Raw genomic sequence first — 66617 nt, forward strand, 5'->3', positions numbered from 1 at the left:
ACTGGAAGCCAAAATATCAACATCTGGCCTGGTAACTCACCATGACTCCCAACTACTCAGTGAAGCTTCTCACAGAGCCTGCTTTTACCAGGTTTGATGCTTCTAAAGTTTTCAATATAGAGATGGTTGTGCTGTCCGCTTTACAGATACGGGGCTCGGACTAGCTAGGTTTAAGAGAAACTTTCAGGCTGGCATGCAGCAAGTCCGTGATTTTTCAGAAACTGTTACCCTCGGCAAACTAGCGTAGCTTGTGTCACGAGCGCTGTGACGTGCAGTGAACTGGGTGCACCACCACACAACTGGGCTCCAAGGCCTATTGGAGTAAGAATGCAGGATCACGAAACACAATTTAATGAAGTCCTACAGCCCCCTTGCAACATCTCTCCTCTACATAAATCCAAGCACGCTAGGGATGATACTTGCAATCAGCATTTATTCATAGTTTTTAGTACAGTTACACCGGCATTTAGACATTTTAGATCAGGTTTAAACATGCCTTAGAAGAGCGATTCCTTCATACCTCCAAACACTTACGCCACCCTGAGAGATTCAGAGGGGAGAAAAGAGAAACAAAAAAAAATTGGCACAAAGATCCAGGAAGGAGTCAATGAGGAATCTGCTTGGTAGCAAAAATTCTTAAAGTTTATGAACTTCTCAGGCAGGCACCTGGGCCACTTGTAGACCTTAAAAAGGTTCATTTCACTCCAATTAAGTTTTTAGGAAAAATGCCTGAGGAATCAATACCTTCCACAAGGCACAATCAGCAACACGAACTTAAACATGCATAGAAAATTGAATGCTGTATGAATAAAGCCTAAACACTTAAAAGCTAACATTTCAAATGGGAAAAATATTCAGTTATGGAGTTCTCTCTCAAGCAGAAGTCACTAAAACTCCTTTTTGCCCCTATTAGTCAGAATGACTAGAGCACATAATCACATAATTTGTATTATAAAGTTTCAGATTGCTTTTTAGAACGGAAAAAATTTGTCCTGGTTATATAAAGTGCAGCCTGGTATTTGCATTAGTTTTAAATCCATGCATTTTATGCATGACTATTTAGATCTGAGTAAAGAAAGTGGGTGACTTCCCAGGAACTGGGGCACAGACACAAAGCTTCTGGTATGTTAGTATCTGAGGATGTGTTTAGTAAGAATTGTGAAAGTCCTTAAAAACAGTTTTGCTATGACTTAAATATCACGTAAAAGGATTACTAGGAAACTAAGATGCAACAGACAATAGTAACCAAGTGTAAGCCAAAAGCTTTTACTCTTTAAAACCATGATTAAGCTCAATTAATTAAAATTTATATTGACATAGTACTTCACATTCTAAGTAAACATTTACACTACATGAAAGTTATTCTACACCATCACTAGCAGGAAAACTTTTTTTTGGCCATTTTAAAACCTGAACCCTCAAATATAATGTTATGGATACCTGCGTTCAGGAGTCCTTACATCTTAAATAGAATACATAAAGGAACTATTTTCTAAATGAACAATCCTACTAGTGTAACTACCACAGTCCATTTTTGGTGTGAGCACATCACTAGCATGCATCTAATATCCAGAGAGGTAAACACAGTTAAAAAGTATAACTCTTACAAAAAAAAAAAAAAAAACCCAAAACCACCCAAAACAAAAAACAAAACCTACCCAAAACAAAAGCAAACACACATATACATACATATTAGCAAGATATGCTTTAGTAGTTTCCATCCATGCAATCTCTGTATTCATATCTCTACAATTTGATATAAAAACACCTTCCTGCATATTTTAGTAGGAAAACTGCACTGTAAAATTAATTATATCCTCAGCATCTCTGGCAAAAAATCCCTGCTGTCAAAAATTCATATTTTTCAGAGGAGTGGATGACTGCAGAGAGTTAATGTTTATTTTCAATTAGCTATGAGTATCTAACTAGCTGAAGTTCCTGTTTAAACATGAATTGAGTTTTAATTTTCAATATAACGTAATTATGTTATACAATAATTTACAATTTAAAAAAAATTCTTCCAGAATCCAGAGTTTAGATTTTCAATGTTTATTATGAATCACATTCACAGTGCAAGGTAAGTTACAGAAAAAGCTATACAACGACCGTACAAAGACTACACGAAGCACGTACCATTCTGTAATACATACGATTCCTGATGCAAGCTTATTTAGGGTAGAAGTATTCTTAATTCCTGCTAGCAAGAAATTCAAAAGATAAATAACTGGATTGAGGAACTCCTTTGTTATTCAATCTTTATCAAAAAATCCTTTACATTGGTAAGCATGCTGTCAATGTAAAAAAAAAAAAAAACACCCCACCACACACACTTTCCTAGGGTAGGGGATGTAAAAAGTGTTCTCTGTTTAAAGTCCAGGTTAATTGTCAACTAATTATCCTGTCTTCCAATAAAGACAGACACAAACATCAATTTAGCACTTTCTTTCCTGATCAAGTGGAAGATTAAAAAAAACCCTATAACACATATATATTCATGTGTCAGCAGTAAGCTTGGATATATCACATGTGAAAGTTCAAAAACCAAGACGGTCCAATATATTCAGTGCTTGGAGAAGTTACACGATGACAGTTTTGAAATACATTACACAAAATTCTAATGTACTGTCGATATCAGAAAAATACATTTATTGTATGAATCTAGAATAATTCCTGCAGTGTTCACTGACAAGTTCTGCTAGAATTTAGTAGATGGATCTAATATTTCAGCTGTTTTGACAGCATGCCCTCACACGACACACACACACATACATATATATATATAAACACACACATATATATATATAGCTGACTAAGTGCAAACACAAGGGGTAATTTCTATTATCAATCAGATTTTCTTGCCAATTTGATCTTATTTCACTCTGTCAAATAAAGACATTTCATGGAAGTGACATTTTTATGACCTTCAGTACACTAATTGTTTAGTGACTTCAGGAGATGTTTAGATTAAATAAGAAAGAATATAACTTTAACATGAGGTCCTAAGGATATATTTCTGATACATAGTTTAAGGGCATGCATTTGCCAAGTGGAAACAAAATGACAGCTCGGAACATCTCTTGGCCATGACAGAATTATGAATTTCAGAGGAACAAGCAGATTCTTTTATGTGGTAAATCCTTAAAAAAAAAAAAAAAAAGGCATTTTCAGCCACCTACTCTTGGAGTTCTAGCGGTTCTAGCGCAGCAAAACTGATGAGTCAAGAGACTCACTCTCAGTTAAGATGCAAAAGATCTTACCTTTGGATGGATGACCCTAATGAGGAAATTATTGCTTTAGCAACTCAGCACAGCCCAAGTGTGTTCAATGAATTGGAAAGGCTACATAAATTCGCAAGCCACCATTTTAATTAAGAAATGTAGTACCTCCGGACACACAACCTATTCAAGTATTATGGAGGGCATGTAAACCTAGACAAAGTTTAAATTCCTACAGAAAATCACGGAGGATCTAATGTGCTCAAAGGAATCATGTATTTCATATCTATACAGATAGATATGCATAGCAGTATGCACTACACAGCCATAAGCATCCTTGTTGATCACTATCAAATGCATCTCCTAAAATGCTAGTAGCACTTCCTTAGTCTGATTTTTGGAACTAATCCAAAATTAGTTTTACAACACTGTGTAATACTTTACAGCCAAATTTTCAGTACTACTACTGAGTACAGAACCCTACTCCTTGGGGACAGCAAAGGAAAGCTTTTCTAAAGCCGCAGCCCTTTTCTGATTCCAGGTTGCTATATGTCTCTTGCAACAAACAAGGATGTTGCTGGTGACTTATTACTCTCGAGTTCAGGTGAACCTCATGTATATCCCACACATTACTCAGGAATCCTAAAGGCATCTGTAATACCAGAGACCCTCAACGGAAGCTTACAGCATCTTCCGCAGACTCAAGCTCAACATTCACCTTGGAGCGTAAGAGCCTAGGAAGATTTCACTTCTCAGAATGCTGTTATGACAACCCTCAGCATAAATGCTGCTGCAAACAACTTCATTCAATAAAGATGCTGAAGCAGAATAAACCAGATGTACATTTTATAAGAGGGTAAGTCATGCATTGCTCCTGAAAGCATGCTATAAAAAATCACTTCACACTAAGCTTTCAGAAAAAAAGTCATTGACTACAGCTTCCTCCCTGGCCCCAGTGAAGACAAATTTGCATGTGGGAAAGTTTTGAACAGTAAGTTTCACATAAATGCACTTTCTATACCATGTGTCTGAGTTAACAATTACTAATGCATCAAATGTGGACCAGCATTGCACTTTTCAAATATGACTTACCATTAGGCATTGGTAAGAAATGCTCAAGTGTCAATGACAGTTAAGAAATCATTGTAAAGACAAGTTCGGGGGCGGAGGGGGAAGAGGGAGCCTCCATAGTTTCTGGAGTTGAAATGTAAGTTTCAAACAACGTACACGGGGAGCTATACCACTTACTGTAGTTTATGTAACATGGTATTAAAGCCAGCAATAGCTTTTATAAGAGGGATATAGAAGAAATACAAAATCAAATGAGAAAACTCCTCTCATACTCCTGCAACATTCAAGTCAATATATCCAGGCGCTGGGACAAACCATACGTGAACGTTTTCATGTTAGACTTCACATTCCCATCTGCATGTCAGCAAAGTTGTAGAAATTGTCTACGTCTTGAGACGCTGATGCCTTGCTCTCCGATACAAAAACCTAATTTATTAAACAAGGAAATAGTTATGCATTGCTAATAAACAAGTTCAAGTAGTCTTTGTTTATTCAGAGGCAGTAATGATTCTTTTTACTTTCACATGTTTCCCGAGAGGCACAACTCCACTCATTTCTGTTATGTTTTAGAATAGTTCCGGAATTCTGAGCCCTGATGCACTCGCTGTTACGGTGATTTGTCCTAGCAAACATGCTGGCTACAGGAATCTCACCTTCCACTGATAGGAATTAAAAGATTTAGGCTAAACTATTTAGAAGTCACAGCTTCAGCTACTGCCCAGTTTGATATATTTTGCTTGGTAAAGTCAAACTCCATCCAGAAAAAGAAGAAAAAAAGAAAAAACCCCACAACAAAAAACCACACACACATACCACTTTAAGCTACCGTGAAACTTCCTTTTAACAGAAACATAAAGCTTGCAAGAAAGATTCCCTGGCACTATTTTCTTAAAAGTTTAGTTGCTTGCTCTTCAGATGCCTTTTTTAAAGAATAACATTGATTGCATTTGTGTTTTGCAGAATTGATCAATGTGCGTGAAAGTTCTAAGTGCTAGAAAATAATCTGTGAAAGCTTTTAGCAAATTAGCTACAGATGCCTTATACACTGCCCAAATAGTTCAACATAACAGACAGCAGTGCTAAGGCTGTCCATCAGTCTTACTGTTAATAATCTCAACATGCAAGTGCTCTCCTCAGTCAAAACTTAACTTCGAGTTCTGCATCTTGGGGGGAAATTAAGATATTCTCACTTTCTTAGCACATCAGTGTTTGTACAGCCAACTGAACTATTCCAAAATGCATTGGAACTGCAGGAGTGAGTTATTCCAGATAATCACACCCATGCGATTACTGCTTCTCTGGTTTAACTCAGAATACCATATGGATGTAAACTGGGACAGTTCCTTCAATTGCTTCACTTAAGCCGTGTTGTAAGATGAATATCCCCTCATCCAGCAAATTTTTCATTTTAAACTAAAAAAGATTTTAACCCAAAGTAAACAGTTTCACAGACTATTGTTTAGAGGCCTCGTAGACTTCTGTTTGAAGGGACTTGAGAACATCTACTAAGTATTTGGCAGTAGTTTGATATGACAATGATTTCAATAACATTGATAACAGTTCAACACTTCCTTTCACCGTCCTTCCGTCCCAGGATATCACAATTTTCATTTTGCAGAGGATTTGATGCATAATGATGAGGCAGAGAAACGGCACAAAAAAGCCACACACACACACACGAACTGCAGAAGATCACACCAGAAAGATTATCAGATGCAAAGAGCGCAGATCTATCTAGTCCACAGAAATAGGAAGTTCACTCAAGCATGAAGCTTAGAGGTCTCCTTTTAACAAACTGTTTTTACCAAGCAGCACCAAAAGCTGTTACTGTATTACTGCTGAAGGACTTTTCCACCTCTACTCTATATAGAGTGGTTAAAGCAAGTTTCTTAACTGATTGAGTTAACCGCTTTTAACAGTGGTTTCAGAGACAAATGTAGTGACCCGCTCAAAATCAGACTAATATCCTGCAAAGTCTTACAGGATAGCTGCTTTGTTAAGAGTTTTTGTTGTTTCTTGATCAGGGATACTCAAGCACTGCAACAAGTCTCAAACAGGATAAGGGCAGGCAATAATGAGGTGAAAACATTTTACAGAGCGTTCCTGAAACTTCCAGTAGCAATAAGCCTGGAGTTTGTTACTCTCCAAATTACTTCTAGGGTATTCACAATGTTATGACAACACATGCCACTCATTTTAATGAAAGTATAAAATTCTACTTGTTCTAATAATTTACAGCACTTCAGCATTTTAACAGAGAAATTCAGATCTAGAAGAATAATCAGTGAATATTAGCTTTGTTTAGCATGAAAAACAGGCTAACATCACTAAAAAAAGACATGGTAGGCTCCTGCTTAAAGAGGCCATTTTTTAATGCTAAGACTTGCAATGAAGACTTTTGGGTCACAAGAAAGAATCAGTAACATCACAAGACTCTCCAGGGTTGTAGTTCCAGCATTCTCCAGAGTCAGAGAGCCAAATTAAGGCCTGTTACACAACAGGCGGTTGCTGATGCAATGGCAAATAAGAAAAAGCAAGCATTCCCTGCGTTTGAGATGACTTCTTACAGGAGAAGCGTATTCCAGAAACTGGATGAGCTGCCTCCTGGAGTAATTCGTTCTTTTGAGAGGAACTGAAATGTCCCAGCGACACGCTAGCCTGTTTGAACAGCTCCCGGAGAGCCAAGGGTTTATCACTCTCCTGTATCAGGAATGCTGCTTCTTTGGAGCGCTCTAGTTGTTTCAAGACACTTTCTCAAACCCATGCCATTCAAAGAAATGGCACAGCAAGCAAAGAGGAGGTATGGTATAAGGAAGCTGCAGTAAAACAAGCCTAGAGCAGAGAAAAGCAATATACCTTTGAAGGCATACTGCAATATCCTTCATAGCAAAAGTAAGTCTTGAAAAAAGTTGAAATCCAATCATATTTTTGTCAGATTTCACTAGATTAGAACATCACAAAGGAGACTTTAGCATAAGACTCGCAGCAGAGCTTTGTCCTACTGTTAATTATACGAATTGCTTTTCCCTATCATGAAGGGTAGCAGCTTCCAGTGGAAATTTTATATTCTTCAACAGATATGGGAATCTAATATTTTCTCAGCTTTCTAGGGCAATTCTTCAATATCCTACAAGCAACCTTGAGAATTTTGGAGAAAAAAAAAAGATATTTAGATTTTGCTATTCAGAAATTTCAAAGAGCATTCAATATATCAAAACTACAGCTTGAACATGAAGTATTCTAGATGTTCTGTAACATTTTCTGCTGACGTAACAACACAGCAACTTACCTTGGTTCCACTGAAAACATCATTTACAATGCTTTGACATCCTTCCACAGCACCATCTCCATTGAATTCCAGAGCAACCACTGGACCTAGAAGACAGTTTCATCTAGAATCAATACTACTTTTAAGTTTGATTTTTAAAATGCTAGATTTCTCTCATCCGTTAGGGAATTGTGAATTTTGCAAGAGGCATTTCATGGTTTTTGCCTGAGCAGACATAATGCAGGATAAAGAACTAAAAACACTTAACCACAGCTTTGAAGTACAGTAGTTATCCGAAAAGAAAATATTTGCAATTCCATGCTCTTTTTTGCAGAGGCTCTGGCAGGTTTCCAGATTTATTTCTTGAAAGGCAGCAACGGCACAAAAATGCTAAAGAGCGCAGGGTAGCATGGAAGTGAGTCAGAATATACTGTTCAAATAGTGAGCCGTTCACAGACATCTGGAGTAGGACTGAGTCATTCCGGCATTTTTGCCTCAGTCCCAAGATAGCAGACAGCCTGGCTTTTAGACTTGTTCGCATTTGTTATTTCTAGATCCCCTTTCTCTGGTTTCACTCCGAACATGTCATTTCCTCCTACATGAATGCAAAATATCCCTCAAACTAGCCCGTCATCTGATAAGTACAATAACTTTTGTCCTATTCTTGTAATGAGTATCATAGACCTCTTTTTATGTTATTATGAAAAAAATGGCATGTTGCTACTAAGTTTGGAAGCATGTACTAAGCCTTAGCATATAACAGATGGCAAGATGTCAGTACTTCTACAGGAACAGGCAAAAAACAATTCCAGTCAAACTTAAGAAAAAGCTTTTGGAGCATTTTGACAGTACACCAGTTATAAACAGGGACTTCACATTTGCCTGCATTATTCACATCTACTTTAACTTGCTTAAGTAAGTGTACAGAAATATTGAACATCTAGGTATTTCATCAGCAATAGTGATAAGCTAGAAAAATTTCAATTCTAAAAGCATGAGATCCTTTCCACCACCCAGACAGATCTGCGTGAGTCACCAGCTGCCAAGCTATGTAGTTGGGCCACTAGATGGGGGCACAGAGCCACAAAATACACACAGGTTAGCTCGTTTCTGAAGCCTTCAGGAGTCCTCTTCAGTCAAGGCCTGACTGAAGCGTCCAAGATCCATCTTAAATGACTTTACACTATGTCCTTAAAACATGTATTTCTCCCTAGCTCTCCTTTCATCTGAAGAACTCTCCTTCATTCAGACATCTAGCTGTCAGTGGAGAGAGGAAAGAAATGAATACATCAACTTGCCTTTTTCAAGCAGTGGAATGAATTCTGATGCACAATGCTGGAAAACTCTCTGAGCATCCTCCACTTTCATTGAGACTTCTTTAGTCTGTACCAACTGAAAGCCTTTGCCAGTCATCTGTTAATAGATAAAGAATTAATGTCACAAATGTTTCTAAGGAAGGCAGTTTACAGTATCCAGTTTATACTGGAATATACTCATTTTGCCCATATACATTAAAACACAGAGCTAACGGACCACCTTGTTTTGTTTTTTAAAAAAAGACCATTTGCTTTTTATGCATTTCTGTTTATTTTCATTCAATTCATGCAGATTTTCTCCTCTGTTTTATATTATGGCCTACGGTTGTGTTTTTATCCACAATCCTTCACAAGCTGAAGCTAATGAGAGTTAAGAGCATTCAGCATCTGGAGTCAAGCAGTTAGTTCTTATTAGTCTGCAATAGTTCAGTCAAGCATTAGCTCAATCTTATCTATCCACAGCTGATGTTTTCTATTATGAAAAAAAGTTACAATTTTTCAAACACACAGCTTTTTCTTCAAATCTAGTAGGAAACTGAAAGCATGTGGAAAAGGAATAACTCTATCTGTACTTAAAAGCATTCATTAGTCTACAGAGTGGGAAAGATTTCCATAGCACTTCACTAACTAGTCCTTTAGAGTCTTCTTAAGTCAAATTCCTCAAGAGCAACAAATATAAGACACTACATCTAATGTCCTCTATACTGTAGCTATTCCTTCTTCCGAAAAAAAAAAAAAAAAGTACAGTTATCTCACTTCATTCAAATAGTTGTTAGTAATTCAGCTCCATTAAAAATAAATAAATAAATAAATCTAGTGGTGGTGGTGGCAGGCAGGGAACCGACTAGAGTTTCTTGGTTGTTTTTTTTTCCCTTCCAAAAAGTTGTTAAAAATCTAAGGGAAGGAGCTCCATCAGCTATTCCACTGATAATATAAGACTGGGGTCAGCAGCTTTTGCAGATACCTCTCTGAGGAGCTGCAGCTCTTAGCTATTGGTCAGCTCGCATCAATCCATAGTGCCAAGAGCAGCCACTCCTGGATTTTAGCCTCATAAACCCTAAACACAGCCAAGCTTGGGAGCTCCACCAGCTATCTTAAGTAATCAAAGACAGCTGACTGGCTATGTCAAATATTCAAGACACTACCTCTTCTAGAAAAGGATTCCAGCATGGGGTGGCGGGGGGTGGGGGGGGAGGGGGCACAATTTAGCATGTTATTCTTGAACGTTTCCCAATCTCTGCTAATATTCTCTGCTATAAGTAAATCTTTCAGGCCAGACTGCCTTGCTAGCTGTGACTTTGGGGTCAATAAGCTAATGAGTAAAACAACTATACCCCTTTTACGAGCATTGCTGATCATTTATTTTAAATTTGTCTGAGTTTATTGATCAAAAACATGTTTTCTTCAGTATTAATTTTGGTATGCTGTGCTGGAAAAACACATTGAAAAAGTCAAAGGAAATATGTGCCAATCACAAAATGTTAGCTTTAAAACTACTGTTTCATTAAACGAGCTCCATTCTCTTACGTTGTTTTAAGCTTAAAAAAAACGTAGTTGATTAGCGCAGTTGATGGATATGCAGAACCTCAGCATTTTCACTACAGTAAGCACCAAGGTTATCCAGAGGAAAGTTCGATCAGAAATGCAAAAAGCTGAACACAGAGAAAGGTCACTTACTTCATCAATTAACTTTCTGGCATTTGCAGTCGTGTAGTCACCAGCAAAAAACACTGCCAAACACGATTCATCGCTGCTTCTCTGTCTCCGCCCTCGAGTTATTGGTATAATGCTTCTCATAGCATCTGTAGAAACTCTGACAGCTTTCAGCTCTTCAGAACTGGGCAGAGGAACATAATCTTGAACTACAGCATCCTCAGGCAAAAGCCCCCAGTTATTTTCTCCTGACAGAGGGGTAAAGTCATGGATGTTGCTCCATGTGTTATTGAAGATACTCAGTCCAGCATCCTTGAACTGTAAAGCAAGCTCAGGATAATAGTACTGGAAACAGCCAAACTTCATACCTGTGGAGGACTCAATAATGGGTTGGGTGGCACAACACAAGAATACCTCCAGCCGTTTGCAGTCCCGAGTACGAAACTGTTGGCAGGCCACTATGCATTTACAGTCTTTGCAGTCACGGAAAAAAACGCTACTTTTTATTGGTCCTAAAAAGATTTGGCAGTTTATGCAGTCATCAATAGTGATTGTAGCAGAATGATCAAATATGTAGATACTACAGTTCTCACAGTCCTGAATGACAAATTGTTGCCCTGCTACTTTTCCAGGCAGTCGACCCACAGTTTCACCTTTAAGTCCAGAAAACGTGTAGTCTTTCGGATCAATCTAAAGTAGGAAGAAGAAAAGAAAAAGAAGAGAATATTATAATGCTAAATGTTAATTTATTTGCATTAACTGTATTATATGTCACAGAATTGTACAGGATAGCCTGCCAGAAGACTCTTCAAAGAATAACCAGAGCGGTGGAATCCAGAGAAACTTTTAGCTAAGCTACTGGAACGTGCAGTAGTGAGGTGCAACAAGGAGTTAAAGCTAAGCTTCTCAGATACACAAGAAAAAGCCCAACTCAGTTTGTCCTCTAATAAGGAAAGAGGAGAAAAAAAGAGTTAGCTTGCGCATTACTGAAGTAACCAGGTATTACTGGTAGTCCCAGGTATTCCTGTAATAACATCACTACTAGTAACAGTAATAATGAATTGGCTTTCATACTTAAAGACTCCAAAAGCTAGAGACACATAGCACTTCTCAGCTTTCTTGGTCTTATTTCACCACACCTCAACATACCACAAGGAAAGCTTGTCGACTTTAAGCAGTATCTCCTTTACTACACTCTCAAGCTACCAAGAGCTTGCTTATCTACATGACAGCATTATCTTGTGCTAACAGCTAAGAGATTTTGGGGCTAACAACCACAATGAGAGTGTTTCAGCTGTGAACAATTAAGCAAACATTGGCAGTGCTGGTGTACAGGCCATGTTTACAAATCTCTCCTCCTCTATTCCCCAGCCACCTCCTTGCAGGAAGGACAGCTGAGGGAGACTGTCGCTTTCTCTAGGACTCGCCAGGGCAGTGACTGAAGAGCCTCGGTATATGAGACACGTGGATAGCAGGGATACAGCACTTGGTGTCATAACACCGAAGGAATCTGCCTTGGATCATTTTTAGTTAATGAGAGTCAAGACAATTACGTTTCCAAGAGCAGATTCTACTCTGCCCTCTTGTGAAAGTTTATTAAAATAGCAATTATGATTGCACAAGTACCTAACACAGGTTTCTGAAGTGATTTTGTATTAGACTGCTTCACTGTGTTCCTATCTCATTACCTACTACCACCCAAGAGCCCTAAAACTTTCTGCACTGTAAGCAGTGTTAATACATTACAATAGTGTCTGTATAGTCCAATTTATGAAGCATCCCTCCGCCTCAGTATTCCAAATATACAGAGGAAATTAGAGATCAGAAAAAGGTATAACCTAGGTGTAGTTGGCACCAGACATTCATTAAAACAGCTTAGTCTGGTTAGCTTTTGTCCAGAACAGGTAAAGCTAAAAAGTCTCTACCAACTGATTAATCATAGTCTTTGAAAGTATCCAGAAAACTAGTTTGTCGAGTGTTACTGGACAGACATTGAAGTGTTTTACAACAAGTAAGAAAGAGCCATATAATAACGTAGGCCAGCAACAAGTAGAGGAGCTTATCCTTGAAAAAACTTTTAAGGTTTTGGTGGCAGGTTATGTCTCGTTTATAAGCTCTACACACAAGATACTTGACCTCCTGAGACAAAAGCCATCAGTTTGCGGCTATGAACCTTGACAATAACATGCAAGTTTAGATCATGAAGACTGCTTCCTAGAAATCGCCTCCTCAGTCATGTTCACTATCACGAGTGCACATCAAGGAAAGTTAAGTGCAAGAGTTGCAGATATCATTGGAGTCTCCCCATTTGATTTAGTACAGCATGGAGACTCAGCTATACTGTATGATTAATATTCAAAACCTATAAGATCTTAAAGAAGTATCATGTGGTATTATTATTTAATCCACTGGGGACTCTCAGGATGTTCAGAGAATGTAAAAATCAAAACTACATTAATATACCTTTCCCCTCACACATTTCCCTAAAGCATTTATGTGTATAAGCTTTATAACCTTGGGAGACAGACTTACTGCCTTAGAAACATGGTACAGAAGAACAGTTATTTCTCTTAGGAAGGAGATTCTGAAAGTTGCCAGAGCTTAAAGCGTATTTGAAACTTAAAGCCTAAATATGTGCTTCTAAATCAGTCCATTCTAAAAAGCCTCTGAAGCAGCACTGCTGAGGTCTTCAGAGAAACGTGTGAAACGTCAGCTTCACCTTCCAATTTTAAGTAGGCCTAGATGAAAAACACTGGTGAGCCAGCTAACCCACAGGTTACAGGCAGTCTCAACTGAGCGCGCTTGAGAGAGAGTAGTGTTTCAGTTTGACAGTAATCAGTACTGATTAAAACTGAATGGAAAAAAAAAAATCAGTTTATTTCCAGATTTGGGAGCTCAATTTAATTTCCCCAACATGAATTTAGAGTCCTGTACTGATGCAACTCTTACTTCCGAGTTAGTTCACTGTGCTAGGGAGTTCGCTAATTTCCTTTAGTTTTGCTTTGCAGTTTTCCTTTTAACGACTAAGATTATTGACCGAGATGGCCGTACAGACTGGAGAGACAGAATGAAATGGACCTTAGCACTCTCTCTCTCCACTAGGTTATTGCCCCTGACTGTAGGGCTTGACTCAAGGCCGTAACGGATCTGAACGTTTCACTTCCCCTAAATAAAAGGAACATCTTAGAGGAAGGAGCGCTAAGGCACAGCTACAGTCTGAGTTTAGAGGATGTATTCAACCACTTAATATGCTCATCGTTGAGTTTCATGCTTAACAGTTCTCAAGTCTATGGCTATCACCAACAGGTTAACATTAAATCACTACATCCACCTTCATTCTCTTGACAGTACTAATTGCTTAAGTTCTGTCTGGGCAATATAGCAAAAAGGTAGAAAAAAAAGAAATAGAAAGATGGTAACATCGACAGCCTCACAGGAATCGCAGCCACAGCTATTTAGATTCTCTGCCCACACATATGGTATAGCTTTTGCTTATATCACATTCTGATACAACTTCTGATACACCCAGACAGATGCTGTACCCCTCAGGCTTTAATACATTCTTTAAGTCTTTTTTTCTCCCCCAACTGGTATAAGTTCAAATGATGACAGTATCTACAGATGCAAGTTTTAATGCTTTCAGCTGGATTTAAAGAGTTTTTAGAGTTGACAAGAGTTTTGCACTAATAAATACAAGCATAGTTCAAAAGTCAGAGCCTTCAAACTGAAAAAAATATGCATAGGTTCAGCACAGAGTAACCTTAAATTTACTGGATATGCTGACTCAAAGGTAATCCCCACCTATAGAATATTCTTCCCTCTTATCAGAGTTTCAGAAGTCTTATCTCTGGTGATTGACAATGACACTGCTGATATGTCTGTCACAAAGGACGGGAAAGAATCGTAGGAAAGAAGGTGGGAAATAAAGGCAAACAAAAGTTTGTCACACTTGCTTTGAGCTCTACCAAATTCTGCTGCGATGAGTTCAAGTTTATTAGGCAGTTTCCTTCCTACAAACACTTCGCTTGCAAGAAGGCCAGATGCGAAGGCTGCGGGTGAAGTGTATCTCTTCAGCTGCTGTCACCAAGTTTACTGTTACCCAGGCCAGGCAGCTTCCATCTGGAAGGCAGCTTGTAAGTAACTAGACCCTCTGAATTTTCAGCGGCAGCAGTCCCCAGAAACATCAAGGATCCCAATAGCTTCGTGAACACTTGTTGGTATGTGTTCACGTACTAACAAGACTTTTTCACCTAGTCCATCAGGAAAGGAGTCTTAGTCAGCAATGACACGCCACCACAAATATGAGGAGGTACTTCAGTTCTTAGTGGATTATGGTTCTCCCCTAGTTATTTGGGTCTAACCTGCTAAGGGAATGCTAATTTTCAAAAGTCTTCCTAAACCACTGACACTAAGAGTCTTTTCTCTTATATATTTTCCAAGTCATTCCCTATCTCTCTAAATCACAACAGATGACAGTTCAGCTAGAGACTCTCATACAGTTGAAGATATACAAGAGTTGGCTGCTCATACAGTGACGTTAAAAGCTGCAGACAGGGTAGGCACACAAACTTAAGAGGCCTTTTTGTCAGTAGGGGAGTTAACAAGAGAGGAAATAGCAAGAAAAGCACGTTCCCAGGCTTAGACACTTCTGCATATTCATACTATGGGATTGGTGCCCTTCAGCACTGAATTGCAACATCCTCTCGAGAGTATCTATTGAAGCTGCTTGCATCTGGCAGATTTCTAGATTCTTAAGCAGCAAGAAAAGGTGGAAAGAGGAGCAATATGTGCAGATCTCAGTCAGTAGTACACAGTTTTTGTCTTGCAGCATCTCTTGCTTAATTTGACTCAAACCTACACTTGATTGTTCTTCATAGTACTCTGACAGAGGGGGAAGGCTAAGAGCTGTGTAAATCAGTTGTCTTCATACTTTTCTGAGAAATGAGCCATTGCCAAATACTGCAGATAAGGGAAGAGGAGGAAGAAAGGAAGAGCTGCCATATCTATAGCAGTTTTAACTGAAAACACTGTTTCATATGAACTACAGGCTGTTTCACAAGTTGATGCATTACATTTAGAGAGATGCAGCAGGAGGCCTCCTGCTGCATATGGAAGCATAAGGGAGATGCATCAGTTTTAATATTTCACTGTCCAGTTAGGAAAAAAAGAAAAAAAAAAGCAAGTTTAATGTGTTTTTTTCTATTATCATCCATAAAATTGGCTAAGTAAACTAGATCTAGACATCCAAGTTGTCCATGCCAGCAGAATCCTCAAATGTAAGGTAAATAACAAAAAGACTATGTATGTTTTATGTAGAAGGTCAAAACCCTACGTCTTCTGTTAGAACACAGCCATCACTCCCAGCAACCTGTCCCACAACACTCAACCGTCCTTGGAAATATGACTTTATTATGCTTCCTGTCAACCAAGGCAGTTTAGTTACAGGTTAATAGGTTTACAGCGAAGTCTTACTTGATTTTTCCTTTTAGAAGGTATATCTTGGAAGGAAAGTCCCTTTAAGCTTTCAAGGCTACTGAAATTATAATAGTTTATGTAACCCTGCTTCTCTGAATACGAGAACAGCAAGAAAAGAGGATACAGCTTTTTAGGTTTGCGGATCCCTACTTGCAGGGGACACAGCACATGGTTATTATCAACCATCACAAGACACAAAAACGCAGTTCCTGTCTGTACGTACCCATGTTCAGTTACTGCTATAGTTGTCTTTCTGGCTATGGATTTAAACAACGTTAGTCACACAGAAGGTATTAAGGCCAAAAAGGAAAAGGGAGACGGATTAGACACGGAATCTTCTGTCCCCGGTGGAATCCCAGCTACAGGCCGAGGAGGGCTGAGCACCGCTGTGTTGCTTTCGTACTTGGTCAGAAGGGGACTTCCATGACAGCCCAAAAACACCACCAACACATGACAAATCTCCAGGATGCAGCACAGTGGTAACAGTTACGGTAATAAACTGTGCTCTACTTATTCTTCTGGGCTAAGAATCCCATAGAAGCAAGAAAGTGAATACTCCTGCTTTTTCCTCCCATTTTGAAGAAGATAAGCTGACCCTTTGATTCTTGTACTGCACCATAAGTGACAGTCATACAGTTATCTTAACTCAAAGGTCAGGAGAGACTATAGAGACCGCAGCAGACCTATGATGCAAACTAGGTTTGATCAATTTTTTAAAATAAACTTAGAGGAGCAGACTTCTGTCCTCACTTAAATGACTTCATGTAGAAAACTGAAAAGGCCCCTCAGATTCATATACTTTCCTTAATTTCAGTTCAACTATCAGCACATTTTAACATTTTGTGGTTAATGCTTTTTATAACATGGCCCATTTCCAGGCTTTATACAAGAGTTCTATAGCCATAAGGATTTTTCCATGTAACTTTTTGGATAGGTCTACACTAGTGAACAGTAGCGGTAGTACACAGATAATCCTTTGCCACTAGAACCTGACTAGTATAGTCTATACTAATGATGCCATACTTATGAGTGTCATAACACCACTGTGTTTTTCCTCTAAACCAAGACATACCAGAAGAAACAGTTTTGCTGGTGGAACTGCTCAGGTTCAGAGCTTCTTCCAGCACAGTTGTCAGCTAAGAGCCACCTCTCTCCAAAGCCCTAACAGACAAGCACGTACAAAAGTTATGCCTATATTTCTCTACCTGCAATAACAGCACTAGCATGTCATTAGCTTACAGGAAGGCAACGGGAACCTGTAAGCAGCAAGACTTAACAATTGGTAAGAACATACAAAGAACACCTTATAAGAACTGTAGATAACTGCCAGCTCCTCCTGCAGAACTGCGCTACATAACCAAAAATACACTGCTGAAGAGGACAGCCTGAAATTAGAAACCCAAATTTTGAACACCCCCATCCAGAGGGTGCATTGACACATTGTTAAAAGTTACAGGAAACGTACACTAGCAAATCTGTCGACAGAGTTGAGGTTTTCAGTGTTCCTAATATGTATTTGATGTGCTTGATGAACAAAACGGAGTCTTGATTCCACAAGTTTTCCAACCGACTTTGATCTACTTTGGGCACAAATACAAACTGTCAAATGGATAGTATCTGTGATGCATCAGAAATGAAAAAGCAATAGAGAACAAGACAATGTAGCACAGACAACACCTAAAGCTACTTCATTAACAACGACAGAGTGTTACTCCGAGTGTAACACTGAGTACAAACTGTGACTGACAAATTTATTGTACTAAGTGCTCAGTTTTCCTTGATCTAAGACTTCAGTGTCTCAATACTGCTTTCCTGGCTTACTGTATTAGAAATACATTCAAAAGCACCCTGAAAGATAAGGCTGCAAAGAGCAACTGAAATTGGCTTAAACATGAAACAATTGTTCTTGAGCTGTATTGTACAACATTAAACTGCTAGTTTAGTGTCTTCTGCAGTTCAGCCCAAACTCACCAATTCTTCTCATTTCTAACTCTCTTTTATAGAAAGAGGAAGTGCTTGTACACCTAATACATTACACGCTTTTTCCCCCCCGACAGAAACAAATTGTTTGCATTGTTAACCAAGCCTGTTAGCTTGAACGTACTTAGAGCAAGTTAATAATCAGCTCCCAAGAAACAAGTTTGTCTGTTCTCTGAATCAAGGGTTTCTATGTCCGACTTTCTTCCTGTTACAGTTTTAGAAGTCAGCACCATACTAGTAGAAAGTGGTAAAAAGTCTCATATTAGCAAGCTTTAGCTGACAAATTTGCTCTAAATAAATTCATACCCTTTCAAATGCTCATTTAGTAATATACCTTTGCACAGAGAGAATAGTTGCTCTGCTTCCCTTGAATGTGGTTTCAATATTGTGAGAATAGTATCCATACAAGCAACAGGCCTGCCAGTCCTCCCCTTTTCTTCCTCCAAAGCTGTACTGCAAATACACAGTAAGAAGTCAGAGCAACAAGCCCAGCACAGATCAACTTCCTTTATCCTTAAGGAACCGATTCCTCCGGGCTGCACACACACTCTCTTGCTCATCTCCATCAGATCTTGTCTTAATCTACTTGAAAGACTTAAGTGAAATCCTAAAGCACCTGGCAAGTACAAAAAACAAGCAAGCTAAGTATTCACATAAGTTCACACTTTTTTTTCCCCATATTCCCTTAAAAGATGGCCTAAGGGTTTTGTTCTTTTTTTTTTGGGGGGGGGGGCAATTAAAACCACATAAATGAAGTTTATTGTCTGCCCTGTTTATCGTCTGCCCTGTTTTCTCCTTCCCCCACACAACATTGGTAGAGACTAGAGAACTAGTAGGATTACGATGGCACAGCATTTAGGAAGTGAAACTTGAGGGTGGGAATAAGTATATTTAATTCAAGACTTAAGTACTTCCCTTCCTGGGGGAAGGATTTGTCTTCACCCATCACTTCATGGACTGATGTGCTAGCTCTTGTCCTTCCAGCAAATTTTCCAACCGAAAACAAAACAGGAAGAATACAGGAAGACTATTACAGTATTACAATAGTTACAAAGCAGCAAGCTGAAACAAGAGGTGCAGGGACTTGCACAAAAGAGTGTATGCTTATGCTATTCAGTTACCTGCTAACTGCTATTACATTTGTTTGTTAAGATGAAGTATGTACCTAAGGGACCCCAGGAAAAATCCCAACGGTGAAAAGGTGTAAACTCACTACCTGCTGTGGCTGTCACAGTCTAAGCTCACAGTCAGTATCTACCTCAACACAAACCAAAAAGTATAAACTATCCACAGGCAACGCACAAAGCAGCATTAGCTCACGGGGAAGATGAAGCCAATACTATTAGCGTAGGACTTGACGGGAAGCAGGCGCTTGCACAGGACGCAGCTGCCCATCACGCACGCTCTCCTCTCCTCTCGCACAGTTTGTAACTACTTGTTGAAATCCTACGGTTAAATACTTCTGTTTGTTTGTTTTCTTTTCTTTTCTTTTAGGCATTTAACAGTGCATACCGGCTTGCAGTACCGGTACGGGGAGGGGAATCGTCTCTTTTCCGGAGCGACCCCAAAGCCAGCGGACCCCGCTCCCCGCAAGCCGCGGGCTCCCCGGGGGGGCGGACGGGCGGACCCCCCCCAACCCCCCCGCCGGCACATCCCGCGGGACCGGGGCGGACAGAACTGACAGCAAGGAGGAAAAAACAAAACAAAACAAACAAACAAAAAAAAGGTATTTTCCTTCCCTCCTCCCAGCCAGCCCGCGCGGGCGGCCGAGGACCCCGGGGCCGGGGGCGCGCCCCGCCCCCGCCGCTGCCACCGGGGCAGCGGCTGCCGCCGGGGCGCTACCTTGGCTCGCTGTTCCCAGCTGTACCGCGGCGCTTTCTCCTCGCCGGCCGCCGCCGCCGCGTCCTGACCGGCTCCCCCCGCCGCCGCCGCCTGCTGCCCGCCCTGCGCCGGCTTCCTCCGCCTGGAGAAAAAGCAGCCCATGGTGCCGCCGCCGCCCCGGCAACCCGCCGCCGCCGCCGCGCTCCAGCCGCGCCGCCTCCCCCCGGCGGCGCGCGCGCGCGCGCTCGCTGGCGCTGCCCGCGGGCACCGGCAGAGAGCGCGGGAGCGCGCGCTGCCGCCGCCGCCGCCGCGTCACCCGCTTCCGGCCGCTCCCGCGGCCGAGCGCACCCCCCCCCCCCAGCGTCTCCCTTAGCGACCGCGACACTTCTCTTCCCCGCCCCCCCCGCGGCCCAGCAATCAACTGTCACTCGGCGGCCGCCGGGCAGCCAATGAGCGCTGCTGAGGGAGTCTAGACCCGCCCCGCAGCGGCGCGTCGTCCGTAAAGGGGCGGGGCGGGGGGGGGGGCGGCTGCTTCCGCCTGTCTGGCCGCCGGGCGAGCGGTGCGGAAAGGCGGTAACGGCCGAGGGGAGGGCGGGGAGCGCGTGGGCCTGTGCGTGTGTCTCCAAGGCCGCGGCTACGCCGATGTATCAGCGAATAAAGGGAGAGAGGAGCCGCAGCCTGTCACGTTTTTCATTCCAAAATAATCATAGCAATAACGACGGATCTGGCTCTGTCACCTTCCAGGGGGGGATTTCAAGCAGGTGTCTGGGCTGGTGCTACGTGGCACCTCCGAAACAGTCGGGCTGGGCCCTCTCCTCACACCACGTCCCGCCTCCTTCCCCCCTCCCCCCATCCCCAAAAGCTGTCGGGGCCGGTGGTGCCCCAGTACGGCCGGTGTGTCCCCCTGCAGTGTCTGCCACGTGTCCCCGCTGGGGAGGCTCCCGGCCTCTCGGGGGCGGCAGGCCCTGGCCTGACCTGGCACTGGCACCAGCCAGGGGTGACCCCCCCCCCCCTCCACCGCAGCAGGGACCGGGGAGGGGGGTAAGGTAGCAGGGCTCGAAACAACCCTAAAAAGGTCGAACGATTACCGCCTGTGACAATCTGGATTCTGCCGTCATCGGTTCAACTGCGGGAGTCAGAGGTAAAACGTCAAGCGTAGCACGTGAACACAAAACGACTGCTCACAGATGCAACAGGCGTTACGGGGCAGGGCGGTGGCTGCGTGACCCCGGAGGTGCCGAAGCCCTGCTTGTCCTTCCCCAGAGGACCGAAGCGGAAGACCCAACTTTCCCGCTTCCTGCGAGCCTTTCGGCCTACCAGCAGCAGGGGCACAGCGAGGTGCTCACCTGCGGCAGTTTGCAGCACGAGAGACCCACGCTGCGTCCGACCAGTTCCTGCCTTCCCTCGCACACAGCCTGGCTTTTCTACCAGGGGAGATCATGCCTTTTACGAGACTGCCCGGCCCACTCAAAGACAGATTTTACAGATGTGACTTGTGAGCAGGGGGAGCAAGACAGGGGGAAGGCTTTGAATGGCCTCTGACTTCGTCTTACCTGCTGATTAGAATTTAAAGCCATGTAGAATACGTAAAATAAAGGATGGGGTTCCTAGCAGTACGTAGGCAGCTTACACTGTAGAAACGGAAGAGGAAGAAGCGAGGAGAAGCTGCAGAAAAGCAGCAGCCAGTTGAGCGGGCTGAAGGGGCGCGCAGCACCCCGGGTGCCAGGGCCGGCAGAAAGAGGAAGCGCGACCGAGCGGCCAGGAAGGTTTGCTAAGGAAGAGGAGAGTGCCGCTACCCCTTTTGGTGTCAGGCAGCCGTGTTGTGAAGCCTCACCCCTCGGCACGTTTGAAGCCTGCTCCAGGGCGTCTGATGCTGCTGCTATCAGCACTGGCCCAGCTGATCGGCTCAGCTGGTCCCTCCATCGGGGACATGAAAAGGACAGTCATATATCTTAGCTACAAGGCAAGCTTACTCCTCTTCGCCACTGGCTGCCTTGCTCTTATGCCGTCAGTGCGTCCTCTGTGCACCAGCTTTGTCCGCGGTGCGTCCAGCTGGAGACAGCTTGCAACTGCAGAGGGTTTGATATTCCCTCACCTCTGCCAGCTCACCCATTTCCAAAATCTAACAGCCCTCCTAAGTCACTGTGCGATTTATACAGATGAGCAAAATTCTGTAGTCGTTTGGCAACCAGGTTCCTCTTTCTGTACATCTGTTTTACAATTTATCATCATTTTTAGCTAGAATGAAAAAAAAAGTTTGATACATTTTTATTACAAGTTAAAATATCAGTTAGTTAATCTATGCAGAACCTAAAGCTGCATTGCCATTACCAAAGAACATTGTTACCTCGCATTTATGGATTTTCTATACATATCCACTATTATAACAGATGACTTTGCGTATGAAAAGATTAATTCTTCCACTACTGAGATGGAGCCAGCTCTAAAATGGAAATATTTCATCATTGGTGTCAGTAATACTTCCCAACAGTACTTAAATGTGAGAGAAGATAATTTCACATTTCGGAAGAGTAGATAAAGAGCAGATGCAAGTTTCTGAGTTGGGATTTTTCCATGCTGTCATGACCAACATAATTAGTCTTACAAAATCATCAGTCTCTATGGGGAAATCCTGCAGAAATATGGGATTTTTATATAGCTACAGTTGATCAAGAGAGGCCTTAGGTTTTATCTCTGAGTCAAAACAGAGCCTTAAAGCTCCAGGGTGTTTCCTGACACCAAAGCACCACAACATATGTTCCAGGCCAAATCAATAAGAAGCATGTAACTTCTTGAGAAATCACAATTGTCTAATTCAGCTCTTCATTTTCTATTCATATGCCATCCAGACCCAACCCTCTTGGCTTGTGAGATTTGATACAGTCATAGCCTGAAGTGTAGCAATATAGAATTGCAATAATACCATAGTCACTAGCAACCATTATTACACTTATTTTAATTTCAACAAACTACTGTAATTAGTGACTTCCCTCATGGGGATGTTGTGAAATGTATCTAATTATTCTCTCATACACAGCTTTGCGATTCCCATATAGTAGTCTCTAGGTAACTGCAAAATAAAACGTTTTCAGTATTCTGAAGTTTTTTGGAAAAGATATTTGGTATAACCATACCTTCTAGGCAAATGCAGCTGCAAGGAAGATTTTAGACTCCTGTTGTCCCAGGAGTTGCAATGCTTGTATTTCAGTAATAAAGAATTCCCTCTCCAGCAGACAGGCAAAGCACATGCAGGAGCTGTTTCTCTTTATGGGCTGGCTTTTATCCCTGCATAGCTTTGTAGTGCCTGCTTACCAGCACGTGCAAAGATCCTCACTTTCCTTCTTCTCTCACTTGACACACTATGCATCACTCTAAAGGTGCAGGGAGGGAGCTATTTCCAGTAAACAGAAGGACCTGGAAATCCGCCTGGGTCTTCAAAAGATAGCATGAGGAAGTAGAAGCTCGCTGTGTGCACATCTGTACTTCTATTAACACCAGGCAGAATCAGGTTCTTTCTGTACTATTGGAAGCTTGCCAAAACACACAAAGCCAAACTTTCACAATCTTTTTATGAGATTCATATTTTCTGTGTGTGTCTTACAGCTCTTGCAATCATATCATTGTGACAAGATCTGAGAGATGTCCTTTTTGAAGCAGGTTTTTAATCCTATTGGTTCTAGAGAAAACCTCCAAAATATCACCTCAATGGACTGCAAACCAAGAAGATAAAAATAATGTAAATATTAATACTTCTAAAAGCTCGTGTTCTAGGAAGAGCCATCTTATGCATTCTATTAGGAAAGGGTGTTAGTCCTATAGTTGAGACCCTGGCAACTTATCTAGAATTGGTATAAAGCTTTGAACCTGATTCCTAGTAAAGATTAGATTCACCTACACTGACACATAAAATTGTGAATTACAAATGAGCCACATTACACCTGACAGTGGTAATTCCTCATGTGGTATTCAGCAGAAGGGAAGGGAAGGATGTTTTTACTGCTGGGCTCGCTCTCTAAGGCTATGACACACATTTAAGACAGAACTGTTACCAGAAAGCACGCCCTGCCTCCAGCTGCTTATTTAAATCCCAAACCACCTATGCACTGGGACAGCACAAAATGTTTGTACAGATGTGGTAAACTGGTTTGCGGAACTGACGAATGTGAAAAGTAGCCATTTCAATTAGACATCTGTGCATTTGAGTCTGCACAGACACTCTTTTTTTTAGAGGCAGTTGAGAAATGTGCTGAATAAGCTCACATAGCGATCATCACATACTCTGAGATCACACTGGCCTCTTTTGGTCTCTCTTGCAGGTTCTCTAATGCCGGAGACTCTTGCCTGACTGAACACCAACAGAAGTTGGCACAGAACTTGAGACCAGGCTGAACAAATAATATGACTACTTTTTTGATTAAATGCCCTAGAAACTGTTTTGCGTTGGAATTGGTCATTTTGGACTAACTTCCTCTTGTTTTTTCCAATAACATGTGGCTTTCCAGCATCAACTTGCATACAGAGTTTAGCTGTGGTCATCAATAACTCTGCTCAACCACAATCCCTCTAGCCCACAAGGGAATGTATTTTCTATACCTGTCCTTAGCAAAGAGACTAGTAACTGTGATATATAGCTTTAATGCTGGGGTTAATTTAAGTAGGAATGATGGACAAGTGGCGCTGTGTCCCAGGTTATTGTAAACTTACGTGATATCACAATGTAAAGCACAAATAGCAAAACAGAATAGTTCACATTTGCTGGATTTGTTTGTTCAGAAATGGCCAAATTGCCTTCCCTGCACATGTATATGTACATGGTGTCCACAAATCCTTTTCTATTGCTGATGTTCTGGACAAAGATGAGCTGAGCTCTATGCAGTACATGAGACACAGACAGGAAAGATACTATTTAAAGTTACTTTTAAAGGGCACTACAAAAAACTACAAGTCATTTCAGAAGATCTAAATTTCAAAAACTTTTAAAAAGGCATAAATTAAAAATCATTGACCAAAAGAATAAATTATTTGAAAGTAGAAAATAATATGTTTTATCCTACAAAGTTGAAGTATATACCCTAGTATAAGGAAAAGCAGGAAAGCACTATGAGGGTGACAGAGCACTGGACCAGGTCACCCAGAGAGGTTGTGGAGTCTCCTTCCCTGGAGATATTCAGAAGCCATCTGGACACAATCCTGGGCAATGTGCTGTAGGTGACCCTGCTTGAGCAGGGAGGTTGGACTAGGTGATCTCCAGAGATCCCTTCCTGCCTAAACCATTCTATGAATCTGTGTTAATGTTTGATTCAAAAAAGAAGCATTATTAATTCTGAACTTTGCCCTAAACCATCTTTGCAGCACAAATGCTATTGTTGAGAGTGTCATGATTTGATTAAGGGCTGCTAATGTAGTGACTGTAGTTATTCAAACAGAGCATGATTCAGTTTGCAGCTGTAAAGGATCTAGCATATTCTTCCTTAGCATATTACAGGTTCATAGGTTTTAAACAAGAGTCTATATCCTAGATCCGTTTTTATGGTATGAATAGAGCTGCCACAGCTTCAATACTACCCAACATGAACTTTGCCAGAAAAGCTTATATTCCACCTGAATATCTAGCTCAGCCAGGCAAGACTCTTCAGTTTAATGTTATATGCAGATGTAACGTAATAACAATAAAATTTATGGTGTATATCTTTTGTGGTTTATCTTTAATATAACAGCGATTCAAGTAGCAAGCTACAGTGCAGATTCAGCAAGTCTTGTATGCATGTGCTAAAACCTACAGATTACAGTGGGATTTAAGCAAGAGCCAAAAGTTAGGCACATAGTTAAAACTAAGATGAGCTTTAACAGTTTGCTGAATCATAGCCCAGAACCCTTTACTTTCTTCCCTGAGCTTAGCTGTCCTTATGGGACTTTTTTTTTGCCTTAAAGAGACACTCATGTTCCCTTTGTATCCTAATTAAAACAGAAAAGGTCCATCCATCAGCATCTATCTCTATTTATTTCTATTTATCCTTTACACAAGTCTTGGGCACCTAAAGTTGGGGGTGCTCAGTGGAGCATTCTTCCAAATGCGGGCTCTTAGGAAGTTTCACTCTGTTACAGTCCTGACGTCAAATAGAAAAAACAAGATTACACTAAGTAAAGATTGCTTGCTCTTATCCCTTAATATCTTGTCCTTTTTAGCACCTAGATAACCTTTGGACTGCAGGAGGATAAAGCTTTGCTTGCTTGCTTACTGACTGACATAGTATCAACTCTTTCATTGCTGGTTCAAGCTGATGCTGTGGCACGTGAGCGGGAGTGCTGAGGGCTGCAGTACACACTGTCCTGCTGTTTCTGTTGCAGCAGATAGCCAAGGCAGGTAGCCGGAGGCAGAAGCACATTAATTTGCTCCAGAATTCATCAGAGTTTGTCTATCCCAAGTCTTATCTTACATTATTGCACAATTTATTGATGCTCATCTAATGTCAAGCTGCTAAGTTAATTTTGTGGCGTGGCTTTACCCATGGAAACATGCATATTGCCTTCATGTATGAGAACTGTGGCTGGCTGATGCACCCAGAGCTGCTGAAAAAAAGTAAGAAAAGGGTGATCTTCAGCAAAAAATCACTCCAGAAGAGAACACTTACCTGGAACCGTGGTTGAATTCTGGCAAAATATACTTGTGGACTGCTGCTGTGCTGGAATTGGTCATGTAACTAGTCCTGCTACATTAACATTAGGTGATTATGTAGGGTCTGTGCTCATGAACAATTTTGCCATACACTTGAGGGCATCAGGAAAAATCTTTATGAAACTTCATATAGATCAGCCTAACAATGGGCCAATGAATCAAATCTAAACAATATATTTTAATATTTAATGTTAAGCTGTAAAAAAGTCGATATCAAAGGTATTGATCCCTATTGATAGGTATGGGAATCAAGAGGCATGGATCCCCCTTGATATCGAGAGTTATCAGTGTTGATAGGCCTCAATGTCAATCGATAGCAAAATCCTCCCGAGACCGAAATCTCAGGATGCCTCCCAAGATTGAGACATGTCACTGCCTATCAATAGGGGTCAATATCAATGGGTATTATTCCCTTGTGATACATATACAAATGGATACTCATGGAGGCCTCTTGATATTGAGAATGGACAATGTTGATAGTCATCAGTGCCTACAGAGAACAAAATCAGGCCTTCAAAGAAAGCTAGAGATGCCACTGCAGGTCAAGAGGTATCCATGGCTATCGGTAGGGATCAATATCCAGAAAAGTTATTTCTTAGAGATACATATGGAAATCAGTTCTCAATAAGGCCTCTTGATTTTGAGAATGGTCAATGGCAATAGTCATTGGTGTATAAGAAGACCACATCAGTCCAAGAGAGAAACCTATAGGTGTCTGTTGAGATTCAGAGGTATCAGTGCCAATCGATACACATCAATAGTTATCAATACATATAGTTATTAAATCCTAGTTGATAGAAATGGAAATCGTTAGGCATTGGTGCCTCTCAATATTGAGAGGTATCGTTGTCGATGGGCATTAATGCCTGCTGAATGCAGAACTGGCCTGACACCAAAAGCTATAGATGCATTAGGAGATTGAGAAGTATTGATTGCTATCAATATCAATAGTTATCAATACTTATCAATGTCAGTCCCTATCGATAGGGATGGAGAGGCATCAATGCCTCTCTATTTCAAGAGAATTGATGTCGATAGGCATCAATGCCTACCATTAGCAAAATTGGCCCAAGAACAAAATCTCTAGATGCCTCCTGAGACTGAGGTATCAATGGCTATCAATAGGGATCAATACTGATAGTTATTGATAACTTGATACCTATTGATACCTGTTGATATTGATCCCTATTGATAGGTATGGAAATTGTTAGGCATCAATTCCCATTGAGATCAAGATGTATTGATGCCTTTCAATAGGGATGGATATCTATAGATACTATTCCCAAGAGATGCATTTGGAAATCAATACTCATCGAGGCTTCTCAATATTGAGAACAGTCGATGTCGATACACCCCATTGCGTACCAAGAGCAAAACTGGTCTGAGAGTGAAAGCTATAAATGTCTGTCACTACCAAGAAGTATCAATGCGTATCGAGAGCCTTCCATGTAGGAGTGTAATTGGTTTACAGATCTCTATGCATTGCAGAGTTTTTGGTACCAGTATTAACTACAGTCCTGGTTGTGTAATTGCCCTCAGGAACACCAAGCCTGTGGGCTTTTCTGCCCTTTCTCCACTCTAAGCCCTGGGAAGTGGAGGCAGTTGCCAGACAATCCAGGGGAGGCTGCTGTGAGTCACAAGGGAGGTGAACTCTTCCGGGGACAATGCCTCAAACCCACAGCCATGGACTGCCAGGCTTGTCATCCGGGCACCAGGACTCGGTGCTGCTGGAGCAATGCTGCCTAGAAGGTTGTCATGCAGGCCCTGTAGCCCTTGCTGTGCTTAAAGAAAACATGCAAGGATTTCAACTCTGCCCCTTACAGGACCTGCCAAGACAGCTTCACGGGAGCACTTGCAGGCAACATTTTGGCCAGAAGAAAATCTGGTCCCGGAGGCAAGGCGTGTTTTGTGTGCCAAGGGAGGGCTGTAGGCTTCCGAGCTTGGCCTCCCAAGGTTGTAAGAGTCACTTGACAGGTGGGAATACCCTGTGCACATGGTGGGGGTATTTACTTATTATAAAACCTGAAAGAAGCACAAAGCTTATGTGCTTGTGGCTTTACTATTGCTCCCAAATTCTGATTAGAAAAATGCAACTCCAAAGGGACCCTTTTGGCCCCTTCCCTGAGGGACCTGTTACATGATCCCATGTATCCCTAGAGAATCCACATGCCAGAGATGCCACAGAAACATGTCCCTGACGGACAAGTTCCAGCTGAACATTTTGTTACCTTTGCTGCCACACTCAGGAAAGCCAGCTTCAAGCTGGCTTCAGCTCTTCTCCTGGCAGTGCCTCTGAGCAGAGCAAACTTGCCAGGCTGAAGGGAGCTCTCCTACTGTGGCTAACAAGGCCACAAGGTGCTGGCTATATCAGCCTGTCCTTGTGCCCCAAGTTGCTGTTGACTGCATGATTCTTTTGGAGCCTCAGAGAGCACGGCTGCCTTTCCTGGAAGATGGAGGGGCACGCTGGCCTTTTTCCATTTGCATAGAGCAGGGAGCTCTGGCCATGGGGGCCTGTCTGCCTGGAGGTCCAGGGCAGTCCTTAAAGTGTATGTTTGATGTAGGTGAAATTAAGCAAGGTGTCAGCAAAGGAAAGGGTCCAGAGCAAATAGTTTGGGGAGGCAGCAGCCGGTACCTGTGCTTGAGCAGGCCACTGTAGGCATATTCCAGTTTCTGTTTTAGAGGGTTTTCAGCTCTTGTACCAGCATCAAGAACTTGTGCTGATCCGAAGCTTGGCTTCTAGCTTAGCTAATGCAAGATGCCTCCGCAACCCCATGGCAGGGAAGAAGGAATCCTGCATGCTACTTGCTGTCTCCCTGGGGAGGCCAGGGCTGGGCGTGAGCCTTGCTTTTGCTTGTTAGGTTAAGGTGAAGCAATACTGTAGCTTTGAAGTCTCGAAACCAGGGGCATTGGGATATGCAAGGAATTGCAAGGTGCCCTTCCTCTGGCCACGCTATCTGGGTTGCCTGAGATGGGAGTTTCTGTGTTAAAGCCTCTGCTTTGGAAATGGTGGAATGCGGGGCGTTTCTCAAAACAGCCACGGAGGAGGTGGGATTTTACAGTGTCTCTCCAGGAGGCTGTTGCAGAACTAGGTGTTGGCTTATGTATTTCTGGAGGCCTAGTCTGGTGTCCTAACCCTGAGCACATTCCTTCCCTTGCCTCTCATTCTACCAAGGAGTCCTGCAGCACTTGATCAACATGCAGGGAAGATGGAGGAGCTGGTTCTTCCTGTCCTAGAGGCAAAAGGTTGCTGGCCCACCTGCAAACGTCACCAAATCTCAGCGCTTGCCTTTCCTGTCCTCTGCCCTCCCCTCACCCGGTTTCTCAGGGCTGTGTGAGATTCCCCAGGGACACTGCACCTGCTGGGGCTGCACCTTCACATGGCATTCATATTGGACCCTACTAGGACTACTACTAGGCACTAGTACTAGGGACTAGGGACTTTATTCCTTTCCCTCTCTTTGAAGCTGGCAATGGGGCTGAAAAGTGTTCTCAGAGTCAACAACTGTTTCACTGCATTCCTCTGGGAAGGAAAGAGCCAACGCGGGCTCACTTTAACAAGAGCCCACAGCATCCTGGGCTTTCCTCAAATACAGCTGTTTTACCTTTTCTGCCCTACCTCCAGTAGTCATGGCTTGAGTGGCTGGGACCAGAGCCATGCCATTTCTGTGGGTCTTCTTGTTACCTTTCATTGCATTTTTAATGTCAGTAGGGTTATTCCCGTCACAGTCCTTTCGGCTCTCTTTCCCACCCAGCCCCGTCAGACTTTTCTCTTGTTGAAGACTTGCAGGTTCTGGGCATGGAAGACCATTGCTCTAACCTCCAGCAGCCTCTGCTGTCACAGTAGCTCCCCTCTCACTCCTTGCTCACAGCTGGATGGTCATCCTTCGCAGTGCTTCCTTCCCCTCTCAGGCCCTGTAGCCGTCCTCATTCAGTGCAGCAGTCCCACCAACTACAAGGATAACCATTTGCGCTCCAAGTCTCATCTGCACTGCCCCGTTCTGAGGAAGGAAACCTCAGTGGCAGCCCGAGGTGGGAAACCACATCGACGATGCGACTGAGGGCGTCCCTTGATGGAGGACAGCTCTCTCACAGCTCCCTCCCCACATCAAGCCGGCCATAAGGCCTGTGCATTGCACCCCGACAGGAAGGACCAAAACAGCCAAGCACTCACACCGTTTTAGCCCAACATTTTTATTATTCTATTTGGAATATGCCCCGGAAGTCAACTCGAGCTCTTGTTGAGATTTTCACTTTCCAGGGCAAGCTCATCCTTTTTTCTTGCTCTTCCTGAATGTGCTCGGCCTTCCTCTGTACTTGGCTCTTCTCTGCTGTAGGCAGCGGCAGGCATTGCTAGTGCCGCTTCTCTGCAACCATGAGAATGGCTTTCAGGGAACAGTACTCACTGCTAGGAGCGCACAAGCCCATTAAGAAAGCTTACAGCACACATTGCAGCAGAGTGCTCTCAACAGCTAACCAGGCGCTCCACGGTACTCTCCCTGCAGCTGCTTCATTGCTAAGAGCAGCCATCTAATAAAGAAGGTTGGAAAAGAACAACTTACTGGTTCCTCTTCCTCCGCCGTAAAGCAACTATACAAGTCAGCAGTATCCCAAACAGTAGGAAACCCAAGACTGAACCCGAGACACCGGCAAGGAACACCCAATGGTGCTTTCGGAGGCGGTGATGATCTGCAGCCTTTGCATCTTTCTCACCACCAAAACCTGGACGAAAGGAGACAACTCTGTATGACGTTGTCTTCTGCACTGTTCTTTCTGCGTTGTCTTCTGAATGATCTCACTATGTGTTTGGCCTGCGCAGCAAATTTGATATTCCACGTGGTTCCTATCACTGATACTGGTGCAGTAGCACAGGAGGACAGGAAAGATCATTGACAATCCCCATGGCCAAGAGCCCAAAGGCCAGGGAAAGCTTAAACCATCACTAGCCCTACCTGTGCCTCTGGGGTTCAAGGAGTGGGTGTTTGCTGGGGGCCTTGAGTTCACCAAGACCGTAAACAGAACAAGGAAACAGAACAAATACTCAAAAAATCAGAAGTACAGGATACGCCCGAAAAGCTCCATAACCATCGCCTGTAGGCAGAGCACAAACCCAACACCTTGCTCACAAGATTTCCTTACAATCTTCTTTGAAGCTTCTCCACAAAGCAGTTGCACTGAATGGAAGGGGGGCCAGGCAATCACAGGGGACATATCTGCAGGTGGCGGCTCTGAAAGCGGTGGCGCGGCAGGCGTCACCTTTTACCTGCGACCTGGCAGCTCTCCAAGGAAAAAAATGCTCACAATTTACCCCTGGCATCCCCACGAGGATCAACAACACTTGCACGACCTCCGGAGGAAGTATGGTGTACAGCTGCACGTGAGCTCAAGGCTACTTAAGGCCGTGCTTATTCTTTCAGGCAAGTTAAAATTGACTACGTACCCCTCGGAAGGTCCTGAGGCTCAGCACCGGGAGCCAGGCGAGAAGCTGGAAAACCCTCAGCTACAGCCACATCTGTAGCCAAACACACACGGGAACAGCTCTCGTTATATAGTTCCATATGCTTCCTCTGATTTCTATGGTCGTGAATAACGGGGAACATACAATCACAGCATGCTTGCACTCATGCGCATCTTGCAAACACAGAGCGGGTGTCTGCAGTGGCACCGTATGGGTACCCATCTAAGCAGGCACGGAGCTGCTGGGGGAAAGGACGCCCTGGAGTTCACCCAAGCTGTCCCCTCAACCCCATCACGCCCGAGTCCCCCTCTGCTCTCTGCGGGGTCGCAGCATTGGCCAAGGACGTCTCCCAGTAAATGGCACATGAATGCAACAGTGCAAAGCAAAGACTCATTCCTCATTCCATGCAGGGAATGCACCTTGACCCCTTACCCCCGGCAGGCCCCTGCGGCTCCAAAACCAGATCCAGCGGAGAAGCTGGAAGGCCACTGCCTACAGGAACACCTGTAATCCAGCACAGACCAGCTTACCTTCCAGGCCGCAACATACTTCTGCAGAAGGGCGTTGCAGTGAATGGAAGGGGAGCATGGGAGCGCTTGGATGCACATGGAGCTCGAGAGTCTCACAGCTGCAGAGGGCCCGGGGGGACCTGTGGCCTGGCACCTGGCACCTTTCAAAATCCCCCGTCAAAGCGCTACCCAAGAGCCCCCAAGGACCCCCACGGCAAACACATGGCCCCTCGGTGCCTTCTTCTCAGAGGTCGCTAACGTCCACCAAGGAAGCCAGAACTGTGCCAGCCGGCAACCCTCAGCGCCCCCGACGACAGAAACGATCGTTTCCCCTGCGCGGGCACCACAGAGCCCTGGCCAGGCAAAGCCAGAAGCAGCGCAACAAAATCAAGGCAACAAAATCAAGGGAACTCCCAAGTCATTGCAAAGGAATGCCCTCTGGAGTCTCTCTTTAGCCTCTCAGCTTTGTTTACGTTCTGGGTGGCCACCATCCGGATTCTCCAATGTGATGGGTTTGCTCCCCCTCTCTTGTGATCCTTTACATTCCCCAATTCCCGCTGAGCTCTCTCACCTTTGTGTGGCTCAACAGTGCTGTAGCATGGAGGCATGCTCTGACCCTTTGCGACAAGTTGTCCCACGGAACAAAACTCATTGGGCCAGGAGGAGAGCACACAGGAGAGCTCATGTGGTTGACCAATAACTCCTTTGAGTGTCGTGGTCAAAACCCTTCCCAGGGTCCGGAAGTGCCGCCCCGACCCTTCCCTCCCAGCTCTGCCCCCTCGCCCCAAGGGGATGGAGTTTTCCGGACTCCTCTCTCACTTAGGCATCCCCCCAAGACTGCTCAGTACCTCGGTGCCTTGGAAAAAAGGAGTATTTCCTGCCGCGGCTGGCTTCTCTTGCCTCTGCCGCTCTTGGAAGCACTGTCAAGGATCAGAGAAAGGCAAAGCCTCAGCATTGCTCAGGCACACAGCATGCAGAAGGACGGACGAGCTTCCCTCCAACGCCCTGCCCGACCTGTCCCTCCGGGCCATTGCTTTGGGCCTCCTTTTGCAGGAGGCATCCCACCGGCTGCTGCTTTAGGGCCTAGGGCCTCCAGGGACTGCCTGCAAGTTCTGGGATGCAGGGACTGCAGGAGGTCAAGTCAATTCAGAGTCACCTATCTGCTGCCTGCTCACCTCCAGGATATCCCTCAGGCTCAGGTCCAGGCTCCAGAGGAAGAAAGGAATCTCCAGACCCTACGGCCACAGCTGTAACCAAACACACATAGGAGCAGCTCCCATTATACATATATTCCCATCTACTTCCGCACATTTGGACGGGAATGGATGGCCGGGGGGCATATAATTACACCAAGGCACTTGTCTCGCCCTTCCACTCACAAGCCTCTTGCCAGTGCTTACGGGGTGCCTACACTGGCACCATGGGGGTACAAATCAAAGCATACAGGGAGCTGCCGGGGGAAAGGACGCCCTGCACTTCACACAAGCTGTCAACTCAACCCCAACAGGCCTGCAGCCTTTGCAGTATGCACTGCAAGCAGCACAAAGACTCCCCAAGGAAAAGCACCCTCCAGCAGACCACTGAAGGCCTCCCAAGTCCTACTCTGCAACTTGGGGGGTCTGAGCAACAGCCAAGGACTTACTCAGTTACGCGCCACAGGAAGAACAGTTTGCAAGGTGAAAGCTTATTCTGGGCAGTGAACAGAGCTTGACTACTTACCCCGGGGATCCTCCTGAGGCACGAGAACAGGATACGCCCGAAAAGCTCCATAACCATCGCCTGTAGGCAGAGCACAAACCCAACACCTTGCTCACAAGATTTCCTTACAATCTTCTTTGAAGCTTCTCCACAAAGCAGTTGCACTGAATGGAAGGGGGGCCAGGCAATCACAGGGGACATATCTGCAGGTGGCGGCTCTGAAAGCGGTGGCGCGGCAGGCGTCACCTTTTACCTGCGACCTGGCAGCTCTCCAAGGAAAAAAATGCTCACAATTTACCCCTGGCATCCCCACGAGGATCAACAACACTTGCACGACCTCCGGAGGAAGTATGGTGTACAGCTGCACGTGAGCTCAAGGCTACTTAAGGCCGTGCTTATTCTTTCAGGCAAGTTAAAATTGACTACGTACCCCTCGGAAGGTCCTGAGGCTCAGCACCGGGAGCCAGGCGAGAAGCTGGAAAACCCTCAGCTACAGCCACATCTGTAGCCAAACACACACGGGAACAGCTCTCGTTATATAGTTCCATATGCTTCCTCTGATTTCTATGGTCGTGAATAACGGGGAACATACAATCACAGCATGCTTGCACTCATGCGCATCTTGCAAACACAGAGCGGGTGTCTGCAGTGGCACCGTATGGGTACCCATCTAAGCAGGCACGGAGCTGCTGGGGGAAAGGACGCCCTGGAGTTCACCCAAGCTGTCCCCTCAACCCCATCACGCCCGAGTCCCCCTCTGCTCTCTGCGGGGTCGCAGCATTGGCCAAGGACGTCTCCCAGTAAATGGCACATGAATGCAACAGTGCAAAGCAAAGACTCATTCCTCATTCCATGCAGGGAATGCACCTTGACCCCTTACCCCCGGCAGGCCCCTGCGGCTCCAAAACCAGATCCAGCGGAGAAGCTGGAAGGCCACTGCCTACAGGAACACCTGTAATCCAGCACAGACCAGCTTACCTTCCAGGCCGCAACATACTTCTGCAGAAGGGCGTTGCAGTGAATGGAAGGGGAGCATGGGAGCGCTTGGATGCACATGGAGCTCGAGAGTCTCACAGCTGCAGAGGGCCCGGGGGGACCTGTGGCCTGGCACCTGGCACCTTTCAAAATCCCCCGTCAAAGCGCTACCCAAGAGCCCCCAAGGACCCCCACGGCAAACACATGGCCCCTCGGTGCCTTCTTCTCAGAGGTCGCTAACGTCCACCAAGGAAGCCAGAACTGTGCCAGCCGGCAACCCTCAGCGCCCCCGACGACAGAAACGATCGTTTCCCCTGCGCGGGCACCACAGAGCCCTGGCCAGGCAAAGCCAGAAGCAGCGCAACAAAATCAAGGCAACAAAATCAAGGGAACTCCCAAGTCATTGCAAAGGAATGCCCTCTGGAGTCTCTCTTTAGCCTCTCAGCTTTGTTTACGTTCTGGGTGGCCACCATCCGGATTCTCCAATGTGATGGGTTTGCTCCCCCTCTCTTGTGATCCTTTACATTCCCCAATTCCCGCTGAGCTCTCTCACCTTTGTGTGGCTCAACAGTGCTGTAGCATGGAGGCATGCTCTGACCCTTTGCGACAAGTTGTCCCACGGAACAAAACTCATTGGGCCAGGAGGAGAGCACACAGGAGAGCTCATGTGGTTGACCAATAACTCCTTTGAGTGTCGTGGTCAAAACCCTTCCCAGGGTCCGGAAGTGCCGCCCCGACCCTTCCCTCCCAGCTCTGCCCCCTCGCCCCAAGGGGATGGAGTTTTCCGGACTCCTCTCTCACTTAGGCATCCCCCCAAGACTGCTCAGTACCTCGGTGCCTTGGAAAAAAGGAGTATTTCCTGCCGCGGCTGGCTTCTCTTGCCTCTGCCGCTCTTGGAAGCACTGTCAAGGATCAGAGAAAGGCAAAGCCTCAGCATTGCTCAGGCACACAGCATGCAGAAGGACGGACGAGCTTCCCTCCAACGCCCTGCCCGACCTGTCCCTCCGGGCCATTGCTTTGGGCCTCCTTTTGCAGGAGGCATCCCACCGGCTGCTGCTTTAGGGCCTAGGGCCTCCAGGGACTGCCTGCAAGTTCTGGGATGCAGGGACTGCAGGAGGTCAAGTCAATTCAGAGTCACCTATCTGCTGCCTGCTCACCTCCAGGATATCCCTCAGGCTCAGGTCCAGGCTCCAGAGGAAGAAAGGAATCTCCAGACCCTACGGCCACAGCTGTAACCAAACACACATAGGAGCAGCTCCCATTATACATATATTCCCATCTACTTCCGCACATTTGGACGGGAATGGATGGCCGGGGGGCATATAATTACACCAAGGCACTTGTCTCGCCCTTCCACTCACAAGCCTCTTGCCAGTGCTTACGGGGTGCCTACACTGGCACCATGGGGGTACAAATCAAAGCATACAGGGAGCTGCCGGGGGAAAGGACGCCCTGCACTTCACACAAGCTGTCAACTCAACCCCAACAGGCCTGCAGCCTTTGCAGTATGCACTGCAAGCAGCACAAAGACTCCCCAAGGAAAAGCACCCTCCAGCAGACCACTGAAGGCCTCCCAAGTCCTACTCTGCAACTTGGGGGGTCTGAGCAACAGCCAAGGACTTACTCAGTTACGCGCCACAGGAAGAACAGTTTGCAAGGTGAAAGCTTATTCTGGGCAGTGAACAGAGCTTGACTACTTACCCCGGGGATCCTCCTGAGGCACGAGAACAGGATACGCCCGAAAAGCTCCATAACCATCGCCTGTAGGCAGAGCACAAACCCAACACCTTGCTCACAAGATTTCCTTACAATCTTCTTTGAAGCTTCTCCACAAAGCAGTTGCACTGAATGGAAGGGGGGCCAGGCAATCACAGGGGACATATCTGCAGGTGGCGGCTCTGAAAGCGGTGGCGCGGCAGGCGTCACCTTTTACCTGCGACCTGGCAGCTCTCCAAGGAAAAAAATGCTCACAATTTACCCCTGGCATCCCCACGAGGATCAACAACACTTGCACGACCTCCGGAGGAAGTATGGTGTACAGCTGCACGTGAGCTCAAGGCTACTTAAGGCCGTGCTTATTCTTTCAGGCAAGTTAAAATTGACTACGTACCCCTCGGAAGGTCCTGAGGCTCAGCACCGGGAGCCAGGCGAGAAGCTGGAAAACCCTCAGCTACAGCCACATCTGTAGCCAAACACACACGGGAACAGCTCTCGTTATATAGTTCCATATGCTTCCTCTGATTTCTATGGTCGTGAATAACGGGGAACATACAATCACAGCATGCTTGCACTCATGCGCATCTTGCAAACACAGAGCGGGTGTCTGCAGTGGCACCGTATGGGTACCCATCTAAGCAGGCACGGAGCTGCTGGGGGAAAGGACGCCTTGGAGTTCACCCAAGCTGTCCCCTCAACCCCATCACGCCCGAGTCCCCCTCTGCTCTCTGCGGGGTCGCAGCATTGGCCAAGGACGTCTCCCAGTAAATGGCACATGAATGCAACAGTGCAAAGCAAAGACTCATTCCTCATTCCATGCAGGGAATGCACCTTGACCCCTTACCCCCGGCAGGCCCCTGCGGCTCCAAAACCAGATCCAGCGGAGAAGCTGGAAGGCCACTGCCTACAGGAACACCTGTAATCCAGCACAGACCAGCTTACCTTCCAGGCCGCAACATACTTCTGCAGAAGGGCGTTGCAGTGAATGGAAGGGGAGCATGGGAGCGCTTGGATGCACATGGAGCTCGAGAGTCTCACAGCTGCAGAGGGCCCGGGGGGACCTGTGGCCTGGCACCTGGCACCTTTCAAAATCCCCCGTCAAAGCGCTACCCAAGAGCCCCCAAGGACCCCCACGGCAAACACATGGCCCCTCGGTGCCTTCTTCTCAGAGGTCGCTAACGTCCACCAAGGAAGCCAGAACTGTGCCAGCCGGCAACCCTCAGCGCCCCCGACGACAGAAACGATCGTTTCCCCTGCGCGGGCACCACAGAGCCCTGGCCAGGCAAAGCCAGAAGCAGCGCAACAAAATCAAGGCAACAAAATCAAGGGAACTCCCAAGTCATTGCAAAGGAATGCCCTCTGGAGTCTCTCTTTAGCCTCTCAGCTTTGTTTACGTTCTGGGTGGCCACCATCCGGATTCTCCAATGTGATGGGTTTGCTCCCCCTCTCTTGTGATCCTTTACATTCCCCAATTCCCGCTGAGCTCTCTCACCTTTGTGTGGCTCAACAGTGCTGTAGCATGGAGGCATGCTGTGACCCTTTGCGACAAGTTGTCCCACGGAACAAAACTCATTGGGCCAGGAGGAGAGCACACAGGAGAGCTCATGTGGTTGACCAATAACTCCTTTGAGTGTCGTGGTCAAAACCCTTCCCAGGGTCCGGAAGTGCCGCCCCGACCCTTCCCTCCCAGCTCTGCCCCCTCGCCCCAAGGGGATGGAGTTTTCCGGACTCCTCTCTCACTTAGGCATCCCCCCAAGACTGCTCAGTACCTCGGTGCCTTGGAAAAAAGGAGTATTTCCTGCCGCGGCTGGCTTCTCTTGCCTCTGCCGCTCTTGGAAGCACTGTCAAGGATCAGAGAAAGGCAAAGCCTCAGCATTGCTCAGGCACACAGCATGCAGAAGGACGGACGAGCTTCCCTCCAACGCCCTGCCCGACCTGTCCCTCCGGGCCATTGCTTTGGGCCTCCTTTTGCAGGAGGCATCCCACCGGCTGCTGCTTTAGGGCCTAGGGCCTCCAGGGACTGCCTGCAAGTTCTGGGATGCAGGGACTGCAGGAGGTCAAGTCAATTCAGAGTCACCTATCTGCTGCCTGCTCACCTCCAGGATATCCCTCAGGCTCAGGTCCAGGCTCCAGAGGAAGAAAGGAATCTCCAGACCCTACGGCCACAGCTGTAACCAAACACACATAGGAGCAGCTCCCATTATACATATATTCCCATCTACTTCCGCACATTTGGACGGGAATGGATGGCCGGGGGGCATATAATTACACCAAGGCACTTGTCTCGCCCTTCCACTCACAAGCCTCTTGCCAGTGCTTACGGGGTGCCTACACTGGCACCATGGGGGTACAAATCAAAGCATACAGGGAGCTGCCGGGGGAAAGGACGCCCTGCACTTCACACAAGCTGTCAACTCAACCCCAACAGGCCTGCAGCCTTTGCAGTATGCACTGCAAGCAGCACAAAGACTCCCCAAGGAAAAGCACCCTCCAGCAGACCACTGAAGGCCTCCCAAGTCCTACTCTGCAACTTGGGGGGTCTGAGCAACAGCCAAGGACTTACTCAGTTACGCGCCACAGGAAGAACAGTTTGCAAGGTGAAAGCTTATTCTGGGCAGTGAACAGAGCTTGACTACTTACCCCGGGGATCCTCCTGAGGCACGAGAACAGGATACGCCCGAAAAGCTCCATAACCATCGCCTGTAGGCAGAGCACAAACCCAACACCTTGCTCACAAGATTTCCTTACAATCTTCTTTGAAGCTTCTCCACAAAGCAGTTGCACTGAATGGAAGGGGGGCCAGGCAATCACAGGGGACATATCTGCAGGTGGCGGCTCTGAAAGCGGTGGCGCGGCAGGCGTCACCTTTTACCTGCGACCTGGCAGCTCTCCAAGGAAAAAAATGCTCACAATTTACCCCTGGCATCCCCACGAGGATCAACAACACTTGCACGACCTCCGGAGGAAGTATGGTGTACAGCTGCACGTGAGCTCAAGGCTACTTAAGGCCGTGCTTATTCTTTCAGGCAAGTTAAAATTGACTACGTACCCCTCGGAAGGTCCTGAGGCTCAGCACCGGGAGCCAGGCGAGAAGCTGGAAAACCCTCAGCTACAGCCACATCTGTAGCCAAACACACACGGGAACAGCTCTCGTTATATAGTTCCATATGCTTCCTCTGATTTCTATGGTCGTGAATAACGGGGAACATACAATCACAGCATGCTTGCACTCATGCGCATCTTGCAAACACAGAGCGGGTGTCTGCAGTGGCACCGTATGGGTACCCATCTAAGCAGGCACGGAGCTGCTGGGGGAAAGGATGCCCTGGAGTTCACCCAAGCTGTCCCCTCAACCCCATCACGCCCGAGTCCCCCTCTGCTCTCTGCGGGGTCGCAGCATTGGCCAAGGACGTCTCCCAGTAAATGGCACATGAATGCAACAGTGCAAAGCAAAGACTCATTCCTCATTCCATGCAGGGAATGCACCTTGACCCCTTACCCCCGGCAGGCCCCTGCGGCTCCAAAACCAGATCCAGCGGAGAAGCTGGAAGGCCACTGCCTACAGGAACACCTGTAATCCAGCACAGACCAGCTTACCTTCCAGGCCGCAACATACTTCTGCAGAAGGGCGTTGCAGTGAATGGAAGGGGAGCATGGGAGCGCTTGGATGCACATGGAGCTCGAGAGTCTCACAGCTGCAGAGGGCCCGGGGGGACCTGTGGCCTGGCACCTGGCACCTTTCAAAATCCCCCGTCAAAGCGCTACCCAAGAGCCCCCAAGGACCCCCACGGCAAACACATGGCCCCTCGGTGCCTTCTTCTCAGAGGTCACTAACGTCCACCAAGGAAGCCAGAACTGTGCCAGCCGGCAACCCTCAGCGCCCCCGACGACAGAAACGATCGTTTCCCCTGCGCGGGCACCACAGAGCCCTGGCCAGGCAAAGCCAGAAGCAGCGCAACAAAATCAAGGCAACAAAATCAAGGGAACTCCCAAGTCATTGCAAAGGAATGCCCTCTGGAGTCTCTCTTTAGCCTCTCAGCTTTGTTTACGTTCTGGGTGGCCACCATCCGGATTCTCCAATGTGATGGGTTTGCTCCCCCTCTCTTGTGATCCTTTACATTCCCCAATTCCCGCTGAGCTCTCTCACCTTTGTGTGGCTCAACAGTGCTGTAGCATGGAGGCATGCTGTGACCCTTTGCGACAAGTTGTCCCACGGAACAAAACTCATTGGGCCAGGAGGAGAGCACACAGGAGAGCTCATGTGGTTGACCAATAACTCCTTTGAGTGTCGTGGTCAAAACCCTTCCCAGGGTCCGGAAGTGCCGCCCCGACCCTTCCCTCCCAGCTCTGCCCCCTCGCCCCAAGGGGATGGAGTTTTCCGGACTCCTCTCTCACTTAGGCATCCCCCCAAGACTGCTCAGTACCTCGGTGCCTTGGAAAAAAGGAGTATTTCCTGCCGCGGCTGGCTTCTCTTGCCTCTGCCGCTCTTGGAAGCACTGTCAAGGATCAGAGAAAGGCAAAGCCTCAGCATTGCTCAGGCACACAGCATGCAGAAGGACGGACGAGCTTCCCTCCAACGCCCTGCCCGACCTGTCCCTCCGGGCCATTGCTTTGGGCCTCCTTTTGCAGGAGGCATCCCACCGGCTGCTGCTTTAGGGCCTAGGGCCTCCAGGGACTGCCTGCAAGTTCTGGGATGCAGGGACTGCAGGAGGTCAAGTCAATTCAGAGTCACCTATCTGCTGCCTGCTCACCTCCAGGATATCCCTCAGGCTCAGGTCCAGGCTCCAGAGGAAGAAAGGAATCTCCAGACCCTACGGCCACAGCTGTAACCAAACACACATAGGAGCAGCTCCCATTATACATATATTCCCATCTACTTCCGCACATTTGGACGGGAATGGATGGCCGGGGGGCATATAATTACACCAAGGCACTTGTCTCGCCCTTCCACTCACAAGCCTCTTGCCAGTGCTTACGGGGTGCCTACACTGGCACCATGGGGGTACAAATCAAAGCATACAGGGAGCTGCCGGGGGAAAGGACGCCCTGCACTTCACACAAGCTGTCAACTCAACCCCAACAGGCCTGCAGCCTTTGCAGTATGCACTGCAAGCAGCACAAAGACTCCCCAAGGAAAAGCACCCTCCAGCAGACCACTGAAGGCCTCCCAAGTCCTACTCTGCAACTTGGGGGGTCTGAGCAACAGCCAAGGACTTACTCAGTTACGCGCCACAGGAAGAACAGTTTGCAAGGTGAAAGCTTATTCTGGGCAGTGAACAGAGCTTGACTACTTACCCCGGGGATCCTCCTGAGGCACGAGAACAGGATACGCCCGAAAAGCTCCATAACCATCGCCTGTAGGCAGAGCACAAACCCAACACCTTGCTCACAAGATTTCCTTACAATCTTCTTTGAAGCTTCTCCACAAAGCAGTTGCACTGAATGGAAGGGGGGCCAGGCAATCACAGGGGACATATCTGCAGGTGGCGGCTCTGAAAGCGGTGGCGCGGCAGGCGTCACCTTTTACCTGCGACCTGGCAGCTCTCCAAGGAAAAAAATGCTCACAATTTACCCCTGGCATCCCCACGAGGATCAACAACACTTGCACGACCTCCGGAGGAAGTATGGTGTACAGCTGCACGTGAGCTCAAGGCTACTTAAGGCCGTGCTTATTCTTTCAGGCAAGTTAAAATTGACTACGTACCCCTCGGAAGGTCCTGAGGCTCAGCACCGGGAGCCAGGCGAGAAGCTGGAAAACCCTCAGCTACAGCCACATCTGTAGCCAAACACACACGGGAACAGCTCTCGTTATATAGTTCCATATGCTTCCTCTGATTTCTATGGTCGTGAATAACGGGGAACATACAATCACAGCATGCTTGCACTCATGCGCATCTTGCAAACACAGAGCGGGTGTCTGCAGTGGCACCGCATGGGTACCCATCTAAGCAGGCACGGAGCTGCTGGGGGAAAGGACGCCCTGGAGTTCACCCAAGCTGTCCCCTCAACCCCATCACGCCCGAGTCCCCCTCTGCTCTCTGCGGGGTCGCAGCATTGGCCAAGGACGTCTCCCAGTAAATGGCACATGAATGCAACAGTGCAAAGCAAAGACTCATTCCTCATTCCATGCAGGGAATGCACCTTGACCCCTTACCCCCGGCAGGCCCCTGCGGCTCCAAAACCAGATCCAGCGGAGAAGCTGGAAGGCCACTGCCTACAGGAACACCTGTAATCCAGCACAGACCAGCTTACCTTCCAGGCCGCAACATACTTCTGCAGAAGGGCGTTGCAGTGAATGGAAGGGGAGCATGGGAGCGCTTGGATGCACATGGAGCTCGAGAGTCTCACAGCTGCAGAGGGCCCGGGGGGACCTGTGGCCTGGCACCTGGCACCTTTCAAAATCCCCCGTCAAAGCGCTACCCAAGAGCCCCCAAGGACCCCCACGGCAAACACATGGCCCCTCGGTGCCTTCTTCTCAGAGGTCACTAACGTCCACCAAGGAAGCCAGAACTGTGCCAGCCGGCAACCCTCAGCGCCCCCGACGACAGAAACGATCGTTTCCCCTGCGCGGGCACCACAGAGCCCTGGCCAGGCAAAGCCAGAAGCAGCGCAACAAAATCAAGGCAACAAAATCAAGGGAACTCCCAAGTCATTGCAAAGGAATGCCCTCTGGAGTCTCTCTTTAGCCTCTCAGCTTTGTTTACGTTCTGGGTGGCCACCATCCGGATTCTCCAATGTGATGGGTTTGCTCCCCCTCTCTTGTGATCCTTTACATTCCCCAATTCCCGCTGAGCTCTCTCACCTTTGTGTGGCTCAACAGTGCTGTAGCATGGAGGCATGCTCTGACCCTTTGCGACAAGTTGTCCCACGGAACAAAACTCATTGGGCCAGGAGGAGAGCACACAGGAGAGCTCATGTGGTTGACCAATAACTCCTTTGAGTGTCGTGGTCAAAACCCTTCCCAGGGTCCGGAAGTGCCGCCCCGACCCTTCCCTCCCAGCTCTGCCCCCTCGCCCCAAGGGGATGGAGTTTTCCGGACTCCTCTCTCACTTAGGCATCCCCCCAAGACTGCTCAGTACCTCGGTGCCTTGGAAAAAAGGAGTATTTCCTGCCGCGGCTGGCTTCTCTTGCCTCTGCCGCTCTTGGAAGCACTGTCAAGGATCAGAGAAAGGCAAAGCCTCAGCATTGCTCAGGCACACAGCATGCAGAAGGACGGACGAGCTTCCCTCCAACGCCCTGCCCGACCTGTCCCTCCGGGCCATTGCTTTGGGCCTCCTTTTGCAGGAGGCATCCCACCGGCTGCTGCTTTAGGGCCTAGGGCCTCCAGGGACTGCCTGCAAGTTCTGGGATGCAGGGACTGCAGGAGGTCAAGTCAATTCAGAGTCACCTATCTGCTGCCTGCTCACCTCCAGGATATCCCTCAGGCTCAGGTCCAGGCTCCAGAGGAAGAAAGGAATCTCCAGACCCTACGGCCACAGCTGTAACCAAACACACATAGGAGCAGCTCCCATTATACATATATTCCCATCTACTTCCGCACATTTGGACGGGAATGGATGGCCGGGGGGCATATAATTACACCAAGGCACTTGTCTCGCCCTTCCACTCACAAGCCTCTTGCCAGTGCTTACGGGGTGCCTACACTGGCACCATGGGGGTACAAATCAAAGCATACAGGGAGCTGCCGGGGGAAAGGACGCCCTGCACTTCACACAAGCTGTCAACTCAACCCCAACAGGCCTGCAGCCTTTGCAGTATGCACTGCAAGCAGCACAAAGACTCCCCAAGGAAAAGCACCCTCCAGCAGACCACTGAAGGCCTCCCAAGTCCTACTCTGCAACTTGGGGGGTCTGAGCAACAGCCAAGGACTTACTCAGTTACGCGCCACAGGAAGAACAGTTTGCAAGGTGAAAGCTTATTCTGGGCAGTGAACAGAGCTTGACTACTTACCCCGGGGATCCTCCTGAGGCACGAGAACAGGATACGCCCGAAAAGCTCCATAACCATCGCCTGTAGGCAGAGCACAAACCCAACACCTTGCTCACAAGATTTCCTTACAATCTTCTTTGAAGCTTCTCCACAAAGCAGTTGCACTGAATGGAAGGGGGGCCAGGCAATCACAGGGGACATATCTGCAGGTGGCGGCTCTGAAAGCGGTGGCGCGGCAGGCGTCACCTTTTACCTGCGACCTGGCAGCTCTCCAAGGAAAAAAATGCTCACAATTTACCCCTGGCATCCCCACGAGGATCAACAACACTTGCACGACCTCCGGAGGAAGTATGGTGTACAGCTGCACGTGAGCTCAAGGCTACTTAAGGCCGTGCTTATTCTTTCAGGCAAGTTAAAATTGACTACGTACCCCTCGGAAGGTCCTGAGGCTCAGCACCGGGAGCCAGGCGAGAAGCTGGAAAACCCTCAGCTACAGCCACATCTGTAGCCAAACACACACGGGAACAGCTCTCGTTATATAGTTCCATATGCTTCCTCTGATTTCTATGGTCGTGAATAACGGGGAACATACAATCACAGCATGCTTGCACTCATGCGCATCTTGCAAACACAGAGCGGGTGTCTGCAGTGGCACCGCATGGGTACCCATCTAAGCAGGCACGGAGCTGCTGGGGGAAAGGACGCCCTGGAGTTCACCCAAGCTGTCCCCTCAACCCCATCACGCCCGAGTCCCCCTCTGCTCTCTGCGGGGTCGCAGCATTGGCCAAGGACGTCTCCCAGTAAATGGCACATGAATGCAACAGTGCAAAGCAAAGACTCATTCCTCATTCCATGCAGGGAATGCACCTTGACCCCTTACCCCCGGCAGGCCCCTGCGGCTCCAAAACCAGATCCAGCGGAGAAGCTGGAAGGCCACTGCCTACAGGAACACCTGTAATCCAGCACAGACCAGCTTACCTTCCAGGCCGCAACATACTTCTGCAGAAGGGCGTTGCAGTGAATGGAAGGGGAGCATGGGAGCGCTTGGATGCACATGGAGCTCGAGAGTCTCACAGCTGCAGAGGGCCCGGGGGGACCTGTGGCCTGGCACCTGGCACCTTTCAAAATCCCCCGTCAAAGCGCTACCCAAGAGCCCCCAAGGACCCCCACGGCAAACACATGGCCCCTCGGTGCCTTCTTCTCAGAGGTCACTAACGTCCACCAAGGAAGCCAGAACTGTGCCAGCCGGCAACCCTCAGCGCCCCCGACGACAGAAACGATCGTTTCCCCTGCGCGGGCACCACAGAGCCCTGGCCAGGCAAAGCCAGAAGCAGCGCAACAAAATCAAGGCAACAAAATCAAGGGAACTCCCAAGTCATTGCAAAGGAATGCCCTCTGGAGTCTCTCTTTAGCCTCTCAGCTTTGTTTACGTTCTGGGTGGCCACCATCCGGATTCTCCAATGTGATGGGTTTGCTCCCCCTCTCTTGTGATCCTTTACATTCCCCAATTCCCGCTGAGCTCTCTCACCTTTGTGTGGCTCAACAGTGCTGTAGCATGGAGGCATGCTCTGACCCTTTGCGACAAGTTGTCCCACGGAACAAAACTCATTGGGCCAGGAGGAGAGCACACAGGAGAGCTCATGTGGTTGACCAATAACTCCTTTGAGTGTCGTGGTCAAAACCCTTCCCAGGGTCCGGAAGTGCCGCCCCGACCCTTCCCTCCCAGCTCTGCCCCCTCGCCCCAAGGGGATGGAGTTTTCCGGACTCCTCTCTCACTTAGGCATCCCCCCAAGACTGCTCAGTACCTCGGTGCCTTGGAAAAAAGGAGTATTTCCTGCCGCGGCTGGCTTCTCTTGCCTCTGCCGCTCTTGGAAGCACTGTCAAGGATCAGAGAAAGGCAAAGCCTCAGCATTGCTCAGGCACACAGCATGCAGAAGGACGGACGAGCTTCCCTCCAACGCCCTGCCCGACCTGTCCCTCCGGGCCATTGCTTTGGGCCTCCTTTTGCAGGAGGCATCCCACCGGCTGCTGCTTTAGGGCCTAGGGCCTCCAGGGACTGCCTGCAAGTTCTGGGATGCAGGGACTGCAGGAGGTCAAGTCAATTCAGAGTCACCTATCTGCTGCCTGCTCACCTCCAGGATATCCCTCAGGCTCAGGTCCAGGCTCCAGAGGAAGAAAGGAATCTCCAGACCCTACGGCCACAGCTGTAACCAAACACACATAGGAGCAGCTCCCATTATACATATATTCCCATCTACTTCCGCACATTTGGACGGGAATGGATGGCCGGGGGGCATATAATTACACCAAGGCACTTGTCTCGCCCTTCCACTCACAAGCCTCTTGCCAGTGCTTACGGGGTGCCTACACTGGCACCATGGGGGTACAAATCAAAGCATACAGGGAGCTGCCGGGGGAAAGGACGCCCTGCACTTCACACAAGCTGTCAACTCAACCCCAACAGGCCTGCAGCCTTTGCAGTATGCACTGCAAGCAGCACAAAGACTCCCCAAGGAAAAGCACCCTCCAGCAGACCACTGAAGGCCTCCCAAGTCCTACTCTGCAACTTGGGGGGTCTGAGCAACAGCCAAGGACTTACTCAGTTACGCGCCACAGGAAGAACAGTTTGCAAGGTGAAAGCTTATTCTGGGCAGTGAACAGAGCTTGACTACTTACCCCGGGGATCCTCCTGAGGCACGAGAACAGGATACGCCCGAAAAGCTCCATAACCATCGCCTGTAGGCAGAGCACAAACCCAACACCTTGCTCACAAGATTTCCTTACAATCTTCTTTGAAGCTTCTCCACAAAGCAGTTGCACTGAATGGAAGGGGGGCCAGGCAATCACAGGGGACATATCTGCAGGTGGCGGCTCTGAAAGCGGTGGCGCGGCAGGCGTCACCTTTTACCTGCGACCTGGCAGCTCTCCAAGGAAAAAAATGCTCACAATTTACCCCTGGCATCCCCACGAGGATCAACAACACTTGCACGACCTCCGGAGGAAGTATGGTGTACAGCTGCACGTGAGCTCAAGGCTACTTAAGGCCGTGCTTATTCTTTCAGGCAAGTTAAAATTGACTACGTACCCCTCGGAAGGTCCTGAGGCTCAGCACCGGGAGCCAGGCGAGAAGCTGGAAAACCCTCAGCTACAGCCACATCTGTAGCCAAACACACACGGGAACAGCTCTCGTTATATAGTTCCATATGCTTCCTCTGATTTCTATGGTCGTGAATAACGGGGAACATACAATCACAGCATGCTTGCACTCATGCGCATCTTGCAAACACAGAGCGGGTGTCTGCAGTGGCACCGCATGGGTACCCATCTAAGCAGGCACGGAGCTGCTGGGGGAAAGGACGCCCTGGAGTTCACCCAAGCTGTCCCCTCAACCCCATCACGCCCGAGTCCCCCTCTGCTCTCTGCGGGGTCGCAGCATTGGCCAAGGACGTCTCCCAGTAAATGGCACATGAATGCAACAGTGCAAAGCAAAGACTCATTCCTCATTCCATGCAGGGAATGCACCTTGACCCCTTACCCCCGGCAGGCCCCTGCGGCTCCAAAACCAGATCCAGCGGAGAAGCTGGAAGGCCACTGCCTACAGGAACACCTGTAATCCAGCACAGACCAGCTTACCTTCCAGGCCGCAACATACTTCTGCAGAAGGGCGTTGCAGTGAATGGAAGGGGAGCATGGGAGCGCTTGGATGCACATGGAGCTCGAGAGTCTCACAGCTGCAGAGGGCCCGGGGGGACCTGTGGCCTGGCACCTGGCACCTTTCAAAATCCCCCGTCAAAGCGCTACCCAAGAGCCCCCAAGGACCCCCACGGCAAACACATGGCCCCTCGGTGCCTTCTTCTCAGAGGTCGCTAACGTCCACCAAGGAAGCCAGAACTGTGCCAGCCGGCAACCCTCAGCGCCCCCGACGACAGAAACGATCGTTTCCCCTGCGCGGGCACCACAGAGCCCTGGCCAGGCAAAGCCAGAAGCAGCGCAACAAAATCAAGGCAACAAAATCAAGGGAACTCCCAAGTCATTGCAAAGGAATGCCCTCTGGAGTCTCTCTTTAGCCTCTCAGCTTTGTTTACGTTCTGGGTGGCCATCATCCGGATTCTCCAATGTGATGGGTTTGCTCCCCCTCTCTTGTGATCCTTTACATTCCCCAATTCCCGCTGAGCTCTCTCACCTTTGTGTGGCTCAACAGTGCTGTAGCATGGAGGCATGCTGTGACCCTTTGCGACAAGTTGTCCCACGGAACAAAACTCATTGGGCCAGGAGGAGAGCACACAGGAGAGCTCATGTGGTTGACCAATAACTCCTTTGAGTGTCGTGGTCAAAACCCTTCCCAGGGTCCGGAAGTGCCGCCCCGACCCTTCCCTCCCAGCTCTGCCCCCTCGCCCCAAGGGGATGGAGTTTTCCGGACTCCTCTCTCACTTAGGCATCCCCCCAAGACTGCTCAGTACCTCGGTGCCTTGGAAAAAAGGAGTATTTCCTGCCGCGGCTGGCTTCTCTTGCCTCTGCCGCTCTTGGAAGCACTGTCAAGGATCAGAGAAAGGCAAAGCCTCAGCATTGCTCAGGCACACAGCATGCAGAAGGACGGACGAGCTTCCCTCCAACGCCCTGCCCGACCTGTCCCTCCGGGCCATTGCTTTGGGCCTCCTTTTGCAGGAGGCATCCCACCGGCTGCTGCTTTAGGGCCTAGGGCCTCCAGGGACTGCCTGCAAGTTCTGGGATGCAGGGACTGCAGGAGGTCAAGTCAATTCAGAGTCACCTATCTGCTGCCTGCTCACCTCCAGGATATCCCTCAGGCTCAGGTCCAGGCTCCAGAGGAAGAAAGGAATCTCCAGACCCTACGGCCACAGCTGTAACCAAACACACATAGGAGCAGCTCCCATTATACATATATTCCCATCTACTTCCGCACATTTGGACGGGAATGGATGGCCGGGGGGCATATAATTACACCAAGGCACTTGTCTCGCCCTTCCACTCACAAGCCTCTTGCCAGTGCTTACGGGGTGCCTACACTGGCACCATGGGGGTACAAATCAAAGCATACAGGGAGCTGCCGGGGGAAAGGACGCCCTGCACTTCACACAAGCTGTCAACTCAACCCCAACAGGCCTGCAGCCTTTGCAGTATGCACTGCAAGCAGCACAAAGACTCCCCAAGGAAAAGCACCCTCCAGCAGACCACTGAAGGCCTCCCAAGTCCTACTCTGCAACTTGGGGGGTCTGAGCAACAGCCAAGGACTTACTCAGTTACGCGCCACAGGAAGAACAGTTTGCAAGGTGAAAGCTTATTCTGGGCAGTGAACAGAGCTTGACTACTTACCCCGGGGATCCTCCTGAGGCACGAGAACAGGATACGCCCGAAAAGCTCCATAACCATCGCCTGTAGGCAGAGCACAAACCCAACACCTTGCTCACAAGATTTCCTTACAATCTTCTTTGAAGCTTCTCCACAAAGCAGTTGCACTGAATGGAAGGGGGGCCAGGCAATCACAGGGGACATATCTGCAGGTGGCGGCTCTGAAAGCGGTGGCGCGGCAGGCGTCACCTTTTACCTGCGACCTGGCAGCTCTCCAAGGAAAAAAATGCTCACAATTTACCCCTGGCATCCCCACGAGGATCAACAACACTTGCACGACCTCCGGAGGAAGTATGGTGTACAGCTGCACGTGAGCTCAAGGCTACTTAAGGCCGTGCTTATTCTTTCAGGCAAGTTAAAATTGACTACGTACCCCTCGGAAGGTCCTGAGGCTCAGCACCGGGAGCCAGGCGAGAAGCTGGAAAACCCTCAGCTACAGCCACATCTGTAGCCAAACACACACGGGAACAGCTCTCGTTATATAGTTCCATATGCTTCCTCTGATTTCTATGGTCGTGAATAACGGGGAACATACAATCACAGCATGCTTGCACTCATGCGCATCTTGCAAACACAGAGCGGGTGTCTGCAGTGGCACCGTATGGGTACCCATCTAAGCAGGCACGGAGCTGCTGGGGGAAAGGACGCCCTGGAGTTCACCCAAGCTGTCCCCTCAACCCCATCACGCCCGAGTCCCCCTCTGCTCTCTGCGGGGTCGCAGCATTGGCCAAGGACGTCTCCCAGTAAATGGCACATGAATGCAACAGTGCAAAGCAAAGACTCATTCCTCATTCCATGCAGGGAATGCACCTTGACCCCTTACCCCCGGCAGGCCCCTGCGGCTCCAAAACCAGATCCAGCGGAGAAGCTGGAAGGCCACTGCCTACAGGAACACCTGTAATCCAGCACAGACCAGCTTACCTTCCAGGCCGCAACATACTTCTGCAGAAGGGCGTTGCAGTGAATGGAAGGGGAGCATGGGAGCGCTTGGATGCACATGGAGCTCGAGAGTCTCACAGCTGCAGAGGGCCCGGGGGGACCTGTGGCCTGGCACCTGGCACCTTTCAAAATCCCCCGTCAAAGCGCTACCCAAGAGCCCCCAAGGACCCCCACGGCAAACACATGGCCCCTCGGTGCCTTCTTCTCAGAGGTCGCTAACGTCCACCAAGGAAGCCAGAACTGTGCCAGCCGGCAACCCTCAGCGCCCCCGACGACAGAAACGATCGTTTCCCCTGCGCGGGCACCACAGAGCCCTGGCCAGGCCAAGCCAGAAGCAGCGCAACAAAATCAAGGCTTCTTGTCTTCCCGGGCAACACCCCCGCACGACTCACCTCCAGCATCTCCCTGAGCCTCCATTCCCGCCTCCTGCCCAGAGCCGGCATCGTCGTCGGTGCCAGGCACCGCTGGAAGCACACGCAGGGGACAACAGCTCCCGTCACACAGCGCCCGGTGCTGCTTCAGGGCCACCTCTCGCCCCCCCGGCCCCACCACGCTGCTCCGCCGCACTGCCCCACGCAGCCCCCCACCAGCACAGCCCAACAAGCCTTGCGGAGCCGCTCCTGGCCCCCAGTGCCTCCCGCCTCCCGCCGCCCCGGCCGCAGCCCAGCCTCAGCCGCTCTCCAGCCAGGTCCGCAGCCCCCCAGGACCTCCGGCGCCACCCGCCCTACCTGGGCCCGGTGCTGCCCATGGAGCAGCCCGCGTGTCCCGGGCACACAGGGCTGCCAGCAGGACAAAGAGCAGCAGGAGGCGGCAGGTGGCCGCAGCCATCCCCCACACTCGCACCATGCTGCGCGTCGCCAGCAGCCGCCCCCCGTCGGTGTCCTCAAGCCAACACACGCACGGAGAGAGTGGCGTCTGCGGGGCCTGGTGCGGCACTACACGACGCGACGCGACGCGACGTGACGCGACACAACTCAACGCAACACAGCGCAACGCAATGCAACGCAACGCAGTGCATCGCGGGCCCCTCTGTGAGCTCATGGGCGCCCACCACGCGCCTCCGCGGGGGCCGAGGGGGCCACGCACCCCCGCTGCGGCCTGCGCTCCCCCCGCACCCTGCCTTCGCCACCCTGCGCTGGCAGCCCGGGCGTGCTGGCGGCTGTGGCTTCTGCTGCCGCCCTCCAGGAGCCCCGCGAGGGCCGTCCCGCCTGTCTGCCCACACGCTCGGGCTCCTCGCGCTCGCCTCACTCAACCTTGGGCTCAACCTGAAGCAATAGGTGGTCTCCTGTTCCTGGACGTTTCCCTTTGTGCTCTTGGGGGCGTGTTGAGGAGGAAAAAGCCGGCTACTAGAGCACTCTACTCCACAGGCAATGCTGCAGGGGACATTCCCCCTTGAGAGACCCCCCAACACTGTGCCTGCCCCTTCCACTTTGGGAGCCCAACAGACCTGCTTAGCAGGTCACTTATGGAGGCCTCAGGAGATGCTGGCTGCAGTCTGACTTGCGGAAGACCTGTAGTGTGTGCTTGTGGCCTGGCTTATAGTCAGTCTGGCTCTGGGGCTGGGAGAGCAGCTTTACCAAGAGAAAGATCTGAAGCCGAAAAGGAGAGCGGGCAGGAGAGAAAGGGGAGCTGCCCCCTACTGGCTGATCCTGCTCCACTCCCCTGGGGGAATCTTCCTTGCAGCCTTCCCACTGTCCCCTGGGTTTCCTTCCCTCTTTCCTCTGCTGCAAGTAAGGCTGCCAGCGTCAGGGAGGCACCCTTCCCTCTTCCTCGTTTTCCCCTCCCTCATTCCCTTAGTGCAATGTTGCCAAAGGTAGAGCTCTGTGTTTCGCATTAGGACCGGTGGGGCTGGTGGGAGCAGAGAGGTGAAGCGGAAACTTCAGCGGCCATGGTTATCCTTGCTGGTATCCGTTTTGCACGGCTTTGGTGTTACGGGACTCGAGCTACTAGAGGCACGCATTCTGGGTGGTTTCACCCCTGTCCCTCTTCACACAAAACCCAAAGCAGTAACTCCTCAAACGGCTTGCGAGCTGCTCTTCTCCATCCATTGCTCATCTGTTCTCCATGGAAGTGGCTAAGACTCAAGCTCCTCGCTGGCCTTTCCCTCCACTGGTGGAAGCAAGTCTGCTGCTGCTTCTTCCTGAATCCTTTAGGCGACGAGAAGCTGGGCGTCTGTGTGTCTACCACGGGTGCAGGCTAAACGCTCCCCTTTGTGCGGTATCCTTTGAAGAGCTGGGAAACTCGCAGTTTAGGAAACCGATGGCTTCTGGTTTCAGCAATAAGGAATTGGACTACATGTATGTGTCTCTCTGATACAGGACTGCCTAGTTGCAGCTCTGGTCACGAGGGCAAGATCACATTTGGGAAGGGCAGGAAAGAGAATGGCAGGGAGCTTGCTCCATTTTCTCCGTCTTGTGGTAGGTTTGGGATTCACAGGATGTGGTGGAGCAGCAGAGCTCTGTCAAGCCGCCTTCCTCTGGGTTCCATGGCAGAAGTGAGGAAAAGGACTCCGTTGTGCAAGACTGGCCGTAACCAGCGTGCAGATGGGTTCTGTCCCTTTCCAGGCTCTGGCATGAATTTCCCTGCCCCTGGAGCAAAACCTACCCAAGTTGAACGTGCCAGATGGGCAAATACTTCTCTTCCTACAGACCAAAGTTTCCAAGGGCAAGGAGGTGGCTTTGGAACAAAACCTGCACATGCAGCCACTGGCACAGAACGGCTTTCTTCCAAGAGCTTGTTGCCTCCTTATGTTGAGAAGCAAAGGCTGCTCTTTGGCTCCGAGGCACTTGGCTTTGGCCTTTGTCTGACGTGAGGAGCCGAAGAACGCCTTTGCCTCTGGAGGTCGCTGGGAAACAGGCTGTTGTCGAGCCTGCTCCGCTTCACAGGGCTGGTCTCTGGGCCTCCACTCCGTCCCTTCCTGCAGGTCATTGAGGAAGAAGTTAAACAAAAGAGCAGACCCAGTATTGATCCCTGGGGCACACTGCTAGCTACAGGCCTCCAACCACACTCTGTGCCATTGATCACAATGCTCTGAGCTCTGCCATTCAGCCAGTTCTCAATCCACCTCACCGGCCACTCATCCAGCCCGCGCTTCCAGAGCTTGCCTATGAGGAAGTTATGGGAGACAGTGTCCAAAGGCTTGCTGAAGCCAAGGCAGACAACATCCACTGCTGCTTAACCTGAGCTTTCCTTAATAGTCACTGTCCTCCTACAAAGAAAGTGAGAACAACTTCTGTAACTTGCCCTTCTGAAGGAGTCAGGTCACTGACACGCCTTGAAGTCTCCTGTGCTGTACAGCCCCCGAGGGGACTGACAGCTGCCATAGCAGAGGCTACCTGTGTTTGGCTGGCTATGGTGATGCTTGGCCCCCGGGCAAACGGGCTGGTTTAGCCAGGTGACTCACCTCCAGCATGTGTTGCTCCAGCTCTTCCTCCTTTGGTCTCTCTGGAGGGCAAATGGGCTGTAACTGCATCACAAGAGGAAGAGGCGAGCAAGAGGAGGAGAGAATGTCCAGAATCAAGACTCCGAATGTGCTCACAGCTGCCCAACACTTGCTCGCTTTTACCAGGTGCCCCTTAGAGGATTTTTTTTTTCTTTTTTTTTTCCCGGTGTGGATGATGAGTCTGGAGATGGAGAAGTGAAGTTGAGGTGAGGAGCAGGGGTAACTTCTGTCTTTGGGTGTGCTCTCTGTGGGCCTGAGGCTTCATTTTTCGCTGCCCTGTTTAGTAGTCTGCATGCACTAGTCCACAAGAGAGAGTGAGGCTGACAGATGTGAGGGTCTGAACGGATGACAGGTGAGCTACACATCCCATCTCCGGAAAGCTGCTCGTTTGCAGTAAGCGAGAAGTACATGCGAGAGACTACCGAGAGCTGCTTAGCCTCCCCATGTGAGACCAAGCGCTTGCTCCCCTGACAAAGGGGGACGCTCTCTTGCTCCAAGGCTCCTTCTTCTCCCAGGAGGGGAAGCAGGAGGCGTGCTTTGATGTCATCTTTTCCAGCATAAGATCCATTGCCCTGTTTCTTGCCGATAGCTTTGCCAAGCTAGAGCCATGCAGGACGAAGAGGTGCATTGCCAGACGAGTTCAGTCCTCCCCACACAAGTTCAAGGCAAAAGAGAATAGGGTGCCCAGGTGAGAAGCAGCTGGCGGCTGCTGTCAGAGGCTGCCGCGATCCTGGGCTTTGAGGCAAGGACTTGCAGTCTGGGAGCAATTTGCCTTCCGGGTGCGCGCACACGTTGCCTTTTCCCTGCAGGTGAAAAGTGGTGCCAAATTCCAAAAGACTTGCAAGCCTGGAACACGTTGGCGTTTGCATGCTCGGAAGAACTGCTAGAGGTTGGCATTTCCCAGGCAGCACCTCCCTGGCCAGCCTTTGTCATGTCTGAAGGCCACTGGGTGTTTCCCCTATGCCTACATCCACACCAGCATGTCGGCAGAGATCAGGCGTGAGCTCTTGAAGGGAGTCTTCCAGTTCCTCCCTACCTCCTGGGCTTCGCTCCATCCTCTGCCAGGGGAGAGCTCCCGCAGCCCCTTGGCTAGAGCTGAACGGGAAGATGCGCTCCAGGCATGTGCCCCCTGCATCCTGAGCGCTGCCGCGTGCTCAGTCCCGGAGACCAGATGAGAGCTAGTCCCTAATTAAGCTCCCTCAAAACACAGCTAGGCTAGTCACTGGCTCTGTAGCACCCACTGCCCTACTCAGCAGGTCCTCTGCTATGCTGCCGTGCTACTTGCTGCTGTAGGTAGGGCCCGCCTGAAATCCGGACTTTGGGAGCGAGCAGTGGTTTCAAGCTGCTTTGGCCTGCCTTGTTCCTGCAACATGGGGACATGTCAAGGTGTCCTGTTGGCATGGGTCGGGGCCTGGGTGGTGTGCCAAGTGTTGTGGGGCTGCCCTGGGAGGGCCGGGGCAGTGGAGCAGGGGCAGTTGCCCTGCAGCCCCCAGCCTGGGAGCCCTAGGACAGGCAGGAGAGACCCAGCAGGGCAAGGGGGCCGCTCTGCTTAGCATGCTGAGCTGGGCACGCTGGAGATGCTGAAGGCTGTGAGCTGTCAGTTGCTCCGGCTGCCCTCTCTGCTGCGGAGCTCTTTTGGCAAGGGCATGCAAACAACGCTTGAGCACTTCCCTTTAGCACTCTTTTTTATTCTAGAATCCTTGGCTGCCCCCACAACCCAATCGAAATCCCAGCCGCCCCTCACTGCCCGGCCCTAGTGAGGGTGGTGGCCCCGGTGCGGCCCAGCGAGCCCTACATGTCCCGTCCCATCCCGTCCGGAGGCAGCTGGTCCCGGCGAGACAGGCAGAAGACACAGGTGGCACGTCCGGGGGGTAGCGGAGGCGGTTTTGGAGGGAGCCTAACAGCGACAGGCGCAGCAAGTGGCAGCTGCTGCTTGGCCTGGGGCTGCATGTGGGGAGCGGCCATTGGCTGCTGGTGGCACCAGGGCTGCTGGTGCCCAGGCACCGGGGCAGAGCTGGGGGGCTGCAGGGACTGCAGTGGGGGTTGGTGGGCTGGTTTTCCAGGCGGGACAGGTGGACGCTGGTGTTGTGTCCAGTTCTCCAGGGCGCCGGGGTGGGTGGGCTGGGTGTCTGGGTGCCAGGGGTGGCCGCTGGTGCCTGGTCCCGATCCAGGGGCTGCGCGGTGGTGCCTGCGGGGAGAGGCGGCTGTTTAGGACATGCGGGCTGCTTGTGTCGCTGTTTGTGACGAGTGCCCAGCCTTGCCAGGGGCGCAGCAACCCCACAGTGTGGACGGGCTCTGAGGGCCGCAGCTCCGGGCCCCAGCAGCCCCCTGGCTGGGTGACCAGCCCCCACGGCTGAGGTGAGGCAGCCGCGGGCCTGGCACCCTTGCTGCGAACAGGAGCTGTAGGCTACCAAAAACTACAGGTCGGAAGCAGGCCACGCCCATGCCCACGCCCACACCCACGCAGCTTGAGTTTTGCTCGCCTGCCCCAGCCACCCAAGTCTAGTGTCCCCTCAAGTTCTTCTCGCCCCGCATCCTGGTGACCTGCCTTCTCGGCCCATGCTGGGGAGGAGAGCTAACTTTGGGAAACAGCGGGGACTGAGGCACTGCACAGTATGCCAGAATCCAGGAGAGCCGCCACGTCTTACTCCTCAGCGTGCCTGACAAAGAGCAATACTCAGCTTTCCTGGCCATCCCTGAGGAAACAAGATCGCATCTTCTGCTCCACTCAATGCTCTTGCCGCTCTCTTTGGAATATGTCTCCAAAGTACAAAATGCCTGCCTGTGCTGCAGACACACACATTGGGAGTGTGCAGACTCAGATGTTACAGGGTCCTTCTCCAGAGCAATGCCTAGAGCTGGGAAGGCGTCATCACCACCAGAGAGCTGAGCTGCTCTGATAGCCAGGCTGAGGAGCACAGACAGAATTTATGGCACGAGATAACATGGGGATTTCTGTTGCCAGATTCCCGGGCAACTGTAGCCATGGCAGTTCTCGCTCTCTCTGGCACTCTCACCCTTCCTGGTTTCTCCTTCTGCCTTTACTTTGCCTTTGGCTCTGGCTGGGGCTTCTCTTCTAGCCACAGTGCCTGTCTTAGCTACTACTGGCAACAGTAAGAATGGGTTTCAGGAACGAACGCTCACTGCTGTGAACCAAGGGGCCAAGGACAAAGCCTTCCACCCACAATGTCAAGAGAATACCGTCAGTACCTAACTTTGCCCTCCAGAAGACGACCACTGTAAACTCCTCCTTGCTAACAGCAGCCGCCTGCTACAGAATTTTAGCAAAAAAGGCCAACTCACTGTTTCCTCTTCCTCAGCACCAAAGCAACTGTGCAACACAACAGTGCCGCAGCCAGGAGGAAACCCAAGACTGTTGCCGTGACCACCACGCGATGCTTCTGGACGTCTTTCGGGTCTGCAGCATCTGCGCTTCTCCCACCAGCCACACCTGGAGCAAGTTACACAAGGCCATGTGTTCTTGTGCTCTGCACTACTGAGAATCTCACAAGGGGGTTGACGTTGCCAGGACTCTTTCTTTCTCGCTTTCTTTGCAGCTCCGCAGGAGTGAACCCTCGGGCACTGCAACGGTGCCTTGCTTTTGGGAGCAGCAAAGGGAACTCCCAAGTCATTGCAAAGGAATGCCCTCTGGAGTCTCTCTTTAGCCTCTCAGCTTTGTTTACGTTCTGGGTGGCCACCATCCGGATTCTCCAATGTGATGGGTTTGCTCCCCCTCTCTTGTGATCCTTTACATTCCCCAATTCCCGCTGAGCTCTCTCACCTTTGTGTGGCTCAACAGTGCTGTAGCATGGAGGCATGCTGTGACCCTTTGCGACAAGTTGTCCCACGGAACAAAACTCATTGGGCCAGGAGGAGAGCACACAGGAGAGCTCATGTGGTTGACCAATAACTCCTTTGAGTGTCGTGGTCAAAACCCTTCCCAGGGTCCGGAAGTGCCGCCCCGACCCTTCCCTCCCAGCTCTGCCCCCTCGCCCCAAGGGGATGGAGTTTTCCGGACTCCTCTCTCACTTAGGCATCCCCCCAAGACTGCTCAGTACCTCGGTGCCTTGGAAAAAAGGAGTATTTCCTGCCGCGGCTGGCTTCTCTTGCCTCTGCCGCTCTTGGAAGCACTGTCAAGGATCAGAGAAAGGCAAAGCCTCAGCATTGCTCAGGCACACAGCATGCAGAAGGACGGACGAGCTTCCCTCCAACGCCCTGCCCGACCTGTCCCTCCGGGCCATTGCTTTGGGCCTCCTTTTGCAGGAGGCATCCCACCGGCTGCTGCTTTAGGGCCTAGGGCCTCCAGGGACTGCCTGCAAGTTCTGGGATGCAGGGACTGCAGGAGGTCAAGTCAATTCAGAGTCACCTATCTGCTGCCTGCTCACCTCCAGGATATCCCTCAGGCTCAGGTCCAGGCTCCAGAGGAAGAAAGGAATCTCCAGACCCTACGGCCACAGCTGTAACCAAACACACATAGGAGCAGCTCCCATTATACATATATTCCCATCTACTTCCGCACATTTGGACGGGAATGGATGGCCGGGGGGCATATAATTACACCAAGGCACTTGTCTCGCCCTTCCACTCACAAGCCTCTTGCCAGTGCTTACGGGGTGCCTACACTGGCACCATGGGGGTACAAATCAAAGCATACAGGGAGCTGCCGGGGGAAAGGACGCCCTGCACTTCACACAAGCTGTCAACTCAACCCCAACAGGCCTGCAGCCTTTGCAGTATGCACTGCAAGCAGCACAAAGACTCCCCAAGGAAAAGCACCCTCCAGCAGACCACTGAAGGCCTCCCAAGTCCTACTCTGCAACTTGGGGGGTCTGAGCAACAGCCAAGGACTTACTCAGTTACGCGCCACAGGAAGAACAGTTTGCAAGGTGAAAGCTTATTCTGGGCAGTGAACAGAGCTTGACTACTTACCCCGGGGATCCTCCTGAGGCACGAGAACAGGATACGCCCGAAAAGCTCCATAACCATCGCCTGTAGGCAGAGCACAAACCCAACACCTTGCTCACAAGATTTCCTTACAATCTTCTTTGAAGCTTCTCCACAAAGCAGTTGCACTGAATGGAAGGGGGGCCAGGCAATCACAGGGGACATATCTGCAGGTGGCGGCTCTGAAAGCGGTGGCGCGGCAGGCGTCACCTTTTACCTGCGACCTGGCAGCTCTCCAAGGAAAAAAATGCTCACAATTTACCCCTGGCATCCCCACGAGGATCAACAACACTTGCACGACCTCCGGAGGAAGTATGGTGTACAGCTGCACGTGAGCTCAAGGCTACTTAAGGCCGTGCTTATTCTTTCAGGCAAGTTAAAATTGACTACGTACCCCTCGGAAGGTCCTGAGGCTCAGCACCGGGAGCCAGGCGAGAAGCTGGAAAACCCTCAGCTACAGCCACATCTGTAGCCAAACACACACGGGAACAGCTCTCGTTATATAGTTCCATATGCTTCCTCTGATTTCTATGGTCGTGAATAACGGGGAACATACAATCACAGCATGCTTGCACTCATGCGCATCTTGCAAACACAGAGCGGGTGTCTGCAGTGGCACCGCATGGGTACCCATCTAAGCAGGCACGGAGCTGCTGGGGGAAAGGACGCCCTGGAGTTCACCCAAGCTGTCCCCTCAACCCCATCACGCCCGAGTCCCCCTCTGCTCTCTGCGGGGTCGCAGCATTGGCCAAGGACGTCTCCCAGTAAATGGCACATGAATGCAACAGTGCAAAGCAAAGACTCATTCCTCATTCCATGCAGGGAATGCACCTTGACCCCTTACCCCCGGCAGGCCCCTGCGGCTCCAAAACCAGATCCAGCGGAGAAGCTGGAAGGCCACTGCCTACAGGAACACCTGTAATCCAGCACAGACCAGCTTACCTTCCAGGCCGCAACATACTTCTGCAGAAGGGCGTTGCAGTGAATGGAAGGGGAGCATGGGAGCGCTTGGATGCACATGGAGCTCGAGAGTCTCACAGCTGCAGAGGGCCCGGGGGGACCTGTGGCCTGGCACCTGGCACCTTTCAAAATCCCCCGTCAAAGCGCTACCCAAGAGCCCCCAAGGACCCCCACGGCAAACACATGGCCCCTCGGTGCCTTCTTCTCAGAGGTCGCTAACGTCCACCAAGGAAGCCAGAACTGTGCCAGCCGGCAACCCTCAGCGCCCCCGACGACAGAAACGATCGTTTCCCCTGCGCGGGCACCACAGAGCCCTGGCCAGGCAAAGCCAGAAGCAGCGCAACAAAATCAAGGCAACAAAATCAAGGGAACTCCCAAGTCATTGCAAAGGAATGCCCTCTGGAGTCTCTCTTTAGCCTCTCAGCTTTGTTTACGTTCTGGGTGGCCATCATCCGGATTCTCCAATGTGATGGGTTTGCTCCCCCTCTCTTGTGATCCTTTACATTCCCCAATTCCCGCTGAGCTCTCTCACCTTTGTGTGGCTCAACAGTGCTGTAGCATGGAGGCATGCTGTGACCCTTTGCGACAAGTTGTCCCACGGAACAAAACTCATTGGGCCAGGAGGAGAGCACACAGGAGAGCTCATGTGGTTGACCAATAACTCCTTTGAGTGTCGTGGTCAAAACCCTTCCCAGGGTCCGGAAGTGCCGCCCCGACCCTTCCCTCCCAGCTCTGCCCCCTCGCCCCAAGGGGATGGAGTTTTCCGGACTCCTCTCTCACTTAGGCATCCCCCCAAGACTGCTCAGTACCTCGGTGCCTTGGAAAAAAGGAGTATTTCCTGCCGCGGCTGGCTTCTCTTGCCTCTGCCGCTCTTGGAAGCACTGTCAAGGATCAGAGAAAGGCAAAGCCTCAGCATTGCTCAGGCACACAGCATGCAGAAGGACGGACGAGCTTCCCTCCAACGCCCTGCCCGACCTGTCCCTCCGGGCCATTGCTTTGGGCCTCCTTTTGCAGGAGGCATCCCACCGGCTGCTGCTTTAGGGCCTAGGGCCTCCAGGGACTGCCTGCAAGTTCTGGGATGCAGGGACTGCAGGAGGTCAAGTCAATTCAGAGTCACCTATCTGCTGCCTGCTCACCTCCAGGATATCCCTCAGGTTCAGGTCCAGGCTCCAGAGGAAGAAAGGAATCTCCAGACCCTACGGCCACAGCTGTAACCAAACACACATAGGAGCAGCTCCCATTATACATATATTCCCATCTACTTCCGCACATTTGGACGGGAATGGATGGCCAGGGGGCATATAATTACACCAAGGCACTTGTCTCGCCCTTCCACTCACAAGCCTCTTGCCAGTGCTTACGGGGTGCCTACACTGGCACCATGGGGGTACAAATCAAAGCATACAGGGAGCTGCCGGGGGAAAGGACGCCCTGCACTTCACACAAGCTGTCAACTCAACCCCAACAGGCCTGCAGCCTTTGCAGTATGCACTGCAAGCAGCACAAAGACTCCCCAAGGAAAAGCACCCTCCAGCAGACCACTGAAGGCCTCCCAAGTCCTACTCTGCAACTTGGGGGGTCTGAGCAACAGCCAAGGACTTACTCAGTTACGCGCCACAGGAAGAACAGCTTGCAAGGTGAAAGCTTATTCTGGGCAGTGAACAGAGCTTGACTACTTACCCCGGGGATCCTCCTGAGGCACGAGAACAGGATACGCCCGAAAAGCTCCATAACCATCGCCTGTAGGCAGAGCACAAACCCAACACCTTGCTCACAAGATTTCCTTACAATCTTCTTTGAAGCTTCTCCACAAAGCAGTTGCACTGAATGGAAGGGGGGCCAGGCAATCACAGGGGACATATCTGCAGGTGGCGGCTCTGAAAGCGGTGGCGCGGCAGGCGTCACCTTTTACCTGCGACCTGGCAGCTCTCCAAGGAAAAAAATGCTCACAATTTACCCCTGGCATCCCCACGAGGATCAACAACACTTGCACGACCTCCGGAGGAAGTATGGTGTACAGCTGCACGTGAGCTCAAGGCTACTTAAGGCCGTGCTTATTCTTTCAGGCAAGTTAAAATTGACTACGTACCCCTCGGAAGGTCCTGAGGCTCAGCACCGGGAGCCAGGCGAGAAGCTGGAAAACCCTCAGCTACAGCCACATCTGTAGCCAAACACACACGGGAACAGCTCTCGTTATATAGTTCCATATGCTTCCTCTGATTTCTATGGTCGTGAATAACGGGGAACATACAATCACAGCATGCTTGCACTCATGCGCATCTTGCAAACACAGAGCGGGTGTCTGCAGTGGCACCGTATGGGTACCCATCTAAGCAGGCACGGAGCTGCTGGGGGAAAGGACGCCCTGGAGTTCACCCAAGCTGTCCACTCAACCTCATCACGCCCGAGTCCCCCTCTGCTCTCTGCGGGGTCGCAGCATTGGCCAAGGACGTCTCCCAGTAAATGGCACATGAATGCAACAGTGCAAAGCAAAGACTCATTCCTCATTCCATGCAGGGAATGCACCTTGACCCCTTACCCCCGGCAGGCCCCTGCGGCTCCAAAACCAGATCCAGCGGAGAAGCTGGAAGGCCACTGCCTACAGGAACACCTGTAATCCAGCACAGACCAGCTTACCTTCCAGGCCGCAACATACTTCTGCAGAAGGGCGTTGCAGTGAATGGAAGGGGAGCATGGGAGCGCTTGGATGCACATGGAGCTCGAGAGTCTCACAGCTGCAGAGGGCCCGGGGGGACCTGTGGCCTGGCACCTGGCACCTTTCAAAATCCCCCGTCAAAGCGCTACCCAAGAGCCCCCAAGGACCCCCACGGCAAACACATGGCCCCTCGGTGCCTTCTTCTCAGAGGTCGCTAACGTCCACCAAGGAAGCCAGAACTGTGCCAGCCGGCAACCCTCAGCGCCCCCGACGACAGAAACGATCGTTTCCCCTGCGCGGGCACCACAGAGCCCTGGCCAGGCAAAGCCAGAAGCAGCGCAACAAAATCAAGGCAACAAAATCAAGGGAACTCCCAAGTCATTGCAAAGGAATGCCCTCTGGAGTCTCTCTTTAGCCTCTCAGCTTTGTTTACGTTCTGGGTGGCCATCATCCGGATTCTCCAATGTGATGGGTTTGCTCCCCCTCTCTTGTGATCCTTTACATTCCCCAATTCCCGCTGAGCTCTCTCACCTTTGTGTGGCTCAACAGTGCTGTAGCATGGAGGCATGCTGTGACCCTTTGCGACAAGTTGTCCCACGGAACAAAACTCATTGGGCCAGGAGGAGAGCACACAGGAGAGCTCATGTGGTTGACCAATAACTCCTTTGAGTGTCGTGGTCAAAACCCTTCCCAGGGTCCGGAAGTGCCGCCCCGACCCTTCCCTCCCAGCTCTGCCCCCTCGCCCCAAGGGGATGGAGTTTTCCAGACTCCTCTCTCACTTAGGCATCCCCCCAAGACTGCTCAGTACCTCGGTGCCTTGGAAAAAAGGAGTATTTCCTGCCGCGGCTGGCTTCTCTTGCCTCTGCCGCTCTTGGAAGCACTGTCAAGGATCAGAGAAAGGCAAAGCCTCAGCATTGCTCAGGCACACAGCATGCAGAAGGACGGACGAGCTTCCCTCCAATGCCCTGCCCGACCTGTCCCTCCGGGCCATTGCTTTGGGCCTCCTTTTGCAGGAGGCATCCCACCGGCTGCTGCTTTAGGGCCTAGGGCCTCCAGGGACTGCCTGCAAGTTCTGGGATGCAGGGACTGCAGGAGGTCAAGTCAATTCAGAGTCACCTATCTGCTGCCTGCTCACCTCCAGGATATCCCTCAGGCTCAGGTCCAGGCTCCAGAGGAAGAAAGGAATCTCCAGACCCTACGGCCACAGCTGTAACCAAACACACATAGGAGCAGCTCCCATTATACATATATTCCCATCTACTTCCGCACATTTGGACGGGAATGGATGGCCGGGGGGCATATAATTACACCAAGGCACTTGTCTCGCCCTTCCACTCACAAGCCTCTTGCCAGTGCTTACGGGGTGCCTACACTGGCACCACGGGGGTACAAATCAAAGCATACAGGGAGCTGCCGGGGGAAAGGACGCCCTGCACTTCACACAAGCTGTCAACTCAACCCCAACAGGCCTGCAGCCTTTGCAGTATGCACTGCAAGCAGCACAAAGACTCCCCAAGGAAAAGCACCCTCCAGCAGACCACTGAAGGCCTCCCAAGTCCTACTCTGCAACTTGGGGGGTCTGAGCAACAGCCAAGGACTTACTCAGTTACGCGCCACAGGAAGAACAGTTTGCAAGGTGAAAGCTTATTCTGGGCAGTGAACAGAGCTTGACTACTTACCCCGGGGATCCTCCTGAGGCACGAGAACAGGATACGCCCGAAAAGCTCCATAACCATCGCCTGTAGGCAGAGCACAAACCCAACACCTTGCTCACAAGATTTCCTTACAATCTTCTTTGAAGCTTCTCCACAAAGCAGTTGCACTGAATGGAAGGGGGGCCAGGCAATCACAGGGGACATATCTGCAGGTGGCGGCTCTGAAAGCGGTGGCGCGGCAGGCGTCACCTTTTACCTGCGACCTGGCAGCTCTCCAAGGAAAAAAATGCTCACAATTTACCCCTGGCATCCCCACGAGGATCAACAACACTTGCACGACCTCCGGAGGAAGTATGGTGTACAGCTGCACGTGAGCTCAAGGCTACTTAAGGCCGTGCTTATTCTTTCAGGCAAGTTAAAATTGACTACGTACCCCTCGGAAGGTCCTGAGGCTCAGCACCGGGAGCCAGGCGAGAAGCTGGAAAACCCTCAGCTACAGCCACATCTGTAGCCAAACACACACGGGAACAGCTCTCGTTATATAGTTCCATATGCTTCCTCTGATTTCTATGGTCGTGAATAACGGGGAACATACAATCACAGCATGCTTGCACTCATGCGCATCTTGCAAACACAGAGTGGGTGTCTGCAGTGGCACCGTATGGGTACCCATCTAAGCAGGCACGGAGCTGCTGGGGGAAAGGACGCCCTGGAGTTCACCCAAGCTGTCCACTCAACCCCATCACGCCCGAGTCCCCCTCTGCTCTCTGCGGGGTCGCAGCATTGGCCAAGGACGTCTCCCAGTAAATGGCACATGAATGCAACAGTGCAAAGCAAAGACTCATTCCTCATTCCATGCAGGGAATGCACCTTGACCCCTTACCCCCGGCAGGCCCCTGCGGCTCCAAAACCAGATCCAGCGGAGAAGCTGGAAGGCCACTGCCTACAGGAACACCTGTAATCCAGCACAGACCAGCTTACCTTCCAGGCCGCAACATACTTCTGCAGAAGGGCGTTGCAGTGAATGGAAGGGGAGCATGGGAGCGCTTGGATGCACATGGAGCTCGAGAGTCTCACAGCTGCAGAGGGCCCGGGGGGACCTGTGGCCTGGCACCTGGCACCTTTCAAAATCCCCCGTCAAAGCGCTACCCAAGAGCCCCCAAGGACCCCCACGGCAAACACATGGCCCCTCGGTGCCTTCTTCTCAGAGGTCGCTAACGTCCACCAAGGAAGCCAGAACTGTGCCAGCCGGCAACCCTCGACGACAGAAACGATCGTTTCCCCTGCGCGGGCACCACAGAGCCCTGGCCAGGCCAAGCCAGAAGCAGCGCAACAAAATCAAGGCTTCTTGTCTTCCCGGGCAACACCCCCGCACGACTCACCTCCAGCATCTCCCTGAGCCTCCATTCCCGCCTCCTGCCCAGAGCCGGCATCGTCGTCGGTGCCAGGCACCGCTGGAAGCACACGCAGGGGACAACAGCTCCCGTCACACAGCGCCCGGTGCTGCTTCAGGGCCACCTCTCGCCCCCCCGGCCCCACCACGCTGCTCCGCCGCACTGCCCCACGCAGCCCCCCACCAGCACAGCCCAACAAGCCTTGCGGAGCCGCTCCTGGCCCCCAGTGCCTCCCGCCTCCCGCCGCCCCGGCCGCAGCCCAGCCTCAGCCGCTCTCCAGCCAGGTCCGCAGCCCCCCAGGACCTCCGGCGCCACCCGCCCTACCTGGGCCCGGTGCTGCCCATGGAGCAGCCCGCGTGTCCCGGGCACACAGGGCTGCCAGCAGGACAAAGAGCAGCAGGAGGCGGCAGGTGGCCGCAGCCATCCCCCACACTCGCACCATGCTGCGCGTCGCCAGCAGCCGCCCCCCGTCGGTGTCCTCAAGCCAACACACGCACGGAGAG

At 50.0% G+C, this 66617-nt stretch overlaps 1 protein-coding gene and 1 long non-coding RNA gene across 2 annotated transcripts; one reads left to right on the plus strand and one right to left on the minus strand.

Annotated features, from left to right (window-relative positions):
* Positions 1-2033: 2033 nt before the first annotated feature.
* RP2 (RP2 activator of ARL3 GTPase) lies at positions 2034-20005 on the minus strand. The gene is made up of 5 exons (XM_068923059.1): positions 19821-20005; positions 10548-11213; positions 8853-8967; positions 7576-7661; positions 2034-4712 (listed from the first exon to the last, which is right to left on the minus strand). Exons 1-5 carry the CDS (start codon positions 19959-19961, stop codon positions 4629-4631), a joined length of 1092 nt encoding a protein of 363 aa, XP_068779160.1. The 5' UTR covers positions 19962-20005; the 3' UTR covers positions 2034-4628.
* Positions 18656-19970, plus strand: LOC138063254 (uncharacterized). The gene is made up of 3 exons (XR_011136853.1): positions 18656-19076; positions 19473-19704; positions 19840-19970. It is a non-coding gene; the product is annotated as an uncharacterized lncRNA (long non-coding RNA).
* Positions 20006-66617: the final 46612 nt, after the last annotated feature.

This window comes from Struthio camelus, chromosome 1 (genome assembly GCF_040807025.1).
Source record: "Struthio camelus isolate bStrCam1 chromosome 1, bStrCam1.hap1, whole genome shotgun sequence".
NCBI classification, from domain to species: Eukaryota; Metazoa; Chordata; class Aves; order Struthioniformes; family Struthionidae; genus Struthio; species Struthio camelus.

What these genes read in the sequence shown, in the direction of transcription:
- RP2 (XM_068923059.1), bottom strand. Translation starts at nt 19,961, where the DNA reads ATGGGCTGCTTTTTCTCCAGGCGGAGGAAGCCGGCGCAGGGCGGGCAG. An exon ending in GCTGGGAACAGCGAGCCAAG is followed by an intron (nt 11,214 to 19,820) that starts GTAGCGCCCCGG and finishes TTCCTACTTTAG; the next exon opens with ATTGATCCGAAAGACTACAC. An exon ending in CATTCCACTGCTTGAAAAAG is followed by an intron (nt 7,662 to 8,852) that starts GCAAGTTGATGT and finishes ACTGTCTTCTAG; the next exon opens with GTCCAGTGGTTGCTCTGGAA.